At 36.3% G+C, this 69,815-nt stretch overlaps 9 protein-coding genes across 15 annotated transcripts in view; 4 read left to right on the top strand and 5 right to left on the bottom strand.

Moving 5' to 3' along the window:
• The window catches only part of LOC106354574 (uncharacterized protein At4g02000-like), a 399-nt gene extending 145 nt beyond the window's left edge, over nt 1–254 (bottom strand). The window contains exon 1 of the mRNA XM_013794547.1: nt 1–254. This exon is cut by the window's left edge and continues 145 nt beyond it. Within this exon, the coding sequence (XP_013650001.1) occupies nt 1–254 (254 nt within the window).
• An 11,489-nt stretch (nt 255–11,743) lies between these two features.
• Nucleotides 11,744–15,111, top strand: LOC106362920 (CDPK-related kinase 2). 3 transcript variants are annotated; one of them, XM_013802812.3, is made up of 10 exons: nt 11,749–12,466; nt 12,984–13,114; nt 13,244–13,285; nt 13,364–13,472; nt 13,554–13,929; nt 14,004–14,116; nt 14,186–14,293; nt 14,379–14,441; nt 14,526–14,693; nt 14,781–15,111. In XM_013802812.3, the coding sequence occupies exons 1-10, from the start codon at nt 11,954–11,956 to the stop codon at nt 14,922–14,924; spliced, it is 1,767 nt and encodes a 588-aa protein (XP_013658266.1). In that variant the 5' UTR covers nt 11,749–11,953; the 3' UTR covers nt 14,925–15,111. The 3 variants fall into 3 exon arrangements, with proteins under 3 accessions (XP_022550881.1, XP_013658225.1, XP_013658266.1); XM_022695160.2 differs by having other exon boundaries at nt 11,744–12,436; nt 14,379–14,693; XM_013802771.3 differs by having other exon boundaries at nt 11,746–12,466; nt 14,379–14,693.
• Nucleotides 15,112–20,736: 5,625 nt separating this feature from the next.
• On the bottom strand, nt 20,737–23,718 carry LOC106363052 (polyadenylate-binding protein RBP47B). Of its 2 annotated transcripts, XM_048744531.1 has the most exons (7): nt 23,648–23,666; nt 23,109–23,617; nt 21,966–22,449; nt 21,796–21,878; nt 21,573–21,703; nt 21,376–21,466; nt 20,737–21,076 (listed from the first exon to the last, which is right to left on the bottom strand). In XM_048744531.1, the coding sequence occupies exons 2-7, from the start codon at nt 23,508–23,510 to the stop codon at nt 20,963–20,965; spliced, it is 1,305 nt and encodes a 434-aa protein (XP_048600488.1). In that variant the 5' UTR covers nt 23,511–23,617; nt 23,648–23,666; the 3' UTR covers nt 20,737–20,962. The 2 variants fall into 2 exon arrangements, with proteins under 2 accessions (XP_048600488.1, XP_013658340.1); XM_013802886.3 differs by having other exon boundaries at nt 23,109–23,718.
• A 685-nt stretch (nt 23,719–24,403) lies between these two features.
• LOC106370918 (adenylate isopentenyltransferase 8, chloroplastic-like) lies at nt 24,404–26,193 on the bottom strand. The gene is made up of 2 exons (XM_048744530.1): nt 25,547–26,193; nt 24,404–25,000 (listed from the first exon to the last, which is right to left on the bottom strand). Exons 1-2 carry the CDS (start codon nt 26,050–26,052, stop codon nt 24,532–24,534), a joined length of 975 nt encoding a protein of 324 aa, XP_048600487.1. The 5' UTR covers nt 26,053–26,193; the 3' UTR covers nt 24,404–24,531.
• A 1,663-nt stretch (nt 26,194–27,856) lies between these two features.
• On the top strand, nt 27,857–32,315 carry LOC106354583 (glutathione S-transferase T3-like). Its single transcript, XM_048744528.1, has 2 exons — nt 27,857–31,110; nt 31,215–32,315. The coding sequence occupies exon 1, from the start codon at nt 29,105–29,107 to the stop codon at nt 29,789–29,791; it is 687 nt and encodes a 228-aa protein (XP_048600485.1). The 5' UTR covers nt 27,857–29,104; the 3' UTR covers nt 29,792–31,110; nt 31,215–32,315.
• A 9,917-nt stretch (nt 32,316–42,232) lies between these two features.
• LOC106363141 (presequence protease 1, chloroplastic/mitochondrial) lies at nt 42,233–48,656 on the bottom strand. Its single transcript, XM_013802958.3, has 18 exons — nt 48,269–48,656; nt 47,970–48,144; nt 47,729–47,903; nt 47,481–47,613; nt 47,292–47,362; nt 46,833–46,916; nt 46,637–46,727; nt 46,014–46,534; nt 45,769–45,933; nt 45,486–45,704; nt 45,267–45,394; nt 44,383–44,572; nt 43,736–43,819; nt 43,553–43,650; nt 43,193–43,457; nt 42,956–43,118; nt 42,617–42,869; nt 42,233–42,522 (listed from the first exon to the last, which is right to left on the bottom strand). Exons 1-18 carry the CDS (start codon nt 48,534–48,536, stop codon nt 42,381–42,383), a joined length of 3,225 nt encoding a protein of 1,074 aa, XP_013658412.1. The 5' UTR covers nt 48,537–48,656; the 3' UTR covers nt 42,233–42,380.
• A 7,691-nt stretch (nt 48,657–56,347) lies between these two features.
• LOC106363225 (F-box/kelch-repeat protein SKIP30) lies at nt 56,348–57,762 on the top strand. The gene has a single exon (XM_013803027.3). It carries the CDS (start codon nt 56,515–56,517, stop codon nt 57,556–57,558), a length of 1,044 nt encoding a protein of 347 aa, XP_013658481.1. The 5' UTR covers nt 56,348–56,514; the 3' UTR covers nt 57,559–57,762.
• Nucleotides 57,546–62,475, bottom strand: LOC106363310 (ceramide synthase LOH2-like). The gene is made up of 6 exons (XM_013803093.3): nt 59,341–62,475; nt 59,011–59,225; nt 58,770–58,925; nt 58,393–58,578; nt 58,132–58,310; nt 57,546–57,992 (listed from the first exon to the last, which is right to left on the bottom strand). Exons 1-6 carry the CDS (start codon nt 59,488–59,490, stop codon nt 57,973–57,975), a joined length of 906 nt encoding a protein of 301 aa, XP_013658547.2. The 5' UTR covers nt 59,491–62,475; the 3' UTR covers nt 57,546–57,972.
• A 2,779-nt stretch (nt 62,476–65,254) lies between these two features.
• Nucleotides 65,255–67,970, top strand: LOC106363379 (ABSCISIC ACID-INSENSITIVE 5-like protein 7). Of its 4 annotated transcripts, none has more exons than XM_013803194.3 (5): nt 65,255–65,481; nt 66,173–67,220; nt 67,305–67,376; nt 67,451–67,480; nt 67,656–67,970. In XM_013803194.3, the coding sequence occupies exons 2-5, from the start codon at nt 66,216–66,218 to the stop codon at nt 67,722–67,724; spliced, it is 1,176 nt and encodes a 391-aa protein (XP_013658648.1). In that variant the 5' UTR covers nt 65,255–65,481; nt 66,173–66,215; the 3' UTR covers nt 67,725–67,970.
• Nucleotides 67,971–69,815: the final 1,845 nt, after the last annotated feature.

The following is a 69,815-nucleotide window of genomic DNA, read 5'->3' as shown; positions in this document are numbered from 1 at the left end:
CAGAGAGAATAGCAGATGAAGCAGTGTTTCTCCATTTTTTCATACTCCAAATCCACCGTAATGACTTCCCCTGATGGTAGTTCAATAGGAAGTCGCATTTCCAATTTCTTGAGGCCATCGATGTGCACCCTGATTCTGCCGTTGTCTATATATTTATCCAGAATTGGGTCAAGCTCTTTTCCTATGGCTGTTAGCGTATCCAGATTCCAGTAGTACAGCGGAATGCCGTGGATTCTGATCCAGAATGCTATCATTCTCGGGAAAGAGTTAGAAACTATTGGTTCCCAGCACTGGAGAAGAATCATCCAACGTTTGTAGTGATACGGGCCCTTCCGAAGGACTGTTTGCAGGGCTTCCTCTGAGGTGAATCGGATTTGGAAGAGGTCTGGTCCCAAATCCCTTCATGTGAGCTCTCCTTCCACGTTCCAGTATTGAATGAGCCAGTCGACGACCCATTGAGTCTTTTGGATTACTGGGTTTGTCACTCTCCCAATGAGGGTAAGCTTGTTTTCTTCTATCAAGGCTGAGTTGTCGCTTGGTGGGATCCGAACCGGGCGACGCCGTTCCGATCTTGACGGGTCTGCTGCCCATTTCCCTTTCTCAGATCTAGTGTATCTGTGAGACATTCTTGCTACAAACTGGTTCCTGATGAAGTATCGTTACTATGAACCTTTGAGGGTTGAGATAAACTGAAGTAACTGTCAATTTTTAAAGAGATTGTAGAACTATCCTCAAGAAGGAGGTAAATTGAGAAGCGACGAGCTAAGAAGACGTTCAGGCCGGCTCTCCCACTCGACCCGGAAAAGTAGCTTTCCTACGTAGATTGAGCTGGCATGATATCCTTGACTGAAGATCCGTGGGGGGGGGGGGGGTTAGCCATGATGGGATCTATCGATTGACTGAAGGAATTTCGATTTAGGCTGATTTAGGTCATCAGAGAGGATTAGTTGCGGCGGTGTTCTGCTTTTCTGCGGTGGAGATGGGGTGGTTGCGGCGATGAGTTAATGCTTCTGAGGTTGGTAGTCGTGCATCGGGATTTGGGCCTGAGAGAGTTATGCTTCTGTCTCAGAATATTATATAGAGGATTTTCTCTTTATACATTCTTTTTTTGTCATATTCTCATTTGGAAAATTTCTTTTGTATCACTACAAGAAAACACAGTTTTAGCAAGGAAATTTAACGAGGAAAACTATTCCTCGTGAAATTACGATGACTTAACGATGAAATTGCGAGGAAATAAAGTTTCCTCGTAATGGCCTTGTAAAATACCGAGTAAAGCTTTTCTTCGTAGAATCGTCGTAAGTTGACGTGGTTTTTCCGAGAAAAATGCGTTTCGTCGCAAATTCGTCGTAATTTTAGCATGATTTTTACGAGGAAATAACTTACGAGGAAAGAACGAGAAATCCACCAACTTAACACGTTTTTTTTGCCACCAACCTAATTTTTCGTCGTAAATTCCTAGCAAAATTCAACTACCAGATTCGAAAATTTTCTATATATATGGAGGTTTGAACATAATTTTAAGCACACCAACAAGAAAAAAAACGTGAAAAAAATGTCGGGCTTGGGAAATATTTTCGAGTTGCGGAGGTGGATGTATATGCATAGAGATGCTAACGGGAGAGTGACGAAAGAATATCTTGCTGGGTTGGAGCGTTTTATGCATCAAGCAGATTCTACACCGCTCGCCCAAGAAAGCGGTAAAATATTCTGTCCTTGTAGGAAATGTAACAATTCAAAGTTGGCAAATCGTGAAAATGTTTGGAAGCATTTAGTAAATAGAGGTTTCACGCCAAATTATTATATCTGGTTTCAACATGGAGAAGGTTATAGTTATGATCAGAATGAAGCTAGTAGTAGTAATAGCAACTTTCAAGAAGAACCGGTTGATCATCAATTGCATAATGCACATAGTTACCATCAGGAGGATCAGCCGATGGTAGATTATGATAGGGTTCATGATATGGTAACTGATGCATTCGTAGCTCATGATGATGAAGATGAAGAACCTAACATAGATTCAAAAAAGTTTTATGAAATGTTAGATGCGGCAAATCAACCACTTTACAGTGGTTGTAGAGAAGGTCTCTCTAAATTGTCATTGGCTGCTAGAATGATGAATATTAAAACTGATCACAATCTACCTGAAAGTTGCATGAACGAATGGGCAGATTTATTTAAAGAGTATTTGCCGGAAGACAATGAGTCTGCTGATTCTTATTATGAGATTCAGAAACTGGTTTATAGTCTTGGGTTGCCTTCGGAGATGATAGATGTTTGCATCGACAACTGCATGATCTACTGGGGAGATGATGAGAAGTTGGAAGAATGTCGATTCTGCAAGAAACCACGATTCAAGCCGCAAGGAAGGGGACGTAATAGGGTACCGTACCAAAGGATGTGGTACCTACCAATTACAGATAGATTGAAAAGATTGTACCAATCGGAGCAGACTGCTGGAAAGATGAGGTGGCATGCCGAGCATACTCAGACGGATGGTGAGATGACTCATCCATCAGATGCAAGAGCCTGGAAACATTTTAACAAAGTACATCCGAATTTCGCTAGCAATAGCCGGAATGTGTACCTCGGATTATGCACAGATGGATTTAGTCCATTTGGAATGTCAGGGAGACAATATTCATTGTGGCCTGTCTTTCTTACGCCATACAACCTGCCACCGGAGATGTGCATGCAACAGGAGTTTTTATTCTTGACCATATTAATACCCGGTCCGAAGCATCCAAAAAGGTCACTTGATGTTTTCCTACAACCACTGATAAAAGAGTTGAAGGATTTGTGGTCAACAGGGGTGAGGACGTATGACTGCTCAACGAAGAAGAATTTTACGATGCGAGCTATGCTTTTGTGGACCATAAGTGACTTTCCTGCCTATGGGATGTTGTCTGGATGGACTACACATGGGAGATTAGCTTGTCCATATTGTAATGGAACGACAGATGCATTTCAACTGAAGAATGGTAGAAAGACAAGTTGGTTCGATTGTCACCGTCGATTTCTTCCAGTTGGCCATCCGTACCGAAGAAACAAGAATTTGTTTAGGCACAAAAAGGTTGTGAGAGACACTCCTCCTCCATATCTAACTGGAGAACAAATTGAAGCGCAAATCGACTACTACGGAGCTAACGAAACAGTTCGCTGGGGTGGTAATTGGCATGTCCCTCGTAATATGCCTGATTCTTACGGTGTTCATCACAACTGGCACAAGAAGAGTATATTTTGGGAGTTACCATATTGGAAGGATCTTCTTCTGCGCCACAACCTTGATGTGATGCATATAGAGAAGAATTTCTTTGAGAACATCATGAATACAATATTGAATGTCCCAGGGAAGACAAAAGACAACATAAAATCGAGGTTGGACTTGCCGGATATTTGCTCAAGAAGTGAGTTACATATAAAAAGCAATGGCCAAGTTCCCGTTCCAATTTTTAGATTGTCTTCAGAAAAAAAGTCGGTTTTGTTCAATTGGGTGGCATCAGAAGTGAAGTTCCCTGATGGGTATGTTTCAAATCTTTCAAGATGTGTTGAAAAGGGTCAAAAGTTCTCCGGGATGAAGAGTCATGATTGTCATGTCTTTATGCAACGACTTCTGCCATTTGCATTTGCGGAGCTACTTCCAACAAACGTACATGAAGCACTTGCAGGTAGTTTACAATAGGACAATAATATTAAATTGGTTTAGTTTACAATAATAGTATTTGACTAACAATGTGTTTAATTGTTTTTGGAATAGGCATTGGAGCATTTTTCAGGGATTTGAGCACACGCACTCTTAAAGAAGAAGTCGTAGAACAGCTTCAGGAGAACATTCCTATCTTATTGTGCAACTTGGAGAAGATATTTCCTCCAGGCTTTTTTGACGTGATGGAGCATCTAGCTATCCACCTCCCATATGAGGCATTGCTTCGTGGACCGGTACATTACGGATGGATGTATCAGTACGAGCGAGCCATGAAATATTTGAAGGGAAAAGCAAAGAACCTCGCCAAAGTTGAAGGTTCTATAATTGCTGGAAGTTTGACAGAAGAAGTTTCTCACTTCACATCGTACTACTTTGCGTCAAAAGTACGTACCCGAAGAAGAGCTCCAAGAAGATATGATGATGGTGGCGTTGCGCCCACATATGCAGTTGTTGGTGTTCCAGAAATCTTTAGCCAGATTGGACGACTTGGTGGGAAATCAAAACAGGTTTGGTGGTCGAGTGAAGAAGACGCTCATAGTGCACACACCTATATTCTACTCAATTGCGAGGATCCATTGATGCGTTATTTTGAAAGGTAACTTAAATTGAGTATACATTATATAATTGAGAGAGATTAATTCATGTAAAATGTGAATTTACAGCATGTTTGTTTCACAAGTCAAAGAAACATTTCCTGGTATATCCACAAGTGACGTAGACAAAAGAAAAGATCAACACTTTGTTAAGTGGTTGAAGAATCAGGTATTAATCAAATACTTTTAAAATTTTCATACATGAATGATTTGTATTTCAACGTTCTTTTTATTTTTAAATAGGTTGATTATGACGACGATGCAGATTATCCTAAGTGGTTACACGAAGTAATTCAATCTCCACTTGTAAAGGTCACCACATCACAGATGTATTTCACACGAGGCTATACTTTTCACACATATGAGTATGGTAAACAGCGGGCAACCAGTAACTATGGAATTTGTGTGAAAGGAGAAACAGATTTCTACGGAATCTTGACGGAGATTATTGAAGTCGAATTCCCAGGGATATTGAAGCTAAAATGCGTCCTCTTCAAGTGTGAATGGTTCGACCCCGTCGTCAATAGAGGTGTTCGGTTGAACAAATTCGGTGTAGTAGATGTCAACGGTGGCCGGAGGTACAACAAATTCGAGCCCTTCATCTTAGCTTCACAAGCAGACCAAGTTAGCTTCCTTCCATACCCACGGATGAGAGAGTCGGGTATAAATTGGTTAGCCGTGATCAAAGTTACACCTCGAGGACGAATCATCGTAGGAGAAGAACCACCATTGCAAGAAGAACAAATAAATGAAGTTCATGAACCTGAACAAGAAATTGATGACATCCTTCTCATTGATCCGCATAATCACGAGTATGAAGATCTTACCGAAGATCCCACGGAGGAAGCTGTTGAAGACGAGTTTCATGTAAATGATGATGTTTCAAGTGATGACGAGAATGTCGATGAATCCGATTAATGTATTTCATATTTGTATGAGTTTGATTTATTATATATAATTAAAGATAATGGGAGTTTATTTATAAATAAGATATCGACATTAATTATAAGTAAAGGAATTGTGTTTTTATAATTTTCGGTTTGGATTAGAATGAATTGCTTGAGGTTAAAGGATAGAAGTGTTTGATATATGAAGTAGAAGATAAAGAAGATGTGGTTTGGGATTTGGGGTTTCGTTTTAGGGGTTTAGAGACAGTCGTCGTACTTTCCACGTTATCTCACGGGAATTTTACGACGATTTATAATACATTACCTCGCATATTCCACGGTAACAGTAAACGTCGTAAGAGCCTCGTTAACTTACGTGGACTAAGAGACGATTTATAATTAAAAAGCGGACCTCGCTTATTCCACGTAAGACCAAAACGTCGTAAGAGCCTCGTTAACTTACGTGGAATGAGCGAGGTTAGCTTTTTTATTTTACTTTTCGTCGTTAATTCGTCGGTAAATATAAACCCTAAACTAAAATGAAACCCAAATCCCTAAACCTCAAATGTGCAAACCCTAAAACTCCCCATCCTACTTCATATAAACTAAAAAAAAATTAATTTTCAATTTTATATAAACTTAAAAAAAAAAGAGAAGAAAGATATTGTAAACACATATGACGAGATACGTAAGTGTAGCCCACATAAATCTACATCATTTGTATTCAAATATCTTCTTCTCTTTTTTTTTTGTTTTTAAACCTTTCATATATGATTTGTAGCGTGTGTTTGATTTGTTGTGTGATACGTCAAATTCAAAATTTGTAAAATTGTTTTCCAACGTATTAAACCTTTCAAATTCAAAAAAATATATATATTGAAGTTAAAGGGTTAGAAATATATGAAGTATTAGATAAGAAATATAAGAAAGATAGGGTTTGAGGTTTGGAGATAAGAAAGATAGGGTTTGAGGTTTGGGGTTTAAGATTTTAGGGGTTAGCAAAAAAAGCCTCGCTATTTGCACGTAAAATCGATGATAAAACAAAAATCGTCGCAAGAACGACGTTAAATAAAACACGGGCCTCTGTATATCCTCGTTAATTTGCTTGGGCCTTGCGACGAAACGAAAGACGGGCCCACGTAAAATCGATGATAAAACAAAAATCATCGCAAGAACGACGTTAAATAAAAGACGGGCCTCTGTATATCCTCGTTAATTTGCTTGGGCCTTGCGACAAAACGAAAGACGGGCCTCTGTCTTTCCTCGTTATTTTGCGACGAATTTTCGACGAACACTAATCCTATATATAGGCGAAACCGCAGCCCTCTTCATTTCCTCTCTAATTCCTCTCTACAGCCTCTCCATTTCCTCTCAACATGGTAACTCTCTTTCCTCTCTAAGTAGTTTAGGGAATTTAGATTAGGTGGTTAGTTTAGGGAATTTAGTTTACGAAATTAGTTTACAAAATTTAGGTTTCCTCATTTTATTAATTACGTAGTTAATACTGTTCATAATTTTTTATTTACTCTTGACTTTAATTTAGAAATTTAAATTTTGCAGACTATTCGTAGACACCAGCGTAGTGCTCACTACTCGCAGATGTTCGGTCCACCGGGTAGTCGGTTAGACCCGCCTTCACTTCCCGGTTCTTCTTCAGCTCCCGGTTCTTCGGGTCAGCAGGAGACCGTCCCCGAGACTCAATCTTCTCAGAGAGTCTCGCCTTCTTCTACGGCATCGCCATCAGTTCCTCATGTGCCTCCTCCGGTAGCTCCTCCTCCGATGCCAGCTCCTCATGTGCCTCCTCAGATGCCCGCCCATCAGGTTCATGCTGATTTGATGGTGCCAGCGAGTTGTCCTTACTCTCAGTACACTGTTGAGGACATTCTCGGTTTGCCAGGCAGAGAAGGCTTACCGATCATAGACCCCGACCGACCTGAAGGAACACTTTGGTATGTATGTTACATTTATTTTTTAAAATTCATTTGTGACTTTAATAAATATTTAAAACTTTGAATTTGTTTTTTTTTTCCAGGTTTGGGGTTGATAACTGCCTTGCAACAGAAGTAACCGAGACGATTAAAGGTTACTTCTCCATGGCACATCCCAACTGGAAATCCACTCCGATCTACATCAGAAGGACGTGGTTCAAGATTTACGCTGTAAGTTTTTACAATTTATTCCTGATTTATATTTTTTAAATTTTATTTTTCTAAACTAATTATTAATATTTTTTTTTTTGCAGCAAAAATTTAATTGGTCCATGGGGGTCACTGAGAAGGTGCGGAAAGAGTTTATCGACAAGGCGAAGAAACGTTTGTTGGACACGGTCTCCAACTGGAAGGGTGACTGGATCGTGAAGGGCTATGAGCGGGGCAAACCCACAACCATCACCACGGACGTGTGGGATGGCCTCATCCGTTACTGGAGGGATCCTGATGCCATGAGAGTCGCCCAGTCTTGCTCCGCCTCCCGTAACTCGGTAGATGAGCACGGCCACAGGGCGATGCAACATAGGCCAAAAGCCACACGCCCGCGTCCGTTTGGAAATGGTACGTAATTTAAATATTTAACTTTTTGATTTTTAATATATATATATATATATAATAAAAATTTTCTTAACTATTTTTAGGCCAAGGAGTTGGGACGTTTACCGACTCTTATGGAACTTTTCGATCGGACCCACAAGAACAAGGCGGGCGCATTTGTAGATGAGAAGTCTGAGAAGATCTACAATGATGTGGCAGCTCGTATTGACGAGCGTGAGACCCAGCTGGCGCAGGAGTCCGCCGACGGATCACCCGTCGTCTTATCCACAATAGAAGTGGATAGAATTTACGAGGAGGTAAATTTTATATAAATTTTTTATTAATTCCATTTTACTTTAAAATTTAAATTTTAATATATATTTTATTGTTTTTTAAGGTCGCTCCCAAGAAAAAGGGACGTGTGTTGGGGATTGGTTCCGTCAACGATGTTCCGAGAGCGACTTCCTCTTATGGCCAGAGACGGGATGATGAAGTCTCTCAGCTGCGCGACGTGTTGGAGACGACACAACATCAGCTGTCGTCGACACAAAACGAGTTGGCCTCGACAAAATCGTCGTTCACAGCTCGTATGACTGGTCTCGAGAACTTCTTGGACGTCATAGCGGCCACAAATCCGGAATGGGAGGCCATGTTCAGGACCATGAGACAACAAAACCCCATTCCAGGCGAGACATCCGTGCAAGTCAACGAGGAAGATCTCTCGAGAAGGAGCGAGGAATTCTACGACGCGGCAATGCAGCATTAGTTTTTTTTTTTGTTATTGTATTTTAAAATTCAAAACTTATTTATATATTATATAATTTCATTTTAATTCGGCCAAAAAAAAATTTTCTATTCGATTTAATTTCAATTAAAATTTTATTAATAAATTAAATAAATATAATTTTTATTTATAAATTCAGTAAATAGAAAACAAAGTAATTGCGTCGCTAATTCCCGATGTATTAACGAGGAAAATTAACGACGAAATATCGAGGAACAATTAACGAGGATTTTACGTGGATTTAGTTACGATTCTATTACGACGAATTGTTTTCGTGTTCCTTACGTTTTTATTACGACGAATTTATTTAGAGGTTTTTGCGGGTCTTTTACGACGAATCATTTACGAGTTTCTTACGAGGAAGCACAACGACCGCGTTACGTGGAAACCCCACGTGGTCTTTACGACGAAAACTTAATTCTTCTTTACGAGGAAAATATAACCTCGCTAATTAACGAGGAAATGACGACGAATCTTCTCTTACGACAATCATATAACGACGAAACGCCTTTCATCGCCATTTCCTCGTAAGCCTTCTTTTCCGAGGAAATAACGACGATTTTGGCCGTCGTTAAATTTGTGTTTTCTTGTAGTGTATGTTTTGATTTGTTTTTGAGAGATTAATTGGGATTGTAATGTATCATTCTCAAACTTCAGCTTTTTTTTTTATTCACTTGTACTAGTTATGTGACTCGAATATTAGTAGTAGAAAACTAATCATTAATCATGGCATGCTGTCCCAATTTTTAATGTTTTGAATATATGAATAGATGAATGATCAAAAATCAAACGACCAACTTGGTCTATAATAAGATTACTATGTGATTATCCGCGCGGAATAAAATATATATTCTAATAATAGTTGAATACTAACTTTTCATTTTCAACCATATTTATATCATGTCATAAGCTATATATATATATATATATATATATTAATCTGAATATCAATTAAATGTGATTTTTACTCAAATGATTTTTTGATCATTTGTACTTTATTATAACAAAAAAAATTCAACTATAGATCATAAATTTTTTTATATGAGACTTTTAACAGTTTTCATAATTTATAGTCGTTTTAAAATTCAAAATATAACATATACGAAAAATATAAATTTTTATTATATGGTTACTATGATTGTTTGATTTATTTTAATAATATAACATTAAAAAGAATAGAAAAATGTAAATTGTTATCAAATCTTTATTATTAAAATAATTCATTGTCAAATATATATTTCATTTATTTTTGGTAATTTCGTAGCTTTTATTTAAAGAAAAAAAGAAAAATAATAATTGTTAATTAATTTAATGGTTAGTTTAATGAGAATTATATAATATATATTTAGTGGACTAATATATTTCTCTAAAAATTTTAAAAAGTATTCTAGTGATAATACGTGTTATATCTAAAATGTTGTAATGATTTCCTTTTAATATATAGAAGATGTACTAATTGGGAGAAAGAAAATAACAATTAGGTAACTTCTCCGATCTTGTAAAATATTGTTAGAGTGATCATCAAATCAAAGAGTTAGTGAGAATAAAGTCTAGAGATGTGAACCAATTATTTTTCTTGAAGATGATGCGATCAATTAAACATATTAAAAATTGATATCCATCCTGTCCAGATACAACGAAGTTGTTGGATTACAGATATCATGTCTCAAGAACAAGTAGATACGTATTAAAAATCGATTGATATATGTAACGTAATTCTGATTTCGAGGGAGAAGTTGGCTGACTGCCGTTAATTAGTAAAAGATTCCAATTTAGCTTCTTCGCTAACCATTTAGTTTCTACTAGAGAAAATAGAGTAAACAACAACTGTACATATGAAAAAAGCTACTACATATGCATTTCCATGCATATATATATGATTCATATTTTTTAAAATAAAATGGTTCATGGTCAGGGCCGTGCCTGACTATAGGCTGATCAAGCACATGTTTGGGGCCCTGATGTGTATAACTATTTTAAGGGCCAATTTTTTTTACAAAGTGTGGTTAGTTCTAATGGTCTTTGTCCAATTCTTTCCTACAAAAGGTTTGGGGTTCAATTGTTTGTTCCATAATTTTTTATTTTTTTCTATGATAAATAATTGAAGGACCAAAAATATATTTTGTGCTTGGGGGCCCAAAAAAGTCAGGCACGACCATGTTCATGGTTGATAGATAATTTAAGTAAAACCTCTACAAAATTACAAAATTATTACCACCACCGATGACATGCAGTTGTTCCAATTGTAAAACTGTGTTAGAATGGACCACTTTTTGTTTCCATGCTCAAAGAATAAATAAAACTATTTATTTACAGATACACAAACGCATGTACTTGTAGTAATTTAAATTGACTGAGATGTCGTCGTTTATGAGTTTACTATTTCGTTTTTGGGTTGTTTCTTAAGAAATACAGTTCAACAACTCAAATTTATAGAAGACAATATGCACATAATGTAATTCTAATATAGATTATATTTTATTTAAAAAATAAATATATGGATTAATAAATTAGCTAATTTGTTCTTACTAAATAATTATAAACAATATTTACAAATATATTAATCTCATCTTAAGTTGTAGTACTCCCTCCGTTCCCGAAAGTAAAATTTTTTAGATTTATTTTTTGTTTCAAAATGATAATTTTTCTAAAAAATTTAAGGTACTTTTTAATAGTTAATGTTAAAAAGTTGTATACTTCTAAGAAACATTAATTGAAAATATTTGAATTGGTTAAATACTATTGGTTGATATTTATTGGAAAATGTATAATAAAATAAATAATGAATTTTTTTTTTGTCACAGAAATAAATAATGAATTTAATTGTAAATATATATTATATTTTTAATATGCATGAATATTATAAAAAATCTTTTTTTCGGGAACGGATGGAATATTTATTATTAGAATGAAATACCGTTTTTTGTAATCTAATCATTTCTGTAAGATATTTTTTTCCATAAATTGAGATTTTCACAAGTCACCAAGTTATGTTAAACTTCTATTGGTTTTATATTCCTCAAATACGTATGAAAACTACAAAAGAAAAAATATATTAGTCCCCACAAAAAAAAAAAAGACAAATGATACTGATTAAAAAATACATAAAGTAAAACAACTATATATTGCTTAGAAAAGAATTAACGAAAAAATACATATGTGTAAAAAACAAAATAGAAAGACGTGGCAAAAAGCAACTAATTTCAACCAATCCCACATCTACCTTCATCAGAACAAAACCCAATTTTAAACACACACACCGCAGATCCTGCCATGTGGCTTCTCTCTCCTCTACAGCTCACTTCCCTTCTCTCTCTAAAAACCAGACCTTCAATGTCATTGCTGTGATTCTCATAAAGTCCAGTGTCCGAATCCTTCATCTGTCTTTTTGATTTATTTTTCAAAATATAAATTTTGATTTTTTAATTGTGCTGTAACCGGAGAAGAAGAAGAAGAGTATGGGAGGTTGTACCTCCAAGCCCTCCTCCACCTCCGTGAAACCTAATCCTTACGCACCCAAAGACTCCCTTCCACAAAATGACGATTCTACCCCTGCTCGCACCTCAACCGCCGTAAAGGCTTCTCCTTTCTTCCCCTTCTACACTCCAAGCCCCGCCAGGCACCGCCGCAACAAGAGCCACCGCGACGGCGGAGGAGAGAGCAAGAGCGTCACCGGCACTCCGCTCCGTCAGCTCGCGCGTGCTTTCCACCCTCCTTCTCCGGCGAAACACATACGGGATGTTCTGCGGCGGAGGAAGGAGAAGAAGGAGGGTGCTCCACCGGCGGCGAGGCAGCGAGAGGAGGAGGTGGGGCTGGACAAGAGATTCGGATTCGCCAAGGATTTTCAGAGTAGGATGGAGCTAGGGGAAGAGATTGGGAGAGGGCATTTTGGGTACACTTGCTCTGCTAAGTTCAAGAAAGGAGAGTTCAAGGATCATGAGGTTGCTGTTAAAGTCATCCCTAAATCTAAGGTCAATGTTACTACTCTTTACTAATCTTGAGCTTATGCTTCAATTGGCTTTAAGTTTTCATGCTCTAGTCGTGATGCTTGGTGGTAGAAGAGACTTAGAAGAAGAAAGAAACCATTGATAGGTTCTCTTGATGTTTATTTTCTTCTCTATCAACTTACCTGCCCTCTTGTTTGAGCCATCTCTTTGGAAAAATATATGGCGTGTGGGGACTTTTATGCTTAGAAATTAATATAAACTCGAGTATGTATGAATGAATACATATGAGGTTTAACGTTTCAATATTTCATATATGTTTGTCAAAGGCCAAGATTTTCAATGGTAACAGATGTAAGTTTTGCTGACTTCTTTTGTGGGTGAAAAGTTCTACACGCTTTAAAATTGGTCAATAAACTAGAAGCATAAACATTTTGTGCTCTGCTTATGTTATTAAGGAAATGAAATATCTATGCAGTCAAGTTATTTAACTGTTAGCTTAAATTCATAACAGACTGTTGCTCATTAGTTTATGGTTTGGCAGATGACAACTGCAATATCTGTAGAGGATGTGAGAAGAGAAGTTAAAATCCTCCGGGCGTTGTCAGGACATAACAATCTGGTTCAATTCTATGATGCGTTCGAGGACAATGCCAACGTCTACATCGTTATGGAGTAAGAACACCGTGCTTAGCACACTACATACAATGTTTGAATCAACTAGATTATTATATATATTTTCAGAACTTGGTTTTACTTCAAAAAATGTTCAGCTGTGAATAAACATTTACTTCGAACTTTCAGGTTATGTGGAGGTGGTGAGCTCCTTGACAGAATACTAACAAGGTCTGCTATCAAAAAAATATTTGTTTAAACTTAGAGATGCTCCATTGCCTGACTAACTATTAATATATTCTCTTTTAGGGGAGGAAAATACTCTGAAGATGATGCAAAAGCAGTGCTTATACAGATCCTTAACGTTGTAGCTTTCTGTCATCTCCAAGGAGTTGTTCATCGAGATCTTAAACCAGAGGTGAACCTCATTTCTCGTCCTTAGTTTAAAACTTCTCCCTATTTTAACACCAATCTGAAATACTTTTCATTCATGTACCAGAACTTCTTGTACATTTCCAAGGAGGAGAACTCTCAGTTAAAAGTCATAGACTTTGGTTTATCAGACTTTGTCAGACCAGACGAAAGACTAAACGATATAGTCGGTAGTGCATACTACGTAGCCCCTGAGGTTCTACACAGATCTTACACCACGGAAGCAGATGTATGGAGCATAGGAGTAATAGCTTACATTCTCCTATGTGGAAGCCGTCCCTTTTGGGCAAGAACTGAATCAGGAATCTTCAGAGCAGTTCTTAAAGCTGATCCTAGTTTTGATGAGCCTCCTTGGCCTTCATTGTCCTTGGAAGCAAAAGATTTTGTTAAGCGGCTGTTGTACAAAGACCCTCGGAAAAGAATGACAGCTTCTCAAGCTTTGAGTCAGTAACTCTAAAACTCTCCACAATCTTTGAATACAAATCAATTTAACTTAAGACTTCTTTTTCATTTACAGTGCATCCTTGGATCTCTGGTAGTAAGAAGATGAATATCCCATTTGATATTCTCATCTTCAGGCAGATCAAAGCATACTTGAAGTCTTCTTCTCTGCGCAAAGCTGCTTTGATGGTACATTTTTTTCTTGCAACCTTTGTTCCACACTGTTAGTGTTGATCCTAACTCTTATACTCTCTCCAGGCTCTGTCCAAGACATTAATTACAGATGAGCTTCTTTATCTGAAAGCACAGTTTGCAATCTTAGCACCCAACAAAAATGGTCTCATCACTTTGGATAACATCAGAACGGTATGTGCCTTACTTCTATATCTCTCTGTCTATGGTTAGAGAACAAACAGCTCAAAAGCTAGCTTCGATTTTCTTTGTTGGACAGGCACTTGCTACGAATGCAACAGAAGCAATGAAAGAGTCACGCATCCCAGACTTTCTTGCATTGGTATTGATTCTCCTGTTGTCTTTTGTTCTCGTTTGTTTGCTGTATGGTTTTAACAAAAGATTTGGTGTTGGGAACTATGAACAGTTAAATGGACTACAGTACAAAGGAATGGATTTTGAAGAGTTTTGTGCAGCTTCCATTAGTGTTCATCAGCATGAGTCTCTTGATTGTTGGGAGCAGAGCGTTCGCCATGCTTATGAGCTTTTTGAGATGAATGGAAACAGAGTTATTGTCATTGAAGAACTTGCTTCTGTAAGTTTTGTCTTCTTTCACTTAAAGACTTTTTATTTTCACATTCTTTTGTACTAATTAAAAGGGATCATCACAAATGTTTTGTAGGAGCTCGGCGTTGGATCATCAATCCCAGTCCACACCATTCTACATGATTGGATAAGGCACAGTGATGGGAAGCTGAGCTTCTTAGGTTTTGTCAAATTGTTGCACGGTGTATCTAGTCGACAGCCTTTAGCTAAAACTCGGTGAAGAAGGTAACAGAGGTGAAAGAGGATGAACATACCACAGCTAATGGATGTCAAGAACAATTTTATAGTGTCAAAATAGGGAAATCTAAAGTTCCAAAATATCAGACATGCCTGAAAAGTTGTAATGGGATGATGTTTAAGACCAAACACTTTCTTCTCTAATGTTTTATATCTAAACACTTGAAACACCTGATCCTTGCATATATCTGGGGCCGGTTCTATAGCGATTAGACATGGATTATGCAATGCAACACACAACAATCCCCAATAGTTTTTTATCAAAAAAAAGTCCCCTATAGTGTGGGGAGCATGGTGTATTCCAACATTCAAACTGTGAAGAATCTTCCACGAGCCTTGAGCAACCCAATGGCTTCCAAAACCACTGACCTCCCTTTCATCAGCATTCCGTTGAATAGATTCCCGGCAGCAAGCCAGATCCATTTGGGGGAAAAGGGTATCATGAGGAAAGAGAGAAGAGGGTAACACCACTCTCCAACAATGTATGGTCTCATATAGGTCTAGATGTTTGGAAATGAAAGCAGGTGCAAGAGCATCCTTCCATCTTTGACTCTCTCGGGAGAAGAAGGAACTTGCAAGTACTGAAGAAAGAAGAGATAGAGACAGAAGCTTATGGAGGTGTTATAAGAAGTGTTGGAGTTATGGTGTTTAGCATATCCTCGTGAGTATCCTCCATTCCACTGCTGCCCTGAGTCTCCTCTCCGCTGCCACAAAAAGTAGACAACAACACATTAAGACTTTTGGAGAGAGATCTATTGCATTTATCAAACATGTGTGACCATACTAAGGGGAGTGACAAGTTGGGCTTGGAGATCATGTGTTAGATATTCCAACTTGTATAGTCAAAAACTAAAAAACGAGGGAAGGTGCTATATATTCCAACATCTATTGCCTATTATTTATTGTCAACCACTAACTTTATACGTTTCTAATATCACAACATGGATTAGAAAAAACGCTATTACCAAAGTTTAACCTAATCAAACATACTAAATATAGACTGCAGATAGAATGCACCACCAACACCAAAAGTAAAAACTTTTACCTGCTTGTTTGGAGTTCTACCCCAAGATAGTCTGACAGTGTTCGGGTGGGCGTTCGGTATCCATTCGGTTTCGGGTTTAAAGATTTTAGCCCCATTCGGATATTTCTAAATTTCGGCTCGGGTTCGGATAACCCATTTAAATTATTTTTTAAATTTTTAATATTCATTATATGCTTAAAATTTCTCAAAATCTATAAAACAAAATAATATATTACATATAAATTTGTATAATATATGTCAAAATACCTAAAATTAACATATAAATTGGTTTGATTTGAATATTTGGATAGCAAATCAATAGATATTTCAAGTATTTTGGTGTTTTGAATAAATTTTAACTATTTTAGACATTTACTTTTGACTATTTATGTATATTTTCAAGTATTTTAGACAACTTAAAAGTATCTTATATATTTTGGATGTTTTTAATATATATTAAATCTAAAAATAACTAATATATTTAGGTATATAAATCTATTTCGGTTATATTCGGGTACCCGAGATACTTCGGTTCGGGTCGGGTTCGGTTTCGGTTCTTTAGATACCAAAATTTTGAACCCGTTCGGATATTTAATTAATTTCGGTTCGGGTTCGATACTACTTTTTCGGATCGGATTCAGTTCGGTTCTTCGGATCTGGTTTTTTTGCCCAGCCCTAGTTCTTGCCAATGACCGTCCCATTCAAAAATTATATCTAAAACTACATTTAAATTCTATGAAACATATTTTATATACACCAGATCATATAAGAAAAGCCATATGAAAGTCACATTTAAAATTTTTAATCAGTGTATATATGTTAAAATCAAATAAGAAAATCTAAAAAAATCTTTATTAATTAATAACTCTGTAAATTAATAAAATACTATAGTTCCAACATTACTAATGCATAGAATTTTTACTGTAGTAAGTTGTTTCTATCTTGAAGTTTAAGGTATTGATTGTCTGTAGTTTTTAAAATGGTTTTGGTTTTATTTTTCAAAAAATAGTTTTATTCAATCTAGATTTAGACTTTAGTTTTTGTTTCTGTAAAAATCACTTTATTACCAATTCAAATTTTTAACAAATAGATTCTCTAAAATTTAGAAAAATTACTTTTCTAAAGAAAATATTGTTTTATGAACACAAACCAAATCAGTTATCTAATTTATTTATATCTAATTCTTTAAAATAAATCTATGTACTTTATCTATAATTTATTATGAAATATAAGTTTTTGAGTTACTGTTTTTAAAATAAGATCATAAAATTGTTGACAAAAAAAGATCATAAAATTATATATTTGAGTGGCAGATCAACAAAATGGCACTCAAACCTGCAATGACAATGATCAGACAGCCCAAAAGGTGGTCCATCAGGAGACCTAACTGGCGGCCAGTCAGGTGACCCAACTGGCGGTCCGTCAGGAGCCTTGACCTTAGGCTCCTTCACCTTAGGTTCCGAAAAAATCAAACAAATGAAACGTTGATATCTTTGAGCTATAAAATGCATATCTTACTCAAGAGAAAAATAAACAGAGACATGAACAAGAACAAAAGGGCTTGATGCTGAAAAAATTCAATAATTGGAAGAAGGTATCTGAAAAAATCATATTCAATAGCAATGTTCTCGAGATACTACCTTTAAGGTATCTGCAAAAATCATGTTGGCATCGGAGGAGCCTTAGGAACCTTAAGTTTAGGAACCTTTGGAAGCTTAGGAACCTTGAGCTTAGGAAGAGGCTTCGGAAGCTTCAGAGCAATCCCCTTGGGCTCGTTTATCTTAGCTTTCTCTGATTTGCCTGAAAACATATGTTGCATGTGCTTGTTGGTTTGACTGTGTGTATAATAGTCTAACTAACGAGATTGAGAAGAAAAAAATTGCTATAAGTTGATCCGTAAATAATAGTGATTAACATGACAATTTTTAAATACATTTTCTAAGAAAACAAAAATTTCATATTTTCAGCACAAAACAAATATTTTCAACCGCTTGTTTTTGTTGTGGATAATTTGGGCACATTCACTAAGCTATTTTGTTGATAGATTTGACAATTACTACTCTTAAAAAGGTGAAAATAATCACATATGATTACATATACGGTAACTTGATTACTCATTTTTGGAAATGAAATGACATTGAGTGATGATCAATGCCATTAATTTCATACATAAGTATATCATTTAATTTAAATGGAATGGAATAATAAAACTAAACAAAATACAAAGAAAAACATTTCATAACAATTTTGATAAGAAAGAAATTGAATGAATCTAATTATATTTTCCATTCATCTTTTTCCCTTCCTCTTTATTCTTTTTAAGTTTATCATTTACAATCATAATAATAATATCGTTTGAAAATGAATTTATAGCATGGAAAATTTATATGTGATATTTTCTTATGTAATAATAAAAGTTCAATAATGTTATATCTGACAATTACTCTATGGTTGACTTAAACCGGTTGATATGTTTCTGAAAATGAGTTTATGGTTTATTATTCATTTAGAGAATTAGCCAAATAATACATGTGACTTGGTTTTTTGAGATATGGGTTCATAGAAGCAACGACATGACTATGGTATGATGAAGCTTATAGTGTATGAACTACGGAGGCATGGTTAAGTTTTTAAAAAGATTTGTCTTTATACCTATTTTTGGAGGGTTTTGTCTTTGAGATAAAGAGGTTCTGTACGTTTTTGATTTATTTTTGTGAGATTAATCTTTTTTGAATAATGATGAGTTTTTAGCACAAGGATTGCAATGTATCATTTCTCAAACTTCAATTCTTTATTTTTATTTAGTTGACTAGTGATTTGACTCGAATATTAGGTTTAACGTTCTAATATTTTATCTATGTTTGTCAAAAGGCAAAGATTTTCAATGGTAATAGATGTAAGTTTTGCTGACTTTTTTTTTGGTTAAACGTTCTACACGTTTTTAAATTGGTCGATAAACCAGAAGCATAGACACTATGTGCAATATCTATGGTCCTTATGCAATTATGTATTATCTTGCAATCAAGTTATTGAGTGTTAGCTTAATTCATAATAGACTCTGCCTCATTAGTTTTTGCCGTTTGGCAGATGACAACTGCAATATCTATAGAGGATGTGAGAAGAGAAGTAAAATTCCTGCGGGTAACCGAGTTATTGTCATTGAAGAACTTGCTTTAAGTTTGTCTTCTGTCGCTTAGACTTTTTATTTTCATATTCTTTTGTACTAATTAAAGGGATCTTCACAAATTTTTTGTAGGAGCTCGGCGTTGGATCATCAATCCCAGTCCACACCATTCTACATGATTGGATAAGGCACAGTGATGGGAAGCTGAGCTTCTTAGGTTTTGTCAAATTGTTGCACGGTGTACTACCCATCAACCTTTAGCTAAAACTCGGTGAAGAAGGTGGTAACTTGAGGTTATAACAGAGGTGAAAGAGGACGAACATACCACAGCTAATGGATGTCAAGAACAATTTTATAGTGTCTAAGGAAATCAAAGTTCTGGTAAAGAAAAAGAGTACTGAAAATATCAGACAGGTTTAAAAAGTTGTAATGAGATAATGTTTATGACAAATTGATGAGATTAAATCACACAAAGGTGTTTAGGAAGAATATTATTAGACTCTCATGAAAATAATGTTACAAGATGCATAGTTTATATAGAGAATAAATCAACTAATTTCCTATACTAATATGGAATAGTATATAATAGATAATAATAAGTTTTCTATTCTAATATATTAATTTATATCCTAATATTGACCATTGGATTATGTCGATCTTCTAGATCTCCTAATACCCTCCCTCAAGCTCATATGTGGTAATACATATGAGATTGGACAATCTTCAAAATATAGTAGTAAAAATAACTCAAAGGCTTGTGAAACAACGATGGTTGTTAATTTTGTGGAAGCTTGATGAATGTCCCATAACTCTTTTTGCCACTTCGCGAGTTGAGATAGATGATCTGATTTTTGGTTTGATTGTTTGTTTTATCCATCCTACAATGAGATGATTATTTGCTGTCCAATCTTCACGGTAGGATGAATCGGCTACCGGTAGACTGCCGTCAAGAAATCTGAATCTTTCGTGAGTTAATAACCATACGAAAGTTGATGAATGAATTTTCTTTGCTTCAAATTGAGAAACAAATGAATAGAGAATAGGTTTGCTGATTTGCGATTTTGCAAAGACAACAAAACTATGATTGAATGAAAATCTTCTTCTTCAAGTCGTGAATAAAGAAGTTCTGAATGAAGCATTGTTGTTCTGCGATTTTTGCAAAGCAACACGAAAATAAAGAATTTAGAAGTATTTTATGTTTTTAGTTTTGTTCTTGCTCTGATACCATGACAAATTGATGAGAGTAAATCCCACAAGGTGTTTAGAAATAATATTATTAGACTCTCATGAAAATAATGTTACAAGATGCATAATTTATATAGAAAATAAATCAACTAATTTCCTAAACTAATATGGAAAGTATATAATAGATTATAATAAGTTTTCTATTCTAATATATTAATGTATATCCTAATATTGACCATTGGATTACGTCGATCTTCTAGATCTCCTAATAGTTTATAACATTTTCTTCTCTAATGTTTTATATCTAAACACTTGAAACATCTGTTTCTCACATGGGTCTAGAGAGTCTTGAAGATGAAGTAGGTGCAAGAGCATCGCCATTCTTCCATCTTTGACTCTCTTAGGACAATAAGAAACTACAAGTACTGAAAAAAAGAAGAGAGAGACGGAAGCTTATGGAGATGTTGTAAGAAGGTGACGGTTTTACGTTTTAAAGCAAACATGATCCAACAAGCACAACCATAACTATTTGTCTAAGACAAAACCAGTAGTAACCAAAATCTTTGAATCTCCAAACAACAACATAAGTCTAACGAAACCAAATCCATCTAACAAAATTCTCCTTTTCTACTACAAGTTTAGCATTGATTGATTGTGTTGTGATCATGATCACTTGAGTCTCTTCTCTTCAAGTCTCGGCAGGATAGGTGTTGGAGTCCTGGTGGTTAGCATATCCTCCGTTGTTGTAACCTTGCCCTCGTGAGTATCCTCCATTCCATTGCTGCCCTGAGTCTCCTCTCCACTGCCACACAACACATTAAGATTATTGGAGAGAGATCTATTGGATTTATGAAACATGTGTGACCATGTTAAGGGAAGTGACATGTTGGGTTTGGAGATCATGTGTTAGATATTCCCACTTCTATAGTCAAAAAGAGAAAACTAGGGAAGGTGCTATATATTCCAAGATCTATTGCCTATTATTGTCAACCACTAACTTAGCTTATATACGTTTCTAATATCACAACATAAAATATAAAAAAAACATATTACCAAAGTTTGTCCTGATCAAAATACCAACTCCAAAGTAAAAAGTTTTACCTTGTTTGGGGTTCTTCCCCATGAGAGCCTGACAGTGTTCTTGCCAATGACTGTCCCGTTCAAACTCTGGATGGCATCATCAGCACTTTTCCTGTCAAAACCAAAAGTAAGCAAGTTGCTATGAGATTACACATTATCTGATATATATACTAAGCACCTACAGGTTGGCTGGTTCGGTCTTAGGTAAAGAACCGTACCTGTTAGCAAACTGGACAAATCCACATCCTTTGCCTACTGGGATCTTCACTGAAACAACCTCACCAAACTCTGTAAAAGGTTGTCTGAGGTCTTCATCAGTAACGTCAGGGTCAAGGCCACCAACGAATATCTGCATTAGAAAATAAGAGAAAATGAGTAGAAGCTAGGCAATACACAGCTTACATAGTAAAAGCAGGGGAAAGGCTATATATAGCAACTCACTGTTGAGTTGTTTGATTCACCATCAGCTTGTGAACCATTAGCCATAGAACCATTTGCTCCATGTCCACCAGCCACTATCACAGCTATTCCAATCAAAACATAAAACTTTATAGTTCAAAAGCTCTGTCAAGTGCATCAAGACTTACTTATAGGTCAAGAATATATGTTACCTTGTGAAGAATGTTGTTGATGATTAGCAACAGCCCTTTTAGGAGTCGCAATACCAACTCTCATTTGCCTGTTGGAACACAAAGCTCCATTCATCTCAGTCAAAGCCCTTGACCTGTCACTTTCATCACCAAACCTAACAAAACCGTAGCCTTTGGACCGGCCGGTGTTGGAATCGATCACAACTTTGGCGCTTTTGACAGATGGATATCTCTCAGCAAACAACTCTTGCAACATAGCATCAGTCACGTCCGGAGACAAATCTCCAACGAATACCGACAGCTCTGGACCATTCTCAACAGCTCTCTTCTCACCAGTACTGAAAGATGCCCAGTTTAGACGAAAGAGCTGCTCTGAGTTAGGCATTACTGAACCACTGAAGGTCTGAAGAACCTCTTCAGCTGCGGCACGTGTAAGAAACTCAACAAAACCGTACCCTTCTGATTGACATGTTAGCTTGTTACGAATCACTTTCACAGAAGAAACCTGCACGTCATTAAAAAAAGAAAACTAAAAATGAAAATCTTACCCAATTAGTCTTCTTCTTTTTTTTTCATATGATAGAATTCATTCCACAATTGAATACAAGTTTAATACATAAACTGCCGGCATAAGGAGAAAGCCTCAGAACCAAAAGCACACAAAAAAGGTGGCAACTAAACCCCATACCAGGACAACTTAAGCATAACAACTAAAACCACCACTAGACCCACATATAAGATAAACAACTACACATGAGCAAGAAACAAACCAGCTCAACAGACTTTAACATGCATTTGGTCCTGCATTAAACAAATCTTGCCCAATTAGTCTCTTTACATGCATTTATTTTTCAAGAAAAGTTTTTTTTATCTAAAAGTGGCAATGTACAACAGTACGTTTTTCTACCCTACCGAAAATCTGAAATTGTGTTCTGTCCTTTTCAGAGCAATGCTGTCTTCCATTACCCTATTTGTCTCTAGGGCAAAATTCAATAATAATTGGATCTAATCCAAAACGAGAACTTTGCCAAAAAAAGAAAGTCCTTACCTAGAGACAAATCAAACTCAAACACACAAGAAACTCAAGAACATGTCCTAAATCATTTTTCACCAAAACTTCCACGTAACAAACATTCACTGAACAGATTCATAAAACACTTTTACCTCGCCTGTGTGAGAAAAACAGGTATGGAGATAGGTCTCGTCCATCCAATGAAGAAGATCACCAACCCATAGAGTCTTGACGTCTTCTCCAGATCCACGCTCGTGTGGCGGCTTGTGTTGATGTTGCTGCTGCTGGTGATACGGTGCGTATTGGAAGTGAGGATGGTGATAAGGACCTTGATTGTAAGGAACGTATTGGTGAGGATACATCATCATCTGTTGCTGCTGCATCATCATCATGTTCATGGCCGCCGCACCTGGATACTGCATAGCCGCCGCCGTCGTCATCCAATGCTGCTGCTGATGCTGCCACTGCTGAGGCGGCGGAGGGGTTGGTTGTTGGATAGGAGGCGTGGCTCCGGGAGTTGATAACGACGAATCTGAGCCGTTGGTCGTCTGCATCTTAAAAGTATTGTTTCTAAAGATCCGATCTGATAACTCCGTGAATAGAGTCTCCGAGTTAGATTTAAGTACTTGAATATCTCTTCACGTAGAGAGAGAGAGAGAGACCTCGTTGAGCTCTGGTTATCACGGAGAGAGAGAGGAGAGAGAGTTTGGTCTTAAAAAAGGGAGGCGGGTGGAGAGAGAGATTGTGGATTTGAGGGCATCTGCCTCAATGAACGTTGAATGGGTTTCGTAACTTTAATTTTTTATTATTTTTTTTATTTTTCCGTTTGATTTATAAAAAAAAAAAAATTTAACAGATCAATCGCGGACTACCATGTAGTGTAGAGCCCACGATACAGTGATGAACCTGGTTCATTCCAGTGAATCTACAGGAGCTAAGTTCACACAAAAAAAAAAATATTTTAATATTTTTTTTTTTGGAAAAAGTGTGAATCTCTGCTTTAAAGTTTCAATGCAGATGCTCCGAGGGGGTTTAAGGCTGAATCTATGGGTCTTTGGGAAATGGCCGATGCGTGGGGCCCAGTTTCTTACCGAAGCCGTGGATGTGTGGTTTTTTTTTAGATGGACGGCTCTGATTCCACCGCAGTTTCACCACTTGCATTTAATTTTTTCCGTAGGGTTTATAAATTAACTGAATTAATTAAACTCACGAGGGTAAAACTCCATATCTACGGATTAACCGTCTTTTTTTTTTACTGTCAAGAAAGGGAAACATAGGAGATGTACCGGAAAGAAAACGTGAGAAATTCATCTAAAGGTGTCTTTCTTTAATTGGTTAAATCTTTTTTATATTTAAATTTAAATCGTTATATTATATATTAATTAATATGTATAAGATACTCAGTTGAGGGATATATTAATTAATGGCATTAATTTTTATCTAGTTGTGAGAGCATCTTATTTTTGAGGAAATTTTTTTTTTTTAAATATAACAAAACTGAAAGAGAGGAAGTGATACATAGTAAAATTTGTATTTATTGATAATATGAGGAGAATGATAGAAAAATTGAAACACCTAGTCTTCGAGCACGAAGCGTTTCACTATCTTGACGCTTTTCTCCAAAACGTTCTTGTCCCAAACCTCTCTCGACTGTGCCCTGAATGATGCCGTAGCGTCCAACCTGTGAATCTCCCAACCACTGCTTCTCAGCTTCATGATCCTATCTATCTGCTTCTTTGAAAGCCTCCAGGTGTTTTCTTTGATCTCCTGAACTGCTTCCTCGTACGCAACTTTTCTTGCTGGGTCCCACCCACACACCTTGACGTTTTTCTCCGGCGGGTAGACTCCGAAGTACCGGTCGAACTCCGGTACTCCTATAGACTTGTGAATCCCGGTTCGGGTTGTGGACCGGGAGTCTCTAGAGTTGTAGAAATCGGCGAGCTCCTCGAACATCCCTGATTCCATCATTTGGTCGACACGTTTTGAGAGGTAGTGGTACAGGACTGAGACTGAGACGTCCACCCAGAGGAAGCAGCAATCGTACCTTTTGATCAAAGCAAGACATAACAATAATGTTCTATATATATATGATTATAGATGATGCACGAATGAAGTTAAATACATGTGAAATAAATTAAAACTCGAAGAAATAAAACATTTTGTACTATTAGATTTATTATAAAATGGCAACGTCAAAAACGTTGCATGCAAAGTGTACTTCGTCTAACTTTTGGGGGGGGGGGGGGGGGGGGGGGTGGCTGCTTTAGAGTGCCACATTGCTTCTTCTTTTTTTAAAAATTATTTCCTTTATTCATGTTTTCTTCATCTTTAAATTATTTGGGGCTTTAGAGTGCCAAATTGCTTTGTTAGCAGAACAGGTTCAATCTCTTGTATCCACAACTACATGATTACCAAGAGTCCAAGACGTTCCATGCAAACAGAAGATTCTCCTTTCGTTGGCGTTTGACATTTCACGTTCAAATATAAACAATGGTCTAATACGTTTTAAGATTTTGAATTCATTTTGAACTTTTTTGGACAAACTACTATATATAAATATGAACGTCAAGACATATACTTTAGATCATACCTCAACTCGATAGGTATCAACGGTTTAGAGAATGGATTTGTTTCAGGGTCAAAATGTTCAACAAGGAGGGCATGAATGTAGGAGTTAGATCCCCCTGCTATTATAGGGAGCTTCCCACGAGAGGTCATGTCAGAGATGGACCCCGACGCCAAAGAGCGGAACTCCGAGGCAGTTAGTTCGGGGCCATCCACAGGAAGTTCACCGAGTAGATGGTGAGGGACTCCACATTTCTCAGGGATAGTGATTTGGTTCGTCGTGATCTCCAACCCCTTGTAGAATTGCATTTTGTCAGAGTTGATGATCTCGGCGGAGAAACGGGTTGCAAGATCGACTGAGAGGCGTGACTTTCCTGTCCCGGTAGATCCCATGATGACAACCACTTTCTCCTTGCGTGATTGGTCAATGCAAACGGTCATGGGAGCTACTGACAGTGGTCGCACTCGATGTCGCCTAGGAGTGGTAGGGACGAGGGAACGAGAGACGAAGGAAGAGGTAAGTGCTTGCATGTCTACCCGGAAGGAGACAAATGTTGTTTATGTTTTCTTCTATAACCTCTATCTAGATCTCTGCTCATGAGTCTAGTAGTGGTATGCTTTTTATACACTGATAACAAACACAAAATCAAAAAGGATCTTTGAAAAGTTGTTTATAAGGTTAGATATCCATTATATAATAACTGAGAAGCATTACAATATGTAAAATATGCCAATTGTCATCATTGGAATAATTTTAAGAATTTTTAATTAATAGATATGTTGGTCCATCTAAACATATATTATATTTATTATTAATCCCTTTAGTTTAACCATAAAATTAATTTGTAATCTACAAAAAAAAATAATTTTTTTTTTTTTAAATAAAAATTACGAAATTACCTAATATGGTTAAAATATATATGATAATTAATTAATTTGAATAAGAAAGATTTGATAACAATTTATGTATCATCTATTATTTTTGTTTAATTTTATATTATTAAAATAAATTGAATAATCATATTAGACATATAATGAAAATTTATATTTTTTCTATATGTTAAATTATATTATTTTGTATATGAAGATATCCAACTTTTTAAAATAACTGGCTGAAAATAGTGATAAACATATGTTAGAATACCGGTACAGTATATTTACATTTATAAGTATATATATATATATATATATATATATATATATACCCTCACATTTTAAATATAAAATCATTATCCTTAAATTTAAAATATAAAATAAAATTGTATGAGTACTTGCTGTGTTCTCCGTAAATATGGACTAGCTTTTGGATCGTGTGAATTGCTAGTAAGATAAAAGGATCAAGAATTTGTTTAAAGAATAGATCGAAGATGTGGATTACTTTTTACAACCTAGTTATTTATGTACGAATGTGTTTTTTTTAATGCTTTTCCAAAAATAAGAAATCAAATAAGTAAGAATAACATAATTTTCACACGGAACATTAGAGCACCATTGACCCAGGTGCTTAATGGGGTGCTTAATGATTTTTGGATTAAAGAAAAAAAAGAAAATGAAGTAATTAGAGAGGAAGCAGTGTTTAATTAAGCTTTTGAAGAAGCGCGTCTTATTGAACACGTGTGGTGCTCTCGTCACTCCGCGTCCCTTTCTCTCTCTCTCACGAAACACAAGTCTCTTGTGTTTCTCTCTCTACGACTTCGCCGATGTCGTCTTCTCTCTCTTGACGAAACCGATATCCCCTCGACGCCTCCGTGATCAATCGACGATGATCTCTCCTTGTTTCTCTCGCTCTCCTCGACGCCTCCGTGATCAATCGACGATGAAAGCGTCTTCGTCTCTCTCGCTCTCTTTAACGCGTCCTCGACGAAATCGACGATGATCTCTCCTCGTCTCTCTGTCTCTCTCCTCGACGACTCCGCGATGAATCTCTCGGCGTCTCGCGGTGTCGATTTCCTCAAGGATGAAAATCCTCCATCTCTCTCTCGATGGCTCACCGTGATGAGGTATCACTTCACACCTCTCTCAGGGCCGGAGCTCTCCTCTACGAAATCAAAAGAAAGGTAAAGCTATGTATGTCGTTCTTTGATATTTTTATTAGTTTGTTGTGTTCGTTCCAGCCTCATGATTTGTCTCTGTCTTTGTTTCTTCAGATGGACGGAGCAAGAGACGAAGGTTCGTCAAACAAGACGACTACAATGAAGCGTCCGTGATTCTCGTCCGCAATACAGGTAAAACTTCAACATGATTTGATCTGTCAAATGCATTGAACGTTTGATAAAAAGCTTTGGTTATATTCGTAGGTCGTTTATAATTGAGTTGAGATGGTATGAAATTGAATTGAGATAGTATGAACTGAATCGGGTGTCATGAATGGTTCTTGTCTTAATTGTTTAAGAGTTCTATTATATGATTTAGCTTCTGGTCTGAATTGAATCGAGTCTCCTGAATTTGTTTTGTTTCTGTTTGTCATGAATGGTTCTTTGTCTCTGTTTCTTGTGTTTGTTATTGATATTGATTGAACGTTTTTAAAAAAGCTTTGTGTTTTATTCGTTGGTCGTTTATGATATTGATTGCAAGTGTTAACGAGTGTGGTCTCAACTGAATTGATTTTCGTTCTTGTCTGACTTGAATAGATTGTTTATGATCATGTGATTTGTGTCTGTGTGTTATGTACACCAATTGATCCGTAACTGAACTGAATCGAGGGTCATGAATGGTTCTGGTCTGAGTTGTTTACGAGTTCAATTATATTATTTAGCTTTTGGTCTTAATTGAATCGAGTGTCATGAATTTGATTCCTTGATCTATTGCTCATTTTTGTTTTTTTTCCTGTGTGTTTGTCTGTTGAGTTGCATAAATCAAAGTAGATGAGGAAGAATCGTCAAAGCAGAAGATTGCATTTACTGGAGCAATACAGGTAAATGTCTTCATCTTTTAATCGTTCATTGAAAGTTTTATGGTTGAGTTAGGTAGTTAATATTTTGGTCAGTTGGCATTGATGTTCGTAATTAATAGAAGTGATGTTGAATTGAGAAAAGGATTGCGTGTGGTTGAGTTAGGTAGTTGAATGAGTTGCTTTGTTTTTGAAAATGAATTGAAATGTCAATAATAAAATACTTGGTTTGTGTTTGATTATGGTTGTGAAATGGTAATATTAATAGAAGTTAGATATATGTCAACTCGAATATGTTTGTTGTTAGTTGTTTTGAGTCTTGAATGGATTCCTATGTGTTATTTCTCTTCCATTTTTAAAACTCTGCCATTGAATTCTCGATAATATCTCTCTTCCATCTTTAGAACTCCTTCCTTTTTTCCATCTCCAACAGATTCCTATCTGTTATTTCTCACCTCATTCACTTCGGAAATGGATTTTAATCCATTCACGTAGCCTTCAAACTTTGTTGAACTGCTTAGCAGTCAACAAAATATTGTCTTTGGTAACGTATCAGATAGCGTATCACAATCTTCATATTAAGTTCCCTTCACCGAGGATTCAAACTTTTGTGAAGACAGTCAAGTAGTGACTAAAGAAAGAAGGACGTGGACGCCTTCAGACGATGTGGTGCTCATCAGCTCGTGGTTAAACATGAGCAAAGATCCCATAATAGGGAATGAGCAAAGGTCTAATGCTTTCTGGAAAAGAATAGCTGAGTACTTCTCTGCTAGTCGAAAGCTTGCTGGCTGTGACAAGAGAGAGGCATCTCACTGCAAGAATCGTTGGCAGGAGATCAATGACTTAGTATGCAAGTTTTCTGGAGCATATGAGGCTGCAGCCAGAGAGAGAAGCAGTAGGCAAAATGAGAATGATGTTCTCAAACTAGCCCACAAAATCGTCTTCACCAACCATAAAAAAAGGTTTACTCTTGAGCATGTTTGGAAAGAGTTGCGTAATGACCAAAAGTGGTGTGCCCTGTCTACTGCTAAAAAAGATGGAAGCTCCAAGAAGAGGAGGTGTGAGGATGGTTCAGATTCAACAAGCTATAAAGCAACTGAAGAAGATTCTGCTCTTGATGATGAAGGAACAAATCGTCCCCCGGGTGTTAAGGCAGCAAAGAAAGGCAGCAAAGAAAGGCTGTCTAAGAAGCCAATGGTTGATGGGAAGGAGCTGTCTCAGTTTCAGACAATGTGGAGCCTCAAGAAGCAAGATTTAGAGGTGAAAGAAAGGCTATCCAAGATGAAGTTACTGGACAGTCTCATTGCTAAACAAGAACCTCTTGTGGATTATGAAGAAGCTTTGAAGAAGAAACTCATTGATGAGTTAATGTCTAATTAGTTTAAGTGGTTTCGGTTTGTCTTGTTTGTCTTGTTCTTGTTCTGTTATGTAGTTTATCTTGTTGCTTAAGTTTCTATTGTCATGGAGTTTTTGTGTAAGTGTAACTTGTTGCATAAGTTTCTGTTTAATATATATGTTTCGTGTTCTAATGTTGATCTTTTGTATCTTGTTCTTGTTGTCAGGTGAACGAAGGAGCATCCTTGTTCTGTTGGAGCATCCGTGTGCCGTTGGAGCATCCTTGTTCTGTTGTATTTTGTTTGCTTGTATCACGGGTTGTATTTTGTTTGCTTGTATCACGGATTGTATCTTGTTTTGTTGTGCTCTTCTGTGCATTGTACTCTTGTTTCCTTGTATCACGGACCTAGAATCTTGTTTGTATGCATGTACGTGTAGCATTATTTGGTTTCGCGAGACTTGTATCATCAAGCAGTTTCATGTGTGGCATTATAAAGTATTCAAGCTTATGTCTTTCTTTGTACCATTCCATCTTTAGTACCAATTCATTTTCTCTCTTTCTCATAGTTTCATCGAACCAATATCAAACCAAGATATTCTCTCTTGTCACCAAACCAAGATCACCCTTTGATCAAAGTCACATTTATCTCATTCTCACCAAACCAAGATCACAAATCGTATAAACATTAAAGATCATCTTTGATCACCAGATCATATTATCACCCTTTCTTCCATCTCAAGTTCTCTCTTTAATCTCAAGTTCTTTCTTCCTTTTCTTTTTAATCACTTTGTCAACCTCATCTTCTCTCTTAATCACTTTCTCAAACTCATCTTCTCTCTTTAAAAACTTCAGCAACCTCACTCTCAAATTAAAAAAAAACAACCAGAAACACTCTTGCTTTCACTCATATCCAAAACACCTAAGTTTCATTCTTTACTCATCTTCTCTTTTCAATCACCATATATGACTTCTTCTTCTCAAAACACTTTAGACGAATCATTTGATGAGTTTTCTTTTATTATGTTTTATTTAATAAATAAATTTTATCTTTAATAAAAACAATGTTTAAATTTTTTGTTAAGAACCCCAAAATAAGAGTCTCCCATTGGAGCACGAAAATGTTCGGAGTTCTTAGCGTTGCCTCTTAAATCACTTTTACAACTTAAAATTATTTAAAAAAAATAAGCACCCCTAATTGAGTATTTGGGTTAATGGTGCTCTTATGTTCAACATCCCAAACATATCGGAAACGTTTCCATAAACTGATCGTAACGTCTCCAAAAGCTTTTGCCGTCCCCACCATCTCTGAAACGTCTCCCCAGCGTCCCCACCGTACCATGTCTCCGTCCCGGAAGCGCAGCTGGTACGTGAGACGGCAGTGAATTGAGCCGTCCCCGTGCTTCATTATGATTATCATAACGGATGACCTAGCTTAAATGGACGCTTTTGGTTTGCTTGATCATGCAGTGTTTGTCAGATGATTTGCGAGGATTCGTCATGTTTTTTTCTGGGACAGATGAAAGATCGTAATCGTTAAAAACCTGCGTGAAGGTAAATCACTGGTCTCTCTCATTTGTCTAAACAAGCATTTTTTTGAATACGTAGTCTACATTTCTCCTGGGAAAATGTGTGAGGTCCATACAAATCTGGGTTAGGTTTTGAGTGCAGAAGAATGTAAAAAAAGAAAAAGATTTAATATTCGCTTCTTAAAGAGGTATTAGGTTTAATGATTATAGGCTTTATGGATTTTAAGGTGTCCACCTTTGCTAAGGAACTTCCAACATTCTGGAAATGAATAGATCAATTAATTAGCAAATACTAAACTCTTTAAATAATGGTTCCGAAGATGCTACGACAAACAAGAAGAGCTCAAAATCTTTATAGCAAATTAATGAAGCATCTAGTTAAACCATTTACTCAGGTATCTAACGTTGTTTAAACCTTTTAATTTTTGGCATTCTCTTTGAGGATTACAGTCTAGAAGCATGCAATGCAAGTAAAGTGGTAATAGTAATAGTACTATAATGGAGAATTGGTGATATGTCTCGGTCATAAACATGAATTTAGATTTTGGTTAGTTGCTGTGGAAAACGTAGATTGCTCTGGTCATAAGAAAAAGCTATGTACACAGCAAGAGAAGAGAAGAAGCAAGTAGTAGGTGCTGACACGCAGTGAAGTGATCACAATGGATATGTATCAAATTATTGAACATGTGACAAGACAAAAAGGTTTATTTTAGAACTAGGGATTAATTATTTCATGCCAGTTCTATTCTATATTGTTTGATTAGTCTACATATATACACACATTAATTTTTCTTTAGTCAAAATACTTGAGATTTTTTAATATATAGTCTACATATATATATATACTAGGTGTTCTACCCGCATGTGCGGACATAGTGTTCATATAGATATTTATCTGTTTATAACTATTAAATCAAAACCAACATAATAAATTATTAATTATGTTTTAAAAAAGATAAATCAAACATTAAACTTTATATTTTATAATAAAAAATATTATTTCAGATAAAAAACACAACATATTTAAGAATTATCTTATGTTTTAAAATATATTTTATTTTTGAGAATTTTATTATATTTACTTATAGTCAATTATCAAATATACCATATAAACAAATATTATTAATATATATTCATTAGTTTTTATCAAAAAAAATATATTCTTATTGTTGAGTTAAATTTTAAAAAAATTCCCATATATTTTAGAAAATATATTTATTTGCTAGATTAGCATTTAATTATAAATTGTTTTATATCTAACTATAAATTTTATAATAAAATATTATTTTCAGATAACAACAGAATAAATCTAAGAATTATCTTATGTTTTAAAACATGTTTTTATTTTTGAAAATTTTATTATATTTATTTATAGTCAATTATCTAACATAAAATATAAATATAATAGTATTAATAGAAATTTGTTTTAATTATTTATATTTTAGATAATTCTTAGTATTATTAATTTTAATCACTTATTTAATCAGATATGTTTTAAATTCGTTTTTATTTTCAACTAATTTATATAATTTATTTTTCAAGGGTAAACGATTTATTATTAATATTAATCATTTTTTTAATCAGATAGATTTGAAATTCGTTTTTATTTTTTGACTAATTTATATAATTATTCATTATGGGTATAAACAATATTAACCGCTCTAACTTTTAACGTGAGAGCTCCGTTGCAAAATTTTACTTCGCAAATAATAGTATAGATAATACACTACAAGAAAACAGCGGTATTCTGCCGGACATTCCGACGGAAAATGAAATCCTCGGAATATCTCTCGGAATTTCCGAGGAAATTCCGAGGAAGCACAAAATTTGGTTTCCTTGGAATTTCATCGGAATATACCGACGGAATTCCGAGGAAATATCAATCCGTCGGAATATTCCGAGGAAATTACGAGGAAAAATGTGTTCCTCGGAAAAAACCGATGAATTCCGAGGAAATATTATAGCCGTTGGGGGATTTTACAAAATTCCGAGGAAATTCGAACGAACTAGCCGTTGGCGTCGGAATTCCGTCGGAATTTCCTCGGTCTGTCAACAGGATTTAAACTATAAATACAAGCAGTCCTCTTCCTCTTCATTCACTCCATATCTTCATCCTCCCTCTTACTCTATTTACACACGAATTTGATTCATAAAAAATATGTCTTCTTCAAATTATTTTCGTTCTTGGATCGATCAACCTCATTTGGATCCGAACACGAGATTGCTTACGGAAGAATGCCAACGAGGTATAACCGAATTCATGGGGTTAGTTCACCGACAACCGGAAGTAAAAACAGGTATGTTAAGATGTCCTTGCTCTAATTGTAAAAATAGAAAGGTTATTAAAGAGTGGGATGTTTGGACTCATCTATATTTGAGTGGGTTTACACGAAGTTACAAAATTTGGTATCATCATGGGAAAACTGATTATGAACATGGTAGTACTAGCGAACCTCAGCCAGCGGTTAGATTAGAAGAACCAATTAGAACGGATGTAGATTATGGTGTAGGTACTAAGGAGATGGTAAATGATCATTTTAGAGGGGAAGATTTACCCAATGCACAAGCTAGTAGATTTTATGATATGTTGGATGCTGGAAAGCAACCATTGTACGAAGGTTACAGAGATGGTCATTCAGCTTTATCATCTGCTACAAGATTGATGGGCATTAAAACAGATTATAATTTGGCTGAAGACTGTGTGGATGCGATTGCTGATTTTGTAAAAGGTATTCTACCCGATGATAATGTAGCTCCTGGTTCATACTACGAGGTTCAGAAACTCGCAGCTGGTCTTGGTTTATCGTATCAGGTAATAGATGTATGCAGCGACAACTGCATGATTTATTGGAGGGCGGATGAACAGGGGGTTACATGCAAATTTTGTGGAAAGTCTTGTTATAAAGATATGAGTGGAAGAGTTCCAGTGCCATATAAAAGGATGTGGTATTTACCTTTGACGGAAAAGTTGCAGAGGTTGTATCTGTCTGAACGCACAGCACAACCAATGAGATGGCATGCGGAGCACTCAACAGATGGTGAGATCATACATCCTTCAGATGCAAAAGCGTGAAAGCATTTCCAATCAAAGTATCCCGACTTTGCGTATGAGAGAAGAAATGTCTACCTTGGATTATGTACTGATGGTTTCAGTCCGTTTGGCAAGAGTGGAAGACAGTATTCTCTATGGTCCGTCATTCTTACACCATACAACCTACCCCCAAACTTGTGCTTGCGACGAGAGTTTTTGTTTCTCTTGATTCTCGTTCCCGGACCAGAGCATCATAAGAGATCACTTGATGTGTTTCTTCAGCCACTAATATATGAGTTGCAACAACTATGGGCTCAAGGTGCTGAAACATACGATGTTTCGTGTAAAGAAAACTTTCAAATGCGGGCAGTACTAATGTGGACAATAAGTGATTTTCCAGCATATGGTATGTTGTCTGGATGGACAACGCATGGAAGGCTATCATGTCCATATTGTCAAGATAACACTGATGCTTTCCAACTAAAAAACGGAAGGAAAACGTGTTGGTTTGACTGTCACAGGAGATTCCTACCACTTGATCATCCATATCGTAGGAGTAGGAATTTGTTTACGAAGAAGAAGAGGGTGTTTGACAGTCCACCTCCGGAAATTTGTGGGAAAGATTTGAAGATACAACTAAGAGATTTTGGTGCAGAAAGGACGCCAGACGTCAGTGGACATGAGCGTTTTCCGGTAGATGCTGTTGGAGAACTACATAACTGGTACAAAAAAAGTATTTTCTGGGATCTGCCATACTGGGAGGATCATCTGCTAAGGCATAATTTAGATGTCATGCATATTGAGAAGAACTTTTTTGACAATCTCATGAACACGATCCTTAATGTTCAAGGTAAAACAAAGGATAATTTGAAGTCAAGACTGGATTTAGTCGATATATGTGCTCGTTCAGAACTTCATGTTGATGAGAATGGTAGGGCTCCTTTTCCCATATACCGACTTGATGCAGAGGGAAAAGATGCATTCTTTGATTGGATTTTAAACGATGTGGAATTTCCAGACGGTTACGCATCAAATTTGCGTAACTGTATCGACAGAAAGGAAGGAAAGTTTACTGGCATGAAAAGCCACGATTGCCATGTAATGATGCAGCGCCTCCTTCCGTTCGCCTTCAAGGAACTATTAGCACGAAATGTTCATGAAGCAATTGCAGGGATAAGTGGTTTCTTCCGCGATTTATGCACGAGATCAGTGACTCTTGAAGGTATTGAAAATTTGAAGACTAACATAGCCGTGATTCAGTTCAACCTTGAGAAGATATTTCCTCCCTCATTTTTTGATGTTATGGAGCATCTTGTTATTCACCTGGCAAGAGAATTGGAACTTGGTGGTCCTGTGCAGTATAGATGGATGTATCTGTATGAGCGGTATATGTTCCATTTGAAGAAGATGGTGAAAAATTTAAGTAGGGTGGAAGGTTCTATAGTCGCACAGATAATCAATGAAGAAACTTCAAACTTTGCCGAGTACTACTTTCCAGCAGAAGTTCAGACCAAAAACAGAAGACCTGCTCGGCATGATGATAGAGGCGAACAGGCAACATATCATGTTACGGTTCCAAAAATTTTCACAGACGTTGGACGACTTAGCGGAAAACCAAAGGACCGTCGACTTACTGAGCAGAAGCGCAGTCATTTGCAAACATATTTGCTCACCAACTGTGAAGACGTTCTTCAATATGAGAGGTAAATAAATTAGCTTACAAATTTTTAGTTTAACAAGTTGAAATTTAAATCTTAATTAATTACATTATTGTCATCATATACAGGATTTTCATGGCAGAAAAGCGGTTCGAGTATAGATACGCCACAGAGGACGAACTAGAAGAAATGAAGCAAAGAAAATTTACTGGATGGATGTTTACTTATGTGAGTGCTTTAAACAAATTAAAATATATTTTATCACATATTTATACTAATTCACATTTATTGATATAACATATATATATGTGCTACTAATAGGTGTCTGCTGGTTTGGCCAGAGGTGAAACATTTGACGATTGGATACGTGAGATGGTCGTTGGACCAAACTTTGTTGTGAAGTCATATCCGAGATTTTGTACTCGAGGATATGCATTCACAAATCAGAAGAGGAGACGTTTGAGTACGACTTATGATGCTGGCGTTTGTTCTGCATCAGGAGATGATGTATACTACGGACACATACATGAGATTTTGGAAATCAAGTATTTGGGCATGGTTGGATTGCGATGTACTGTTTTCTATTGTGATTGGCACGACAACACTCCAGATCGAGGTGTGAGAACAGATGCATTTGGTGTTACATCAGTAAATTCGAGGCGAAAGCTGCAATATTATGATCCTTTCATTCTTGCTTCTCAGGCCGATCAGGTAATTAAATGTTAATTATTCAGAATGATTCATCATCATGTGTATTAATTTATAATTTTACTAATAATTTTCTAAATGTTACAGGTTTGTTATATCAAGTATCCCCGGGTAAGGAACAGAGATGATCCATGGGTTACTGTTACAAGACTCAACCCGAGAGGCCGAGTTCAGGGAAGTTCTGAGCTGGAAGACCCACTACAACCAAGCACATCCGGCAACTTAAGTGCAGCAGAAGATTTAGCTGGAGTTGGCCTTGTAGTCGATTTAACCGACTTCGGAGAGGAAGTCGTTGTTCACGTAGAGGATGAATCAGTGATTGGAGAGTTTCACCAAGATCCAGATTCAGATTCATCTGGTGATGATGACTCGGAAACAGACTACCATTGATTTTTTTTTTGTTTTAAAGAAATACCGAGGAAATTCCGAGGAACACTTGATATACCCTCTTTCCTCGGAAAAGCCTCGGAATATTCCGACGGAATTCTGAGGAACACTTGATATTCTCGATCGATCGATGGGATAATCTAATCGATCGATCACATTGTTACGCTTTGGTCCATCTTAGTGATCGATCAATGCGTTTTCGGACATATGTTTTCGGACATATATCCATCGATCGATCCGCTAATAAAAAAACTTACAAGATTTTCCGAGGACATTCCGAGGAACGCTTGAGACTCTCGATCGATCGATGGGATAATCTAATCGATCGATCACATTGTTACGCTTTGGTCCATCTTAGTGATCGATCGATGCGTTTTCGGACATATATCCATCGATCGATCTGTTTATAAAAAAACTTACAAGATTTTCCGAGGACATTCCGAGGAACGCTTGAGATTCTCGATCGATCGATGGGATAATCTAATCGATCGAGCACATTGTTACGCTTTGGTCCATTTTAGTGATCGATCGATGCGTTTTTGGATATATATACATCGATCGATCCGTTTATAAAAAAACGTACGAGATTTTGTTCTTGATCGATCACATTGTTACCCCAAACCCTGTTTCCTCGGAAAAGCCTCGGAATATTCCGAGGAAATTCCGAGGAACACCTGATATACTCTATCGATCGATGGGCTTTTGTACATATATCCATCGATCGATCCGTTTTAAAAAAAATTGACGTATTGAAACCCCAAACACTAGTTCCTCGGAATTTCCTCGGAATATTCCGACGGAATTCCGAGGAAGAAAAGGGTTTCCTCGGAATTCCCTCGGAATAATTCGAGGAAATTCCGAGGAAATAGGGTTTTTAAACCGAAAACAACGTTTTGCGGTTTGAATAACACCTATATGACCCTTATTAAGTGTCTTACGTTCATTATGAAGTCAAAAATTTGTTCATTACCGTATAATTAACACTTTTCCGATTGTATGAACGAAATCCCACAACATAAGAGAAACACTTATACATTTTAATGAACGGTAAAGGGAATACTTTCAAGGGCAAATCTCAAAAATAGCACATTTCTAAGTTTATATCACAAAAATAGCACTCAAAAACTAAAATGACCAAAATAGCACATTTCTAAGTTTATTCTTTGAAAATTTTAATTTTTTTATTTTTCAAAATTTGAAATCTTATCCCCAAAACCTCATTTCTCAACTCTAAACCCTAAACCCTAAACTCTAAACCCTAAACCCTAAACCATAAACCCTAAACCCTAAATTTTAAACCCTAAACCCTAAACTCTAAACCCTAAACCCTAAACCCTAAAATCTAAACCCTAAACCCTAAACTCTAAACCCTAAACCCTAAACCCTAAACCCTAAACCCAAAATCCTAAACCCTACCCTTTAACTCTAAACCCTAAGTTTGTGACTTTTGATAAAACATTAAGTGCTATTTTTGTGACTTTTGACCTTGAGTACTAGTTTGGGAACAAAAACTTGATTTAGTGCTATTTTTGTCTTTTTGTCTACTTTCAATTAGTTTTGAAATTTGTTATTTCATGGTTTATGCTCATCTATACAAAGAATCCTCAATGGTATTCATTACAATTGTATAAGAAATGAAATACGGCAAAACAAATTGATGTTTTGAAACCCCAAACACTAGTTCCTCGGTATTTCCTCGGAATATTTTCATTTTACCGGGCAAATATTTCGCGAAAATTGAAATTAGAATTCCGACGGAATTCCGACGGTTATAACCACGAACCTCTTCTTCTTCCCCATTTCTCTCTTCTTCCTCTGCGCGACTCCTCTCTTCTCTCCGGCGATTTCCACCTGAAATCCGACAATATCTCCGGCGATCTCCACCTTCTCTTACACAAATCATGTAAGGACCCTATCCCACTCTCTTAGGTTCTATTTGTTAGGTTTTTGTGTAGTTTTGAAAGATTTTTGTTAGGGTGATTGGTTAGGATTGTGATTTGGTTGTATAATAGGTTTAGAATTGTGATTTGGTTGAATAATTTGTTTTGTTGAATTGATTTAGAATTTTTTTAGAATTTTTTTATTTTTTTTGTATTTATAAAATCAATTTTTGTATATAAAATCGATTTTTGTATTTTACAAAACGATTTTTCTATATAAATTCGATTTTTTGGATTTTACAAAATCTTTTTTGCACATAAATTCGATTTTTTGGATTTTACAAAACATTTTTAATATCTATAAAACTTTTTTTGTGATTAAAAACTATTATTTGGGATTTAAAAATATTTTTAATATATATATATATTATTAAAACTATTTTTTGTAATTATTAAACTATTTTTTATTTATTAAAACTATTTTTTGTTTATTAGAACTATTTTTATATATTTATTAAATATTTTTAATATCTATAAATCTTTTGTTGTGATTAAAAACTATTATTTGGGATTTTAAAAAAAAAATTAATTTATATATTTCTGTATTTATTAAATATATTTTTTTAATTTACAGGTCTCATGATGATGAGACCCGGCCTCGACAGCGTCGTGGTCGTGGTGGTACGGGGAGCCAGTCTCGGGATTCCAGCCATTTTTAGGATTCCGCTTCGCCCCACAGCTCCAACCATACATCTCCCTCTGCTGCACCCGCTCCTGCTCCTCTCGCTCCCGCTGCTGCATCCGCTCCTGCTCCTCCGGGTCCTCCGGGAGTGATGAGTGTTGCGGAGTTGGTTCAACAGCCCGGTCGTGACCATCTTCCGTATCTCACTCCGTATCCACATGGACGGGGTCAAACATGGTAATTAAACATTTTTTTCTTTAAATTTGGATTCATTATTAACCGTTTGTTTTTTTTATTAGGTTCAACCGATCCGGGAACGGGATCAGAGCATGGATCAACCGTATGATGTACTCGGCCCTCGACAGGGGACATCCGACTTTCACTCACTTCCCTACCGACACGCAGGTTCTGTGGTTTCGTCAGTTTGCGGTAAGTATTCTAATTTTTTACTTATATTTTTAATCTTTAATATAAATTTTCTACTAATTGTGTTTTTTTTCAGCAAGAGTTCAACTGAAATTCCGATGAGACGCTCTTTATCTATTACCACTTTGTCCATAAAGTTATGGACAACTATGGGAAGCAGATCCACGAGTGGAAGAAGAAGTAGGAAATCAATAAGGTTCGATTTAATTTATTAAACAATTTTTTAATTTATTAAACTATTTTTAAATTTATTAAACTATTTTCTTTTTTTTTTATTAAAAGGTCCCAAAGTCGATGAACGACACGGTCTGGAAGGAGTTGTGTGTGCATTGGGATAAGGAAGAGACGAAATAAACTTCTTCCACCAACTCCACCAACCGCAGGAGCGACCGTAAAGGGAAGGTCATCTACAAGCATAACTTGGGTGCTCAATCTATTGCCACTCTGGGAGATCGCATGGTAAGTTCAACCGCTTTTTCTTCAATTATTTGAGTTTCAGAATTTTAATTTATTGTGCATTTCTTCTAATTTCTAATGTTTCTTTAATTTATGTTTTTTTTCAAGGCGGAAGAAAATGATGGCGAGCCGGTTGATGATCTCGCCCTAATGAGGAGGGCGTATACCAACAAGAAGACCGGCCAGATTGATGACGGTCTTGTGAGGGACGTGGTCGACCTGGTCCAAACTCAGGTGGTAGACGAAGTGTCTCAGCTTCAAACCGAGGATGACGCTTCAACGGCTTCGACCAACTTGTCCCGGTTTCGAATCAACGAAATCGTTGAATCCGTAAGTTTTTTTTTTTTTTAAGTTCAATTCATTTATTTCTTGGTTTAAATTTGTAAATTTGGCTATTTTCTATTCAGTCGGTTCCAAAGAAGAAGGGACGTTTGGTCGGTTTGGGTCGTCGCACCGGGTCGGTTCCTCCTTCTTCTGCACCACCGCCCTTTGTTGATCCAGAAGTACTTACGGCTCAGTTGAAGGACAAGGATGATCGCATATCTTTGTTGGAGACTCAGATGGCGGCTCAACAGGCGGGCTATGAGGCACAGAGGAGGCTGAACCAGCAAATGATGGAGATGATGCAGAGGATGTACCCGAACGAGGTGTTCCCGGACGTGCCAGACCTGTAGTTTTTTTTTCCCAAAAACTCGGAATGTTTTATTTTTATTTGTGAAACTTTGAATATTAATTAATATGATTTCAATTTTAATTTTAATTTTATATTTTCGAATTTAAATTTCAAATTTTTTTTTTTTTTTAAATTAATATTTTTTACATTCCGAGGAAATTAATTATATTTTTTACTCGATCGATCGATGCGCTTTTGGACATATATCCATCGATCGATCTGTTTATAAAAAAACGTTCGGAATATACCGAGGGACATGTTCCTCGGAATATACCGAGGGACATGTTCCTCGGAATATACCGAGGGACATGTTCCTCGGAATATTCCGAGGAAGATGTCCCTCGGTATATTCCGAACGTTTTTTTATAAAAGGATCGATCGATGGATATATGTCCAAAAACGCATCGATCGATGAACTTCCGAGGAAATATCCCGACGAAGTTCTTCCGACAAACTAGTGATCCTCGGAATTTCCTCGGAAATTTGTTTCCTCGGAATTCCGTCGGAAAATTCTGAGGAATTTCCGAGGAAAGAAGAAATTCCGAGGAATTATTTCCGAGGACTTGTTTCGTCGGTATGTCGTCGGAATAACGTTATTCCAACGAAATTCCGACGATTTCTTCCCTCACTATCCTTGCTGTTTTCTTGTAGTGATACTTTAAGATTTATTTTCCTAAATCTTGACCTAAATTAAAATTTTCATTTTGTAAATTATACAAACCAGGAAATATGTAACTATTACGGATATTTGTTTCTAAATTAAAATACGTATTGATATTGATGCAACTTGTTAACTTTTAATTGGTACAATTATTAGGTAGAGTTATTTAGATTTAAATGTAGATTCTTAAAAAAGTATCCTCCAGAATTATTTTGAAAATTTATTTTGTATTGCAGAGTTATTGCATCAAATAGTTGTTTTGGTACGCTCTCGAGCAAAATTCCAACAAATTTTTTTTTTTGAGTGTATTCTACAAAGTTTTTTAACGCACATCTAATACATCGATATTCATTTTTGGTAAAGTTTCTGATATTAAGATTTCCACAGGGCAAATAAGTTGAAAGTGAACGAAATGCTTCATTTATTGTGAAAAGTCCATAATGTTGGGTAAATAATATATCAAGCCTTACCAAGACACTGACTTGCAGCAAAGAAACAAATCTAAAGAGATTCTCAATCTTCTTATTACAGTAAAAGTTATCAACTTAGAGAGCTTTCTTAACCTCGAAAAAGTTGGAACGCGCTTGGTTCGCCGAATCAATGTCTTCTGCGGATGCCACTGCCACCGCAACACCTTTCTCTCTAACCACATCTATTGCTTCTGCGAACTCCTTAAAGTCCTTTAAGCTGTGGAACAAAGAGAGGATCAAAACCATATCAACACTTTTAACCATATACTATAGGGAACAATCAATCATTAAGAGAATGTATGTGAACAAACCTTGTTGTAAGTATCTCTTCGCGCTTTCTTTGCCGTTCTTCGTCTGTTACTCCAAGTAAATGCCTCATCAAACTGCTATAACCTTTGGCATCAGGTAACTGGTAGGAATCAACATCACCAATGGTTCCAATGATAGCTTTAGTGAGCGTCTCTTGATCAACATCAAGCCCACGCAAGAAGTCTCCGGTTCCATCATATATGTCAAGTGTCTTCAACAAGTTTGGATCACGGTAAGACAAGAACGAAAACACTCCTGAAAACAAAGAGAAATCCAATATGTTTTTCAGGACAACTCTTTAAATACATTCAAGGAAGAAAAGTTAAAAGAAGTTTTTAAACCTGAATGCGAATCGAAATCACAGAAACCTCCATAGGCACCACCGCTCACACGAACACGATCCCATAACCATGTGTTGCTAATATGCTTTGATATAACATATGCACTGCCATCAAGCTCATACCCTGTGCTGTATATGTTACCGGCTTTTCCAACATAGTTCACCTGCAAAGAGAGAGTATGAGAAAACACTAAACCCAAAACACATTTTCTGTATAAATAGTCTTCCTTTTTTGTACCTGAGTTGGTATTACAATGGCTTCGTTTCTCAGAGGAAGTCGACCGTCCCAAGTGACGAGCCCACCAGATGGGGTTTCAGGGAGTAAGTTTAGAAACTTCTCAACCGATTTTTCGATGTTGGTGAGAGACTTGCCATCTGCAGTCATGTTAACTACGCAACCGTTCCTGGCGAGGAGAGATCTCCTGATCTCTTCGAGTGCGGATGATATCCCTTCCCAGTCTTCATCCACCTTCTTTGCAAGAGTGTGCAAGAATTCAAGATAACTACAAAAGAGAGATGCTCAAGTTTAACAACAAAAGGAGAAGAGGATTAAAAGGGTTTAAATGAAAAGTCAAATAAAGAATGATCAAGTTCTAACCTGAGACCACCCATCTGTTCAGACATCCAACCAGCAACGTTCAACATTGCATCCATCCTCGCCGCAGCGATTCCATGACCACTTCCCCTCAATCGGTTCTGTATAAAATGAGAAATGATGTTTACACAACTACCATCAGTTCTATAAATAATGCAAAAGACAGAGAATTTTTTGACTACCTACCTCCATCCGTGCTATGCTTTGAGAGACAAACTGTTTAAACCGCTGCTGATCTGTAAACTGAACTTCTTGCAACAAGCAATTCATCTGCAGCAAGATCAAATGGAATGAAGATAAGAGCCAACCAGTAGCTTTGACAGAAACATAATTAAATAAGGGACATGAACTGAAAGGGAGGCGAATAATGTCAATAGTTGGACCATAATTCTGATTCATGAAAGGCATTTATTTAATCACAAAGTTCACCTATCACCCTATTGATAATATCTGTTTCAGTGTCAGGGTTACATTGTATGATATCCCAACAGACAAACACAGTTTTCCAGTCAGAGTGGTTGTGTAGCATAATACAGTACTCACAGTCTAGACAGAAAAACACATTAGGTGCATCTAAGAGAAGACACTGGAAAAGAGATGAGAGAGGCAGTCTATGCAATTTGGAAGACGAAATGAAGAGACAAGAAAGTCGCTACACTATATAGTACCAAGCGAACAGGGCTATACAACATAAAGCTGAAGTATATCTTTTGGAGACACAAGAAAGCAAGATCAATGAGGTAGACAGATGTACACATTCGATAACCCAACATATATAAACTACAGCAAAAATGCGACAAGTTGAAGTAAAAGGATGATAAAAGACAAAGTACCAGGTTAAAAAGGTCTTCAGCACGCCCAGCCATCGATTTTCCACGTACAACAAATTTGCTGCAAGGTTCAGCCTTGCCCCTCACAGATGAAGTAAGGGGATATACTGATATACCTCCCGTTTTCCTTCCAATCAACTGATTCAGTTGCACAAAACTCAAATCTTTTGTGCCCATCTCCATTAGTGATTGACTGTCAAAAGACAATTTCTATCAGAGATACAATTTCAAGATATTACAGAGCAAAAAATTCGCTAATACAAGCTAGCAAAGTACTTATGGAGAATATTCTATGCTTTTGAAAATTACACCAGAAACAGCTATCGTTGTTTATGAACAAAAAATATATAGAGAACATAGCATGCAAGTGTCTGGGACACAACATAAGCCTAGCCAAAATAACAAGGAAATTTATGATTGAAAAATTGGCGTTGGAGAAAGTTATCAGGAATATAATTAGTCGTCTGATATTGACTTCAACATGCTCACTAATAAGTGCAAACAATCATATATATTGGAAGGCTCTGGTAAGCAGTGGTTCTCTACAGAAAATCGAGTAAAACAGAATGTACAAGAAAACGGACCATGACCCAACATTAAAGAGCAAGAAACTGCCAGCTGGAATAGCAAAATCAACTTAACACAGAGCGCTTTCACAGAATACAGAACCGATACAGAGATTCTTTGCCAAAAACAGTTTAAGCAGTATGTCATCTTAAATGCTTCAAACTACGTCAGAAGTACAAAAACAGCCGAATGAGTTGCAGATTCAGTTTGGAGATCCAAGCGTAAAATGCATGGCAAGCATTTAGCAACATTGTCCATCATGCATATTTCTGGTAAACTTGGTAGAAACTAAGAGTATCACAAGTGAGCTTAAAACATACCAGAAAAGTGGTACTAGTGGAAGAAGTTCATGCTTCAGCGAACCCATATCAAACACTACTTCAGCGTACACAATGTCATTTGTGAAAAGGTCATGCCGCAAAACCTTCACACCATTAATATCTCCAACCTATTGTCAAAATTTCGTATCAGAAAAATTTGCATATGCTCAGAAGTGTATGGATATACAAGAAAAGCAAAAAGGGCAGCAAAATGATTACCTCACTGGGAACATAAGTAGGTTCTTTTGGGATGTCACTCAGGTTCAAACTCGGGACACATCTCAGTGCTTCAGGAGGGTCAGGAGTCTCTTGTTTCAATCTCAGCTCCTCTGTAGCACGCGCTAGCTCTGCAAGATCCTCTTCTGTCATACCTGCTTTGACTTTTTCCAGGATACTCTTCTCTTCCGCTTCCTCTTGAGAAGCTTTTTCAGGATCAGGCTGACAATATACTAGAAGTGAGCTCAAAACTAAAAGAGGCATTAGATAGCAATGAAAAGCATACCTGCATCTCTATGGTAACACGATGCGAGTTATTCAAAATAAACTGCTCTATCAGTGGAGAAAAGACAGCCTTGGAACCCTCCTCAACTATTCTGGCTTTCAGGGCTTTCAATGGCTCCGTGTACTTCAATGGCTCAAAAGGATCCATATCGTATATCCACTTTGCCTAAACAGCCCATCATCAGATAAGGAGTGATCTCTAAATAGATAGACAGTCACACAAGCATAAAAGGCATATAAACTTACAATAGATTGGAGCATAAGTGATAAACCACGAGGGAAAGATCCTGTATTGTTTTCCCTCAGAGAAAACTCAATTGTATTCGTGGATGCCTCCACAGCATCACTGTCAAACCCTTCTTCCGCCAACTTCTTCAACGTATCCATAATCAACTCCTCAACCTTTTGAACGTTATCTTGAGACACACCTTTCATACCAACACTGAACTGGGGCTGCAAAAGTTCGTCTGACATCCCACTACTGACAAGAGCTTCTCCTAAACCGCTTTCCAGCAAGATTTTCCTTAGCGGCGAAGCAGGAGTTCCCAGCATAAGATGGTCCAAGAACCCAAGTGCGAGCTGAGTTTGCAAGTCCAGGGGCTTCTCGGACAATAGCCAGTTAACGCACACCATGTTCTTCTTTTTGAGATCACCATCTCGACCGGCAGGATATTTCTCAACTATTCTGATAGGCTCGGAGAAAAGCTTTTGAGTTTCAATCTTTGAAGTGTCTCGAGATGAGCTTGCTTCAAACATGTCCAAGTATTCTGCACATATAAGATAGTGAGAGAAGATGTACTTCAAAATCAACTAAAGTCATAAGAGGATTAATTCTAATAACGCAAAAGGAGAGAGATGTCAATCTTTACCACTCAAAACACGAAGGCGCTGAACTGGATCATCATCTCCGTAGAACCAGATTCTGGCATTGCTTGGGTGATAATACTTACGGTGGAACTCCTAAAGTTTCCCCACACCAAGAACATGTACATAATATGCATCAGAAGTTATACATATAACCACGCTCCTCTAGCTACTAGCAGAACAATTTGACTTTTAACAAACCTGAAATTCCTCGAATGTCAGCTTAGGGATATCTTTTGGATCACCTCCACTGTCAACACCATATGTATTATCTGGAGATATGGCCTAATCAAGAGTAGTAAGTGATTTCATCAGAACAGCTATATCAAGGATACATGATCTCAGATTATCTAACAATGTTTTCAAGAAAGATAGGTTTCATATCAACAATGGCTACATCATTTAATTGATTGATAAGGTCAAAAGCCAACATAGGACTAATTTTTCGAATCAAATATAATACAAATGCACGATGCAGATATTAGTATGTGATTAGGTGTTTAGAAAACATTCAAGAAGAACAACAACTGGTAAGCTAATTCAACAGCAACTGCACACACAACGGTAATGATCCACCAGAACCCACTACAAAGATTTACTCTTAAAAAAGAGTTCTCAAGAAACTGTTAGTTATAAGAGTAAACAAAACTCAAAACTTGCCTGTTGAGCAATTCGGCCTAAAATATTATCAGGCTGTGAATAGACACCTTTCATCTCATTAAATACAACACCTGAAATCAAGCACCAACAATGACATAGAGTGAGAGCCTATATGAGTTAGTAGATAAACAAAGAGATGACATCGACACTATAAGTAGATGGGGAGAACTCTAAAATGGCATCCGTTACCTTTGTAAGATATGTCTTCTGAGGGATCATTAAGCTCATAGTGCCAGCCCTCTTGCTGAAAAGTGTGAACGTCCTCCACACACTTGGGGAAGAAGACAGCATCCAAATATACATCGACGAGATTGTAAAAATCCTACCATAGATTGTGTGATGTAACATGATCAGACAAAAACTAGTTAACAGTTCCAGAAGGAGGCAGAGCTCCTTGAGGAAAACAAAAGGAGTAGTGTATATTTAGTTCATTGTACCTTTGTATTTGTGGAAGCAACTGGGTAACAGGTCCTATCAGGATATGTGAATGCGTTGAGGAAAGTATGCAAGCTTCCCTTAAGCAGTTCAACGAATGGCTCTTTTACAGGGTACTTTCTCGACCCACATAGAACACTATGTTCCAGTATGTGTGGAATGCCAGTGGAATCCTTCCTGCAATAAAAAAAAAAGGAACTATGAGAAAAACTCAAGTAATCAATTTAGAAGTAGTAGACTTACGGAGGAGTCCTTAAAACAATGCCGAACACCTTGTTCTCATCCTCATTTGACACAGACATAACCTCGCAGCCAGTTTTCTTGTGTTTGAAGAGAGTCGCCTTCGATTTACACTCTGAGATAAACTCCTCAGACACTTTCTCAAACCCAAGCTTCTCAGCCTCATCTTGACCTACATCTAAATTCCAGCAAACAATAAATTAAAAAGCATAAACATTTTCCGAATGTGAAGTTCAACTAAAGAGAAAGGTTCATCCAAAGATTCGAACTTTCCCAAACAAGTGAGAATCTTTTTTTGTTACCAGGATAAGATGGTGTGGCGACGGCCCGAACAGAGAAGCGAGAGAACTGGCCATTGACACCACCGCCACCTTCTGTGGCGGCGGAAGAAACCCTCAACCCTCTTCGGAGAAAGACACGTCTTCCGGCAGCAGAAGGAGATGAAATCCGGCCAAGGTTGCGACTGGGGCCACGGAGAGCGGCCGTAGACGAGCGAGGAAAGTGGCGAAAGAAGCGAAAGAAAGGAGAGGAAGAGCTGAGAGAAGCCGAACAAGAGACAGTTCGGAGCATCGCTACCGGAATAGAATAGATATTTCCAGGCGAAGACTGCTGCTGTCGGATAATAAAAGCAACGGCAAGAGTTCTCGTTTTTTTTTCTTTCTTATGTCTGATGAGGAGAAAGTAAAATATAATCCTTTCATTTCTTGTAGAACACACAATATTTATTTAGAAAAAAATACTGTATTTTGTAATTATTATAAATGGCAATTCTCAGAGTCTTTTAATTACTTTTTTTTTTGTAACACAGTCTTTTAATTACTACACATCATTATAAAATGGATTGAAGTCTGGACAAAAAAAAAGGAAGAAGTTCTGAATTCTGAAACATATAACGTGGTTCTCTCGTCTAGCCAAAAAAAAATAATGTATTTTCATTATTTCGACTTGCTATAAATATTAATTTCGATACGATAAATTATTGTAAACATATAACGTGGTTCATAAATTTTCGTCAAATAATTTTTAGGTATTCCAACCTGGTCCATTGTGGCTTTTTTTTATCTTTTGAGTCGATCGGTTTAAAACCCTAAACAAATGAAAATACCTATGATTTGACTCATTTATCTCTATGGAAAAAGGTATAACATTGTGGGATTTATGGTGTTTGGTTAATTAGGATAAAAGTGTAGTGTATGGGATGCAATTTCCCTTCTTTTTTAACCAAATAAGGTTTTAGGTATTTTCGAGGGTGAATTTACTCAATAGCCAAAATGCAAAAGAAAATTGGGTATATGACATTGATTTTGACATATTTAACAAACTAACATTTGTACCACTTATCAACCGGTTATACTCCTCTCATCAACAAGTATCCAGTTAGCAAAAGAGAGAAGAGATGACGTCTACAAAGAAAGATATGGACAAAAATTTAACGAGTATTATTCACCATATAAAAGCATGTAAAGCCATCCACGTAACAGTTTTAGTTACCACATACATATTATAGTTGACAAAGATGATGGTGCCAACTTAAATGATGAATGAAACTAATTTGGTATGTCTGAGATTCCAGTGATTGTGCCTAAAATGAATCGAAATGTACAAATACATGATTTGGACTGAAGTTCCTGAATGTGTTAGTCCATATCAATGGCGTAGTATAGGACTACTTGGTCCCAAAACTATTCCATTTGAAACCGTTGGAATAGAAATTAGCGATCATGAGTATAATATTCACTATTCAGTCCCTCCAATGGAGTGCATGATAAGGCGAAGAACAATTTTTATAGCCGAAATAGTATAGATGATGAAGTTCATGATATTATAGAGGTGACTTGAAAGAGAGGAAAATCACGTCACTTAAATATTTACCGCATCCAGAATTACCGTGCATAGTAAATGTATGGACTAAAATAGAACTCCTTTCGATATATCTTGTATTTCATTTACCAACCTCAGTTACTCTATTCTATTTTACCAAAATAGTATGAAACACCAACTTCACCACAACTCTAAATAATAAATTGTATCCCAATCCACCTTCATTCCATAAATATTAAACACTAACCCTAAAAGAAAATATAAACCCTAAACAGAAATATAAACTTCAACCCCAACCACAAATACTAAAGTTTTTTAATAAAAAAAAATGTATTCCATATCACCGAAATAGTATAGGATTCTAATTCCACTCACAACCACTAAATACTAAACCCAACAACAAAACATACATCATGCTTATTCATTGTAAAATAATATAAACCCTGTCAACTAACCATTAACTCTACACATAAATATAAACCCAAATCCAATAGTCAACCCTAATTTTCCATATAATAAACTCAAATTTCGAAATGCCAGTAAAATGCATTACCATTCTACATGAGGCATATAGAATAAAAAATATGAAAATGTAGTTGCAATCTGAAGATCATCTTAACATATTTTTCAAATGTTGATATGGCTATGCCTTCATGGAAAGTGGTAATGCTTGCCCCAACGTCAACCCCAATAGTACATAAACTAAACCCTATCAACTAATCACTAAACCCTACACAGAAATATAAACCCTAATCCAATGTCAACCCGAGTCTTCCATAAACTAAATCCTAACCACTAATTACTAAACCCTACATGGAAATATAAATCCTAATCTAATGTCAACCCCAATATTTCATAAACTAAACCCAAATTTCGAAATATGAGTAACACGCATTTTCATTATAAAGGAGCATATAGAATAGAAAAAGTGTCAAACGATATAGCACAATACATATATATTGTTCAAATTTTGAAGTATTCATGATTGCAGGGAAGGAAGTAATGCTTACACCAAATTCACATTGTATTCTGTTTTATTTGTATGTTATAATAAATTATATTCCGTTTATGTTTAGCATATTATTTCTCTTTACAAAATCATATACTCCCTCCGTTCCTTAGAGATACATATTCTAGAGAAAAATTTTGTTTCAAAAAAATCCATTTCTTACATTTTCAATACATGTTTTATCAACTAATTGCAAAATTCAAAAAACTTAATTGCACTAATTGATTTCTTATTGGCTTAAAATTATGGGTAAAAGATAAACACAAAAAAAATATGCAAATTTAATGTGTTTTATTAAAATGTGCAAAAAAACTAGAATATGAATCTTTTAGGAACAAAGGGAGTACAAACTAATATAAACCACATATATATACCAATACAAAACTCATATCAATAGAACATGAAACAACGAACAAGATTGAACCATCTCTTTCAAGCATCGAATGAAATATAACTTACTAAATAGTACATTATATATTAATAAATATGGCAAATAAGAGAAGAGCCAAATTTGAAAAAAAAAGACTGTTTGTTCCATTTCATAAAATAGTATAGAAATACTATTACCCTTCCAACTCATCCATGACAAACCTGAAGAACAAAATGAAAATGAAGATACACGTTAGTTTACAAGTTGGAAGGAAATGGCAGCATATGAGATATGCTACTAGTATATGAATTACTTTATGGTTAGATTAAATGTTTAGTTGTTTCAATCCCAAATAGCCTAGTTATGTGAGTAAATAAGTAACATATGCAATTAGAATTATACCATCTGATATAATATAGAATTTATATATATGGAACAGAACATGTGGTCAGATGGAATGGAAAGCAAATAATATATTAGTTCTAATATGATTCCTCAGAAATAGCAGAAGAATGGAATGACATATAATCAGTCTCTAAAACTAATATTTTCCATTTCAAATAGCACAGGTTCCATACGATATTCCATTTCACACAAAACTAAACTTTTTTTTATCTCAAAAGGGACTTTTCATTCCAAAATCACTATCCTCCCTTTGCAGTAAACAAATGAGTACGACGAACGGAAAAAGTTCAACCCTAAACCAAAAAAAACTTACGATATGGTTACGGGGTCGGAAATCGAGATATCAAGTCGAATCGATTATTGAGGCTGGAAATCTAACCGCCCTTTCACTTCCTTGGGTTTTCTTGTGATTTCGACAACTACTTACTTCACCGCAACAGATGCTCCCTCGCCCAAAACGACTTTGCTTACGGAAACTCTCGCCGGAGTGAAGCTGGGGAAAAGAAGAGGCGAGGCTCTGATGTGAAAATATTCAACTTTCTTCCCTTTTACCGATTAAAAATTATTGTGTAGAAGGGGTGTGATTCTCGAAGAACCACGATGCCTGTTTTACCAAAAAATGGATTTAATTTTAGACTTTGCTTACAAACCTTGAAACATAACATAAATGTCAAAGAACTGAAATTTTAAAAGTAGTAGAATCATAAGTCTTACAAACCTTGAAATATAACAAAAGTGTCAAAGCACTAAAACACAAAATACTAAAACAGAGAACATAACATACTTAAATAGAGAACATAACATAGATGATTTCCAACATCCAAATCATGGAAACCATCGTCCCCATCCCGACGCTTCTGAGCTTGACGGTTCATGCATGGCTTGTTCCCATCTCGCTGACCCTCGTGGCTCTGTTGAAACTTGTGGCTGGGTTGGTTGTGATGATGATGCATGGAACTGTGGCTGGGTTGGTTGTGATGATGATGCATGGGACTGTCCCTCGGGTGGTTGTGATGCTGATGCATGAGATGGTACCTACAAAGAGAAAATATGTTCCAGATCTTGTTGAAATGTTCTTCGTGGCTTGCTTTTCTCTGTTTCATAACCTTTATCTTCGCATTCCCACAAGCTTCCACGCTCACAAACATCCTATACTCTCTCTGGATCTCAGAAGAAATCTCATGCTTGGTGATTTTCGGATTCAATCTCAGCCTCTCAGCGAACAGCATTGCTATCGTAGAACACTTCAAAAACTTTGAGTGTCCTGTTATCTCACACTCGTGCTCACTCACATAAACTTTGATCATCAGCTTCTGTTTGCTCTTCTCATAAGAACAATACACCCTCCAGGGACACGAGCTCTCTTCATCAGCACATTTCGCACCTAACTTCAAAGAAGTGGACCGATAAAGCTTGATGTTACGTCGGGTTTTTAATGTATACCTGAGAAGGGTGTGTTTGAATTCTTCAGCAGTGGAGAAAGTGTTTGTTCATCCTCCCATGTCCATTCGTCCCCAGTATCTTCATCATTCTCACAATCATCATTCCTCGCTTCTTCTCCGAAAAAGACAGTCAAATCGCGAGCAGTTTCTTCCTCGATACCACCATGACCGCCTGCATCATCATCAAGGACTTGTTCGTTGTCTGGGACTTCATCAGCTTCGTCGCCACCAACAACTTCATCAGCTTCGTCGTCACCAACAACTTCATCGGCTTTGTCGTCGCTGATTTCTTCTTCTTCTTCCCTGTCGACTACATCTGATTTGGCCTTTTTCTTCTTACCTTCTACACCATTGACTCCAATTGTTCTTTTCGGTCCACTTATGGCCCCAGCTACTTCAGATGATTCTCTGAGAAGCTCGCCACGAGAATGTCCCGACGCGGCTATAGAGCTTGCACCACCCAGTTTCCCTTTTCGAGACTTCTTGTTCTTCTTATTACCCATCTCTCCTCTCTATACGATCTACTTCGTATAGTATTAGAGAATTTTGGTGGTGGTTCGCGATTTAGGATTTGTGTTTCAGAAAATCCCCAAATCGATTTGGGAAAGAAGACTTCGACTTCTATTTTTTTAATTGAGAGAAAACGACGTCGTTTTCATTAACGACGGAAATTAACTGAGTTTAAACGTTCTGTTAGTGGAATTAACGTCGGGCTTAAAATGATCCCGTCAAAGAAAAGTTAGGAATTTTTTAAAAAGTCAAAGAAAAGATTATATGTTATTGGGCATTTCCGAAAGTTGGGGACTATAATGGTCTAATTTAGAAAGTTGAGGATTCTTTTTAAAAGTCAAAGAAAAGATTATATGTTATTGGGCCTTTCCGAAAGTTGGGGACTATAATGGTCTAATTTAGAAAGTTGAGGATTTTTTTAACATTTTTTCCATACTTGGGAACTGAAAAGGAAAAAACTAGCAACTCTGGATGTTGTTGCCAACAACCAAATAAAGCAATATATGTCAGTCAAATAACCTGTTCCATTAGGATAACTACGAACACATCTCGTCCGATATATGACTATAATGAGTGAAGACTCTCCTTCTTTGCTCAGGCTGAGACATATTCCTGAGATCAAAGATGTTGACATGCATTCCTGCTGTTTCCACAACCAGACGGTTTCCAACAAGAGACAGAGAGTAAACACACTCCAGTTGCAAGTATGTTCCCACCTGGGTGGGTTCTGGCCCACTTTGCACCCCTTGGATCCCAACATTAACTGTCTTATCCCAAGATCCAGTACGATCACTTGCCCTTTAAAGAAGAAAAACATAATGTGTAAGCATTACTTTGGAAGCTTGGAGCAGTAAGAAAGGAACCAAAAATGCTGAAAACAAATGAATATGAATTCCAGATTAGATACTTCACAAAAGAAATCGTTACTTTAAGAACCAAAGTTCACAGTCCATAGTAATTGCTTAACTAAGAGTTTTCTAGACATGAAAAGCACCAGAAATGGTTGAAATGGACGGTTCAAAGAGCATGATTGACAATCAAAGTTCATTATCCCAAGGTACTGAATGATACATTCCAAATAAGTATCATCCGCGTTATATTAACAACATAAACTACGAGCTTTCTAGACGATGAAAAGCACTAGAACTAGTCAATGTCACTGCCAACGCTGAAACCAGAGGAATCATCGTGGAAACAGACAGCAATCGAGAACTGCGCCGCCGTGTAAGAACTCTCCTTTCAACGAATTGGTGCTCACATCGTACAATCTCACACGCTTAGAGAAGACAAAGAAGAAGTGATTCAGATAAAGGGAAAAGGGAGTTCGATCGAATCAGTTAGAGAAGGGGCTTTGTTTCTAACCTTATCCCATGAAGAAAGGAGGGTTGTGTTGGCAAAAGTAAAAAGTTCATCATCAACATGATCATTCTTCAGAGTCAAAAGTACGAGCAACGTTGGCTCGGATGGTCTCGGTTTTAATGGGAGTCACACCAGTACACTGCGCGGCATTGAAGAAATGATCCATGAGTAGGTTTCCGCCATGAGAAAAGCTCTGTCATCAAATCACTCTCCTTGTCCTGATATTGTAAGCATGGTTAACTTCTCCTTTTATATATATGGCAGGCAATCCATATATATCTCAATCGTTCTGCTCTATTTCAAGGTGTTAAAAGCTTGTGAAACTAATTAGAAACTCTCATTACGAGAAAGTTTATGATAGATTGAAAAAATTGTCAAATTTTACATTTACATAATTTGGGTTGATATTTTTCAGTTATTTCATTCTTGGTAACCAAGTTAACTTAGGGTTTTGGTAACTAGCATATAAGTAAGTTTGTTTCACATTTATTCCTCATCTTTTTCCTCTGCAGCCGTCTTGGTCTCTGCGGTGAGTCTCTCTCTCTCTCAAAATCCGACCATGTATTTGATGGTCTAACTTTTGAGACTGATTTTGCTTTGGTTTATATCAGGCATTTAAAGAGACAACATATCAGGGTAAGCTTCTTCTTTTGCCAAGTCACCTTCTCAGTCAACATAATCCTCAACGATAGATTATCCTTCTCAGGTAATGACAAGTCACCAGAAGCTCCACTTGTAGTTGTGGTTGCCACTCCTCAGAAAGTCAGCTCTCTCTGGAAGACGGCTGTGATAAACACAAAATATAGTATATCTGAAACTTTGCATGTTGGTTTTGTAATGAAATTGCTTTGTCTAGCGTTTGATAGATTTTTTTTTTTTTTTTTTGTTTATGTGTGAAGTTTTGTGTTGAATGACAATTTGCTCTTGCTCAAAGATGTCTCTGCTTGGTTTGTATGTGGTTTTTGAATCAAATTTGTGATACACTTGGTTTCATAACTCTTCATGAGTTAATACATCAAGTAATAGTGATTTTTCCCATTTAGAATTAATATTTATTTCAACATAGACCGCCTGCAACGAGCAGTTCGTTCGTTACGGAGTATGCACCACCTGCAATTCATCTGTTGACAAAGGCCGAGCGTTAGAGGCTGTAAATGCAACCAAACACAACAGAGAAAAATACAAATTTCACGTGGTCCTTGACTCAGCGTCTAATCCATAGACTAAGAAGCATAAGTAAACATTTGTCTAAAAAAAAACAAGATAGTTACAGAAACGTTTTACAAACATAGCATAGATTAGCATCCAAGCAGCTTCAAACTAGCCACAAAATAATACTAATCCTCGCTCCGCTCCATATAGAACGGCAAAAGAGACATTAAGGCGTAAATAAACAGTAACAGTCCGGCCCATGAAAGGCCCATTAGTTTAAGTCCAGAACGTATTAGATTCCTTTAACGCAGATACCAATTCCATTGTCAAGGACTCAGAATCCGCCGAAGAAAATCAATCTTCCCGTCGAACACGATCATCTCTCCGCCGGAGAAAGAAGTCGATCACCATCGCTTTAGGTCTCACGATCGACAGGTCCATTTCTTCAATTGCGATTGAATTGAAGAATCAAATCAACAAATGTCTGGCTCGCTGCTCCAAGGAATCCCAGAAGCAGTCGCTCTCCGATGCCTCGCTTACGTCCCCTTACACCACCACCCCAACCTAGAACTCGTCTCCCGCTCCTGGCGCGCGGCGATACGCAGCCGCGAGCTCTTCCGCGTCCGCAACGAACTCAAATCGTCGGAGAATCTCCTCTGCGTTTGTTCCTTCGACCCCGAGAACACGTGGCAAGTCTACAGTCCCACCTGCGATCGCTGGCTCACTCTCCCTCTCCTCCCGTCCCCGATCCGCCACCTCGCTCACTTCGGAGCCGTTACAACCTCCGGAAAACTCTTCGTCCTAGGCGGAGGCAGCGACGCCGTGGATCCCTTAACCGGCGACCACGACGGCACCTTCGCGACCGACGAGGTCTGGTGCTACGACTTCGTTGAGAGGAAATGGGATCAGCGAGCGTCGATGCTTGTGCCTCGGTCTATGTTCGCTTGCTGCGTTCTCGACGGGAAGATCGTCGTCGCTGGAGGATTCACGACTTGCCGGAAGTCGGTTTCTGGTGCGGAGATGTATGATCTGGAGAGTGATGCGTGGAGTACCATCCCTCATCTTAACCGGACTCATAACTCTCCTTGTTCGGGTTTGGTGATCAGAGGGAGAGTTCACGTTTTACACAAAGGGTTAACGACGGTGCAGGTTCTCGAGAGCGTTAAGTTGGGGTGGGAGGTGAAGGAGTACGGTTGGCCTCAGGGTTCGATGGCTGTTGTTGAGGGTGTTGTATATGTGTTGAGTCATGGAGTGGTGTATAAGCAAGAAGAGGATGAGACGTCGTGGAAGATGGTTGCCTCGGCGTCGGAGTTTAAGTTGAGGATTGGGATGGCGATGACGAGTTTGAGTGGTGAGGTTTTGCTAGTTGGAGGAGTGATTGGACCTGATAGGCATTGGGATATTAAGCCCTTGTCGGATGTTGATGTTTTGACTGTGGGGTGTGATCGTCCCGTGTGGAGGAAGGTGGCTCCGATGACTAAGTGTTGTGGAACGGTTCTTGGTTGTACGCAGTTGATAATCTGATGGGGGTGTGATGTAATACGACAGTTTTTTTTTTTTCTGTTTTTTTTCTTGGTTTTGTAATGTCCTTTTATGTCTTTGTTCGTCTTACTGTTTGTTTTTGATTGTTGTTTCAGAGTTCTCTTTGAGAAAGAAAGAAAAAGAACATAGCTGATTTGTGAGATAAAAATCTAAGAGTGGAATTGCATTTACAAAGTGACTTGCACATTGTTTTCTGTCAAAAGAGAATATGGCAGTCTAATGTCGAAATGGACTCGACCAATACAAAACTGAGTCAAAAAAAAAACTATAATCTTTCTTCTTCCTCCAACTCTAATCAGTAAGGTAATGAAGCTGGGAATAAATTCTTCAGCCGCTTAAATGATTTGGTTGGAGAAGTGGAAACATGTTCCCTATCTGTCATGCTTTCAAAAAAGCCTATTCATCATCCTCTGAATCTGCCAGTCACAAGAACAAAACGAAAAGAAAAGTTGTAACTCAAAAACTCTTTAATGGATCCTCCCTCCTCTCCACTACATAACCAATATAGCATACAACGATGAAGCAGTCTTACGCAGAAAATATAAAATGTCTTACCGGATCTTATGTCTTCTCCAACTTTTCCTCTGTTTTTAAGTAGTCTTACAATCATGGCGCAAATGAGATACCACCAATATATGTGGAAAACAAGAAGCATCAGCAACATTGTGTTGAAGGAATAGTACATGATGGTGTCTTCAGCTACTGTCATATCCAAATGATCCAGGAGTTCAATGCTTTTAACAAAAAAAAGGTCTGAATGTCAGATAAAGCATTGTCAATAAATAAAGTTATTATCTACTAGTAAGAGGTGGATACCTGGTGGCCCTGATGATCCAAAATGGAAAGTAAATCAACCGTAGCAATAGCCAAGAGAGAGCAAAAATTGCAAAACACACACTTGCTCCAAACTCCTTTTCAGAATACTTGAAAATTTTAGCAGATTCCATAAACACGTCACTTGCATCATGAAGGGCGAGTATGATTGCCCCTATTCGGAAAAATCTGCACAAGAATCAAGAGTCTGTTTAGTAAGAATAATATTGGTTGGTTTCTTGCTCTGTAGTTCACTAATCTCCCAGTCAAAGGTCGAACGTTGTCACACATAACTACCAATGATAGTTCTTTTATATTCAATGGGAATAGTAGCTTAGCAAATCAATTCAAAATCTATTGAGGTACTAAGTATATATGACCTAGTTAAGTATGAGTAGGCGATGAGGATGATTGTGATCACATGGTGAGACATCATAACAGCAAAATCTTTTCTTCTGCTCTCCCAAGCAAGCAAGGCAGCAACACCATAGACATAGAAACCGCACTGGCACATATAGTAAAGCTTAAATGGAAGCCTATAGAAAGAAAAGAAAAAAAACGAGTAAATGAGTTTATTTAATTTTCCAGAGAAGTCTTTGCCTTGTGGATTTACTGACTCACTTCAATTCTTGATGAGGCCAGGCGTGGAAGTAGAGTTTTACATCGTAGGCCCATGGCTCGTGAAAAAGGACTTTGAGAACGAATATGTCACAGGCACCATAGTACAAGAACTTCCATAGAGACTCCTTGCATTTAACGATCTTAGCCCGAGTAGCAGCATCATTGAGCTTAATTGGCGCAGAAGAAGTGGTGCTCAATAGCCATACAGCTATCCTCTGGGGAAAAAAAGATTCAAACACACACAAATGTGACAAGATTCAAGATTTTAAACTATCAAGGCATTACATGATCATCATTTAGAAAGATCAGAAAAACGCAAACTTTACTTACTTGAAAGACGAACGTGTCGAGGAAGAGCCTCAGAAAGAAGAATCCGAAGGCGAAATAGATAGCAATTTGGAAATGCCATGCACCAATCGACGGTTCAAGACTCCTTCTTACGCTGGCATCGTCTCCGCTGCTAGAATGTACCGATTCCATGCTTTTTGTTTTGTCTGGGAAGAAGAGAGATTCGCTGCACGTTGTAATATCTATGGAGTCCCTGAAAGTGAGCGGACAGATGGATCTCGCGACGGACCTTAACTTCTTCTTTTTTTTTTTTTTTCAAAAAATGCTTTTGGCTTTTTGCTTTTTTCAGACAGACATGTACGGTTCGTATTATTAAAGACTGGTTCCCATTTTCTAACTAAACTATTAAATACAAAATGTCCCATGCCTACTTGAAAAACAAAACAGGGATGATATGTTGACATTTATAAAACTTACTACTACTACAACTATTTTTAAACTTCTATTCTATTAAAATAGCAGTGTGATCATTGATAAAAGTATGGTCCAACTATTATTTCTTTTATCTTTATCATTATTTAGAATATTATTTATTATGTTTTATGCCATTAGACCTATATTTAAATTACCAATTGAAAAGACCTAAAAAAATGTAAAACAAAAAATATATCCTCACTTTTCAGAATCTAGTAACTGTTTAAAACAAAAAGACTTGTTACACTCATTATTTTATAACATTTGTATATTTTCAACCATTGACTTTTCTTTTTGCCAATTAGTTCATTTATTTTTCTTTGAATGACAAGTTCATTTATTTTGTTAAGGTAACTTTTTACATATAAATTTCTCATATAATCTTTAGCCACGTTTGAAGAGTCAGTACCAAGTAGAAAGGGGACTTGTAGAATTATCCTATACTAGAGATATCAATTGAGCTGACTATTCATGACCAAATTGTTTTAGACTAATCCGAATTCGCTCACATTTGACCAAAATTTTAATTTATTCAAATGGGCAAACCAAATGCGTCCACGATAAAAATTGGCTAAACCAAATGAACATTGCACACCCAAATGTCTAAAATATTTAGGTTAAAAAGATTTAGGGAAAATCTAAATTTTTTCTTCGCCATCAACTTGATTAGCTCTCTTTATGTGATTCTTCACATCATTCTTCAAGGAACATGGAAGGTATGTCATCTACTCATGTTCCTCACTTTCTCCACTCTGCAAATCTGAAAAGATATTGCTTTCTTTAATTTGGTAAAATTTCAAATCTTTATTAGGTTTAATGAATTGTGCATTTCGAATTTGTGATGAATCTTCCGTATTTTAACAAGTCAAAATTGGATTACATCCGCAAAAAGATGAAAAGACTTTATATGGAATTTATAAGAAGAATCCTAAAAGCACTCTTACGAGAACATCAAAAAACCTTGTTGGAGAATAGTCTACCACTAGATATGGTGTATTAATGGTTTTGGTACTTGGTGTATTCTTAATCATTGTTTTTATGTTTATAATGCAAAAGGTTTTAAGAATTCTTTTCTCAAAATGTGGGAACAGAAAAATTAGCTTTAGAGTTATACTGGGATGAATCAGTCTTCGATATGGTTGTCTTTCAAAATCTAAATGTCTTAAAATATTGGAAAGACAACGAAATCCGGTTTAAAGAGCTGTCCATATGATGTACTTTGTATATCCATAAGAATCGTGTCTTCGGAGTCGTCATTCAGCATTGGAAGTTGTGTACATAACAAGTATATGAGCCGACTTTTTTGATGTACGAGCTCTCATTTGTGCAAAAAATTGGTTGCATGGGTTTGAAGTGATGAGTGAGTTTACTGATTTTTATAATAGATGTGTGGTTTACTTGGAGAAATTGCTTGATGGAAGAAAATATGTCTGGTTTACTTGTTTATTGATTTGGAAAATTGCTTGATGAAAGGAAATATGTTTGGAAAATTGCTTTGTTTATTGATTTTGAAATTGCTTGATGGTAGGAAATATGTGTGGTTTACTTGGAGAAACTGCTTGTGGTTTTGTTGACTGATTTGTTTATTGCTCATTGTTTTATTTTCTCGTATATTATTTGTTAGGTGATTCCGAGTAGGAGTAAGTCCTTTTGTTCCTTTATAATCAGTAACTCCTTTTATTCCTTTACAATCAGTTCATTGACACCTTTCACCAAGAATCATATAAATCTGCACTTGGCATCATGAGAATCAAGAATACTGTAAGTAGTGAAGTTTTACTAATGAAATTAATTTTTCAGCCGTGCAACAATCAAACATGAACATGCACGACCAATCACTTTGAAGCCAAACCAAACTGAAGATGCTACACTGTATACAAGACATTTTAATCCAAGGTTCCCAAGACGAATCCCGAGACCCAGTTCAAAAGTCCAAGCATACGTTTCCTATCGAAAATAATTCAAGGTTTTTCAACATGAGATACATTTGATAATTAGTTTATTCCGGGCCAAGACCAATTAGCATACAAATATAAATTTAGATCCCGTGGAGAGTTTTTTTTTTAACGCTTTGTTTATTGATAATGATTTGCATCTATTGCATCGTAGAAGAACAATACATAATGAAAAACTAATGGTCTTTTAGACCCAAAACTAACAAAGACACATCAATGATGTCAGATTAGCAATAACAAACTGATATTGTTTCGAAATAAGATAAATTAGGTGTTCCCGTTCCAGCAGTAGCAGACAGACTTCTAATACCTTTAACGAAAACAAAAAAATAATTCTCATAGTGTAGATAAGTCTTCTTCTTCAATTTCCCTTGTCTATTTTGTTCCGAGTTAGCTTCAGTTAAGCTACCGTTGAACAAATTTGAACCGCAAAGTACAAACCATATAGATAGTCGATCACATCCATTAACACCACGTTTAAAACATATGTCCGTAAAGACTATTGAAATGTGATATCAACTACTCTCTGCCACTCAACACGTCCCTACCATAAAACACAATATAATGAATAAAAACCTCTGACCACCACTATCCACCACGCACCACCACACCACTCGGAAAAAACCAAAGCAGCCAAGAAACAGAAAAACAAATCTAGTAAACCATCACACTGACAAACACCTAGTCTTAGTCCAACGAAAACACTGCATCCGGAAACAGAGCCATGTGCCTGAGAAAATGAGGACGTTGTCTTTGCACGCAGCCAAACCACAGAAAAACCACGAGATTTAACCCAAAAATCTCACAAATCTGATGTAGGACAACCAAAAAGAGAACAGAGACGATAAGGAGAAGCGAGGGAACGCTTCCGACCACCGCGAGAGGACGAGGCGGCCGGAGCCAAACGAAGTTGACGGCTAACGACTAAAACCCTAGGAGCTTTTAACCTACTCCCGTGGAGAGTTTATTGATCAAAATATTACCATACATACTAAATACAAACTTGTATTTGTTAAAAGACATAACACCACACCAGCTTAATGGATCGATCCAATTTTCAGACCTCGGAGATCGGAGAAGACACACATTAATTATAACCCAACCAACGATGTTGTCAATGGGTTTGAAGAATTGCTATTGGGTTTACTGTTTTTATAATTTGATTGATTAGGAGTATGATAAATTTTCCGGCTTTTGTTTTCGGTAATCTCTCATGTTCATCTGATTGGTCAACTGTCTCCAGGGCCGGTAATGTCTCTACTTGAAGTTGTATTTTATTTATATTCAGAACTATATTTTTCTTTTTGATGTAATGGAACAAGAACATGGAGAATTGAATTCGAATGGAATGGAATAGAATCAAGAGTACGTCATAGATTCGTCATTAAGTTAGTGCCCAAGGCGGCTAAACTATGTGAAGCAGGAAAGTCGTACAGTTGCATTATTTTCAAGTTTACATATTTTGAAGAAGCTAAGTGCACTTGGATCTTGTGTCGAACTTAGTATCCAATATACTACTAGTTAAAGTAACCAAATGGTAATAGTGTGATTGCTGATTACATATAGTCGAATGATTGTATAGACTTTGTGATGGTTTTATGCACTCCATCCGTTGGTGTAACGTGGCAAAAGTAGATGTTTCTTTGAATAAAATAGTAAACAAGCAAACATTGTAATGATCCCAAATGAGGAAAGAAAATAAATTTATGTATTTGGAAGTGATCTTAGACTCCACGCAACAGTGCTTTTGTTTTGAAGAGTTGTGTGGTATTTATTGGCTTGTAACCAAAATGGCCACCCAAAAAGAAAGCACCACCACTTCTATATGATGAAGACACTTTTTAAGTTATAAAGTTACACAAAATAATAAAAATATATCTAGAGACAATAACTTCACTAATCGAAAGCATATAACTATCTATATCATTATCTGATTTACATTAATCACTTTTATTACGAGTTGTCATTGTGTGGCTTTACCTGGTCCTTGTAGTCTTCCCCCTTTTCTATCTTTTATGGAGAAATATCTTGTCTAATATGGAATTTTTCACCCGAAATCTCACATGGATGGAAATTTATGTATGACCTTAATGAATGAAATTAGTATGTTGTTGAATAAAACAACTTTTGTCAAAACTTATCGTCAGTTATTTTGGAAACTATAATTAATATATCTATATATATATATATATATTGCAAACAAGCCACCTTTAATTTTGGAGGTTAATTAAAACTACTAAAATACTATCTACTAATGATGCTGTAGTTACTTATTAATACATGCATTCTAATTTAAAGATCATTATAATAAGTTTAAACCGAACATCAAATTACTTCTATATGATAAAGTTTTTCATCAAAATATATGTGCATATTACTATGTTAACTTTTAAAAAAAATTCATATATTATAAATTATTGGAAAATCTCCTTATACACTACATTCATTAATAATTTATATAATATTTTTTTTGTTAAAGAAAATATATTTAATAAATATAATAAATAATTATTTGAGATCAATGAATATTTTTTTTGATTATACATATTCAAATTTTTTACATGATTAAAATTTGATTATGCATCTTTTTGTTTTTTTTTTAAAAAAGATTTCAACTTTTTATAAGTGAAAACCTGTTTTCTGATTAAAATACAATATATGTATAGAAATTATCCTTTTTATTTTTAAAATGAGTTCTCTTTTTTTCATTATAATAATTTATAAGTAGTTATATAATATAATAAATAAATTTAATTATTTACTAACAGTAACAAAATCGTATATTGCTTTGTGGAATCTTGTTGGCTACATGATCCTAAAGTTTGACATTGTCATAAAAATTGTTGATTCTTGAATAAATTTATTGGCGTATGTCTCGTAGAATATCATGATATTCATTTTTTTTGATTAATTTGTGTTTATAAATATTTATAGCTAAATATATGACCATGTAATAGTAGATGTATATAACTTTAGATTATTAAATTAATGATCTAGATAAAAGTAATACAGTACAACAAATAATTAAAACTATAGAGATATAACAAATAAATAAAATTACCTAAAATTATAGAGAAAATGAAAAATAAGCAAATTCATTTCTCAAATTATAATATAGATTTTCAAAATATAAATATTTAAAATTTGTTTCAAAATTATTTTTAAAACAAATTCTATATATTTAGAGTAGTTAATAGTTTCTAAATTGTAATTTGTAAAAAGTAATTGAATTATTAAATAATCATAGAAAACAATCTATGTATAATAAATTTAATTTGTCTTTAATTTATTTTTAAACCTGATTTTTCAAATACAAGCACAGTCTTCAACCCAAAAATCGAAGAATATTTATTATTATGATTTAACTTCCAGAAGAAAAAAATACAAGCACAGTCTTCAACCACTCAAATCCTCACTGTCAGAAGGCAAAACCCAAACGAACGGCCTACGTTTTCCCACGCTACGCAATCTAATTGGCTGATATTACAAGCATCTTAAAATCTTAAGACTCTTTTTATTATTCGCCCACGTATCTCAATCGAGACAGATATAATAATATTTAATTATAATCATAATGTTTACAGATAATTACAACAAAACAAATTAAAAAATCAAGAAAATTCAACAGAGGAGAGAAAAAAAAAAAAAGGCTTTCACCCTTAAAATGGCTGTTCGTGTCGAGGCGGTAGCAACACACTTGTCGTCTCTCCCAGTAGCTTCTCTGGCGTTTTTTCGCAGTCAAAAATCTAATTAGGTAAAGATCTTTACATGTTATCATCTCTTTTTTATCTATTTTGTTATCCGTTGCTTATATCTGGATCTTGTCTTTTGTCGGATCATCATCCACTTGGCTAATCTTTGATGTCTTATCTCTCCTTGTTTTTGTTGCTGTGTGTTTCTGAATCAGACAAAAGTAGTAAAGAACTAATCTTTGGTAGTGAAATTGGAGTCTTGTCGATTTGATTCATGTTTAGGGTTACTTTCGCGATGGAATCTGGGATAGATCTTTCTCATGCTTGTTGGGTTTTGATGAAAGCAATCGACTTTTAAGATTAAATTTTGTTTCTTTCCAGATTAATTGTCTGCATTTCTTAAACTAATTTTCTGGGTTTTGAGTATCCTCTGAAGACACATACTGAATCTGTTCTAATACATCTGTATAGTATGGTGATATGGTTTCGAGAGAACACTGTATCTGTTATGAATTAATTTACATTTTTTTTTAATTAGAAAACGTTATCTTAAAATCTGCCATTATTGATTGACTTCTTACTTTGCTTTTTACATGTGTTCACACACACATTTATGTGGTTTGTCTAGTTTTGTTCTCTTTACTTACTCTTAAATGGATGTCAACATGCATTATTATGTGCCACATCATAGCTCACTTGTAACTTCCTACCATTGTGTTATCCACTCTAATTTGATCTTTTACCTCTCAAAAGGAAGCATTCAGTTCTTTTAATTTCACTGAAGAAAACAAGCAGTATGGGAACTCACATCAATTTCAACAACTTAGGAGGTGAAGGAATGAAGCCAACAGATAACGCTTATCCCTTGGCGAGACAGTCCTCGCTTTACTCACTAACCTTTGATGAGCTTCAGAGCACACTACTTGGTGGACCAGGAAAAGATTTGGGGTCGATGAACATGGATGAACTCCTGAAGAGCATATGGACTGCTGAGGAAGCTCAGGCCATGACCATGAATCCATCATCTGCTGCTACAGCTGTAGCGCAACCCGGTGGTGGTATCCCTCTCCAGAGGCAAGGCTCGCTGACGTTGCCTAGAACGATTAGTCAGAAGACTGTTGATGAGGTCTGGAAATGTTTGTTCACCAAGGACGGTAACATGGTAGGTAGCAGTGGAGGAGGAGGCTGTGGTGAGTCCAATGCGCCTCTGAGGCAACAGACTCTAGGGGAAATAACGGTTGAGGAGTTTCTGCTCCGCGCTGGAGTTGTCAGAGAAGATAACAGCAACAATGGGTTTTATAGTAACAACGGAGCTCCTGGAGGATTAGGCTTTGGGTTTTGTCAGCCAAATCAAAACAACATTTCATTCAATGGTACTAATGATTCCATGATCTTGAAGCAGCCACCACACCAGCAGTTTCAACAACAGCCATCACAACCGCAGTTGCAGCCAAGACAGCAGCTGAATCAGCCGCCACATCCTCCACAGCAGCAGCATCCTCACCAGCGGCTGCCTCAAACCATTTTTCCTAAACAAGCAAACGTGGCATTTGCTGGGGCTGGGAATAATGCAAGCAACAATAATAACAATGGATTGGGTAATTTTGGAGGAGGCGGGGTGACTGTTGCAGCAACCTCTCCAGGGACAAGTAGCGCAGAGAATAATTCTCTGTCACCGGTTCCTTATGTGCTTAACCGAGGAAGAAGAAGTAATACTGGTCTAGAGAAGGTTATTGAGAGGAGGCAAAGGAGAATGATCAAGAACCGAGAATCAGCTGCTAGATCAAGAGCTAGGAAGCAGGTGAGTATTAATATAAACCAAACTGTTTATATAAAATCAGCAAAGATTTGTTCCACGTTTTTATTAGTATCCATTAATTTGCAGGCTTATACCTTGGAACTGGAAGCTGAGATTGAAAAGCTCAAGAAAGTGAACCAAGAATTGCAGAAGAAACAGGTATCTTTCGTTTCTTTCCTGCCTCTCAGAATATAGCTGATTGGTTCTAATGCTAAGCTTTCTCTATTTTGCAGGCTGAGATGATGGAAATGCAGAAGAATGAGGTAATTATTTGAGAACTTTATTTGTTTTTATAAGTTCATCTACAAACCATTGATTCTGTAGAGCATTATTTAAAACAAAAAAAAAAAAAAAACATAAACGGTTTAATAGTTACTGGCATCAAGACATTTTGTGTTAAGTAACTACTGCTGAATTTGATTGTATTGGCATCTGAAGGAATCTTCGAAGCAACCGTGGGGAAGCAAAAGGCAATGCTTGAGAAGGACACTAACCGGTCCATGGTAAAAGCAGAAGGAAGCAACAAGAACCGATCAAACCAGACACCAGTTTGCATGGGGCTAATTAATAGGAGACAGTGCTACTTGTACAGGAGATTAAGAGAGATTTTATTGAGTGGGAATATTAGGTTACAGAATGTAGAAGTTTCCATTATGAATTAAAACATATTTTGTGCCCTGGCCTTCATTAGTATACTCTGTTTTGTATTTTATGGTCTGATTGGGTTTATAAAAGACATCGATGTTTTATGTATATCTTGACAACTAAACCAATATTGAAAACAGTTTGATCACGACGACATAACATCTACTAAATGAAGAAACTACGACCTTCTAATTTACTATTCTCTTATTGTACTTCATCACAAACTACCTCTAGAAATGTTAGCATGCACCTATATGTCATACTAAGAGCATGCGCAGCAATAGAGTTTTGCTGAGTTTTTCTCCTAAACATAATACTACTAAAATAATACAAAAACAGGACAGAAGAAGAGAAAACACGATTCTTCTTGAAGTAACGTTTACAACTTTTAAAGAGATTACATGTGATTAATTTTTTGTTTTTCATATTTAATTTTTCATTAAGCTTATATTAGTATTAAATGGTTGACAAATTTTCTAAAGAAATTGTGCCACTAATGATGCTCTAAGATAATGATCGTATACTAAGGAAGTAACTACATAATAATTTATTCAAATATCATATACAAGTATAGTATTGTCATCCCTCGTGTGAGTGTATCTTTTATACGATTGGTTTGGACCGGCGTTAACGTAAATTTCATTAGATTACATAACTTTTTGAATGTAGCTGACATGCTATTTATAAATCTTAGACCCATCTTCTCTTCTGCTGCATCATTGTCTCTGAGATGCCTGCAATCCTCTTTCTTTCTTTCTTTTTTTAAGAGAAAATTTAATTTATAATTTTAACTTTATGTTTCATTTTGTTGGTTAGTGTCAAGGCAAATGCAAATTACAGGTTGAAAGTCTTTAGGAGCTTACAAAGTAGCTGCTTCTTCCCCAAAAAATATGCATCCTAAGCAAGAACTGTGATCCGGGCCTACACTGTGAATCGTGTCTTGCAGGCGATAGTTGCCGACCTAGATGCTCCGGAATGCAACCCATTAACCCAACTTCCAAGGTTTTTATTTCTTTCTTTTTCATTTAACCATTTCGATTATATCTTAGATTTATCGATTTATCATTTTCTTGTTATGTTTATATATCAAAGGTAAAAGGGTTGCCTTACAACAAATACTCGTGGTTAACAACACCCAATTCATTGGCTCAAATAGGTGCAAAATCAGGCACATGCTCTATATATTATTCTTGCTCCTTCCAACCAACAGGATTCAATCACAAGGCAATTCATTGTATAATATATGCTTCTTATTCTTCATATATACCCGTTTCAAAAGTTTAATTATTTCCTTATCTTTTGATAAACCCATTTCAAAAGTGTTATTCTTGAAATTTGATTTTATAAATCCAAACAGACTATAAGTACCTATATATAGACAACTGGTTCCAATGGGTTTACAGAATGGCGTTAGAGGGTTTATGCTTGACATGTACACGGCCTTCGTAAGTACCTATATATAGACAATTGGTTCGAATATGAAAAATGTTTATAATTGTATGTGTAATCTTTTTCATAATTATAATAAGACTTTTCTTGGGTTCACTCCCTAGGGTGAACCTAAAGGTTCACCAACCAATAGAAAGTTGTCATTTTAGATCTAGTATCTTTTAATTAAGGAAACAAAATAACTTGCCAAATTATATTATGCTTTTAAAATAAAAAATAAAAAATAAAAAATTAAATAAATAAAAATAACAATAGTTTAAAAAATGATTATTTAAAAAAAATATTTATTTTTAAGATTTAGAGTTTAGTGTTTAAGATTTATAATTTAGAATTTATCCAAATGTTTAGTGTTTTTCCAAGGGTTTAGGGTTTACCTAATGGTTTAGGGTTTACCCAAGGGTTTAGGGTTTACCCAAGGGTTTAAGGTTTTCCCAAGGGTTTAGGGTTTAGGATTAGAGTTTAGGGTTTAGTGTTTTATTGACAACATGTTTAGTGTTTTTCCAA

The sequence above is a fragment of the Brassica napus genome, chromosome C1 (genome assembly GCF_020379485.1).
Source record: "Brassica napus cultivar Da-Ae chromosome C1, Da-Ae, whole genome shotgun sequence".
In the NCBI taxonomy this organism is placed as follows: domain Eukaryota; kingdom Viridiplantae; phylum Streptophyta; class Magnoliopsida; order Brassicales; family Brassicaceae; genus Brassica; species Brassica napus.
The sequence above is the reverse complement of the archived record's forward strand: the minus strand, read 5'-3'. Positions and strand labels throughout refer to the sequence as shown.

Bases quoted from the DNA above. Each gene is read 5' to 3' on its own strand.
- LOC106363379 (XM_013803154.3), top strand. From the start codon at position 66,216: ATGGGAACTCACATCAATTTCAACAACTTAGGAGGTGAAGGAATGAAG. The intron at 67,377-67,450 runs GTATCTTTCGTT...TCTATTTTGCAG, and splicing joins AAGAATTGCAGAAGAAACAG to GCTGAGATGATGGAAATGCA. The intron at 67,481-67,649 runs GTAATTATTTGA...TTGTATTGGCAT, and splicing joins TGGAAATGCAGAAGAATGAG to CTGAAGGAATCTTCGAAGCA.
- LOC106354583 (XM_048744528.1), top strand. From the start codon at position 29,105: ATGAGCAAAGATCCCATAATAGGGAATGAGCAAAGGTCTAATGCTTTC.
- LOC106363310 (XM_013803093.3), bottom strand. From the start codon at position 59,490: ATGGAATCGGTACATTCTAGCAGCGGAGACGATGCCAGCGTAAGAAGG. The intron at 58,926-59,010 runs GTGAGTCAGTAA...TTCTTTCTATAG, and splicing joins TGGCCTCATCAAGAATTGAA to GCTTCCATTTAAGCTTTACT. The intron at 58,311-58,392 runs GTATCCACCTCT...TTTTGTTAAAAG, and splicing joins TGGATCATCAGGGCCACCAG to CATTGAACTCCTGGATCATT.
- LOC106363141 (XM_013802958.3), bottom strand. From the start codon at position 48,536: ATGCTCCGAACTGTCTCTTGTTCGGCTTCTCTCAGCTCTTCCTCTCCT. The intron at 43,119-43,192 runs GTACAAAAAAGG...CTCTCTTTGCAG, and splicing joins CCATTGTAATACCAACTCAG to GTGAACTATGTTGGAAAAGC. The intron at 42,870-42,955 runs GTTTAAAAACTT...CTTTGTTTTCAG, and splicing joins TGATTTCGATTCGCATTCAG to GAGTGTTTTCGTTCTTGTCT.
- LOC106362920 (XM_013802771.3), top strand. From the start codon at position 11,954: ATGGGAGGTTGTACCTCCAAGCCCTCCTCCACCTCCGTGAAACCTAAT. The intron at 13,286-13,363 runs GTCTGCTATCAA...ATTCTCTTTTAG, and splicing joins CTTGACAGAATACTAACAAG to GGGAGGAAAATACTCTGAAG. The intron at 13,473-13,553 runs GTGAACCTCATT...TTCATGTACCAG, and splicing joins ATCGAGATCTTAAACCAGAG to AACTTCTTGTACATTTCCAA.
- LOC106363052 (XM_013802886.3), bottom strand. From the start codon at position 23,510: ATGCAGACGACCAACGGCTCAGATTCGTCGTTATCAACTCCCGGAGCC. The intron at 21,879-21,965 runs GTAACATATATT...TGATTGGAATAG, and splicing joins TCAACAACATTCTTCACAAG to CTGTGATAGTGGCTGGTGGA. The intron at 21,077-21,375 runs GTAAAACTTTTT...GTTGTGTGGCAG, and splicing joins GGGGAAGAACCCCAAACAAG to TGGAGAGGAGACTCAGGGCA.
- LOC106370918 (XM_048744530.1), bottom strand. From the start codon at position 26,052: ATGCAAGCACTTACCTCTTCCTTCGTCTCTCGTTCCCTCGTCCCTACC. The intron at 25,001-25,546 runs GTATGATCTAAA...TTTGATCAAAAG, and splicing joins TTGATACCTATCGAGTTGAG to GTACGATTGCTGCTTCCTCT.
- LOC106363225 (XM_013803027.3), top strand. From the start codon at position 56,515: ATGTCTGGCTCGCTGCTCCAAGGAATCCCAGAAGCAGTCGCTCTCCGA.